The sequence below is a fragment of the Hyalella azteca genome, unplaced genomic scaffold (genome assembly GCF_000764305.2).
Source record: "Hyalella azteca isolate HAZT.00-mixed unplaced genomic scaffold, Hazt_2.0.2 contig15125, whole genome shotgun sequence".
Taxonomy (NCBI): Eukaryota; Metazoa; Arthropoda; class Malacostraca; order Amphipoda; family Hyalellidae; genus Hyalella; species Hyalella azteca.
This window is the reverse complement of record NW_025944986.1, coordinates 1-72,089: the sequence shown is the minus strand read 5'-3', so window position 1 is coordinate 72,089 and position 72,089 is coordinate 1. Positions and strand designations below refer to the sequence as shown.

General features: G+C 40.9%; 2 protein-coding genes and 1 long non-coding RNA gene across 3 annotated transcripts; 1 reads left to right on the top strand and 2 right to left on the bottom strand.

The window, feature by feature from the left end:
- Window positions 1-1,006: 1,006 nt before the first annotated feature.
- On the top strand, window positions 1,007-11,939 carry LOC108673170. The gene is made up of 12 exons (XM_018160960.2): window positions 1,007-1,225; window positions 1,629-1,836; window positions 2,147-2,808; window positions 3,730-4,321; window positions 4,879-5,048; window positions 6,875-7,012; window positions 7,585-7,694; window positions 8,155-8,284; window positions 9,121-9,442; window positions 9,929-10,003; window positions 10,675-10,832; window positions 11,171-11,939. Exons 1-12 carry the CDS (start codon window positions 1,032-1,034, stop codon window positions 11,922-11,924), a joined length of 3,513 nt encoding a protein of 1,170 aa, XP_018016449.2. The 5' UTR covers window positions 1,007-1,031; the 3' UTR covers window positions 11,925-11,939.
- An 8,865-nt stretch (window positions 11,940-20,804) lies between these two features.
- LOC108673154 (serine/threonine-protein kinase Genghis Khan) lies at window positions 20,805-70,756 on the bottom strand (the record flags this gene model as incomplete). Its single annotated transcript, XM_047884303.1, has 31 exons — window positions 20,805-21,457; window positions 22,102-22,274; window positions 22,712-22,892; window positions 24,291-24,447; window positions 24,957-24,986; window positions 29,681-29,771; window positions 30,048-30,233; window positions 30,577-30,697; window positions 32,043-32,191; window positions 32,866-33,034; window positions 33,370-33,477; window positions 33,934-34,082; window positions 34,847-34,982; window positions 35,580-35,717; window positions 36,218-36,344; window positions 37,505-37,664; window positions 48,004-48,219; window positions 49,943-50,087; window positions 51,054-51,262; window positions 61,758-61,864; window positions 62,996-63,152; window positions 64,302-64,423; window positions 64,599-64,723; window positions 65,335-65,493; window positions 66,010-66,151; window positions 66,564-66,733; window positions 67,307-67,448; window positions 68,367-68,473; window positions 68,842-68,987; window positions 69,736-69,998; window positions 70,539-70,756. Coding segments are annotated over 31 exons (4,641 nt in total), but the record flags the coding sequence as incomplete, so codon positions are not given.
- On the bottom strand, window positions 39,221-41,744 carry LOC108673166. The gene is made up of 3 exons (XR_001930958.2): window positions 41,695-41,744; window positions 39,579-39,608; window positions 39,221-39,300 (listed from the first exon to the last, which is right to left on the bottom strand). It is a non-coding gene; the product is annotated as an uncharacterized LOC108673166 (long non-coding RNA).
- Window positions 70,757-72,089: the final 1,333 nt, after the last annotated feature.

The following is a 72,089-nucleotide window of genomic DNA, read 5'->3' as shown; positions in this document are numbered from 1 at the left end:
CTGATCTTTACATGAAGTCGGTACCTTTGTGGCTTCTTGTGGTCATACCGTATTGTTGGTGTTGCTTTTATTTATTTTTTCATCTGAGTGCCAACCAGATGTACCTAAATTAGTTAGTTGATGCCATTACTAAAATACCGTAATTCAGAAATAATTATGGCATACATATCTTAATGCTCGATACTTCTTCTCAGATCGCGACTGGCGCTGTGCGTGCTTCAGGGGTCGCTGGTGGTGCCCAAGCTGCGCCACATCGCCCAGGAGCGACTCAAGGAACTCAACCAGGAACACGCGCACAACTGCGTTAACAACGCGGTCAACCAGCACTGGGGGCAGGTATGGCAACCAGCACTGGGGGCAGGTATGTCAACCAGCACTTGGGGCAGGTATGTCAACCAGCACTGGGGGCAGGTATGTCAACCAGCACTGGGGGCAGGTATGGCAACCAGCACTGGGAGCAGGCACGATGGTACGGAATTTTTTTGTTGGCATTGGATGAATATCTCGGAAAATAAATCAGTTAAAAGTCAATAAGCTGGACTGACAGCAGCTTGAATTTCTTTGAGTTTTAGTGTCTTACAATAATATTGGCTATGAAAAATTTCTAAGATTCGATTAAATTAGAAAGATTGACCTTGCATCATCTTTTAAAAATCCTGGAAAGTATTTGTTAGATTTAAATCTATAATTCGAGTGCTGTAATTATGCTCTTACAAACTGTTTTTTTTGTGCAGCGTCTGAGCGAGCGAGAGTCTGGCCTGATGCTGAAGCTGGTGACGCTGCCGCAGTGCTGCGGCGACGACAGCAAAATGTGGCGCCAGCAGGTAGCGGAGGGACTAGCGCGACGTGCCCTGCGTTGGACGGACAGCTGTAAACGACAACACATTTACGTCCAAGAAATGACCGAGATCGCTGAGGCTGCCAAAGCAAAGCAAGCTGCCGCTGCCGCTGCTACTGGTGCAGATGAAGCAACACAAGGAGAAGCAGGGGCTGAGAAGACGGCTGAAGAAGCTGAAGCAGGGGCTGAGAAGATGGCTCAAGAAGCTGAAGCAGGTACTGAGAAGATGGCTCAAGGAGAACATGAGGGCGATGCTACAGCAGATGAGACCCAGAAGGCACCTTGGGAGCAGCCACTTGCGCAGTTTACAGAAAAACCAATCATGTCCAAAGGCAACAGGAGAGCCTTCCAGAGCAAAGATCTGGATAGCACGCAGCTTTTCTTCAGGTGATTTCTCGATGATTTTATTTCGTAATATTGGTCGTTCCTCACGTCGTGCTTGTCCCGTTTTTAAATAATTTGTTGAAAAACATCACATTTATGATCGTTAACACTTCTTGGTTTTTGCATTTTTTTGTGAAATATGTATTCAGTTCTTACCAGAAAATGCAAAGAATGAATTAACTCTACTTCAGAGTGAAGTAAATTTTGGTAATTTAATTTTCAGAAAAATATTAGAAAATTTCAATGTGGATTTTTGCTAATTTATTGAATAATTCCCCGATTTGTATATAGTATGAAATTGTTCAAAAATCGGGGATAGTGTTTGAAAGGCTAGAAAGTGATTTCAATAATATTAAATCTCTTATTCACTGGAGTAAAAACCCTTCCTCCGTTTCCCTAATTACAGATTTTTGGTACACGCTTCACAAGACCACGAGACGATCTTCCACATACTCATCAGCGCCTTCAACACCGCGGCCGAAGAGATTAAGAAAGATCCCGAGTTTCTGAGGCTGGATTCTGAGCGCTACGACTGCTTTAAGAAGCTCAATACCTACATGCAGATCCTTTATAAGGGCACTCAAAAGTCCGCCAAACTTCGATTCTTACTTCAGGTTAGTTGTCAGATTGTATTTTGTACACCGAAAAAGTTTATATATGTTTGTGGTGAGAATGTTGACTTATTTCAAGGAAATGAGTCCAAGAAGGACCCGATGGCGACGCATTGCTTTTAAATTGTGCTTCTTTTTAGTGCATTTTCTCATTTCTGGAAAAAATGCACTATTGTGCTCGCCATGTCCGTCTGTCCGTACGTCTGTCTGTCCGTGACTTCACGTTTTCGTCGACGAGAAAATGCGCTCTCTGTCACTCACTGCAGTGAGTACTGAGTTATATTTTTTCCATCATACATCTTTATTTGCACAGGTTATCCTCAGTCAACTTGGCCTGGAACTTCTGTTGAAGTGCGCACGCGATACTGAGGACATCATCCAGGATTTCATCCCGTGCATCCAGCAGTACCTGGACGAGGAGGGACACGTGGATGTGATGACACAACAAGAGAAGGGCGAGCAGCTCCTGCAGGAGTACGAGGAGAAGACCAAAGAATGGGAGAAGGAAGAACAACGAATCAGACGCCGCAAGAAGAGAGAAATGCAGCGTCAGATGAAAGAAGAAGAAGGCGATGCGAACCTAATTCCTCTACCTGGACAAGAGGCGCCGGTTATGCCTGATTTCTCTTCCAAAAATGATGCTAGTGATGTAGATGATTCAACCAATGAAAACGACCATGATACCGACAACGAAAAAACCACTGATGAAACTGAGGAACAATTAACAAAAGTGGGCGAAGTCTCTGGTGATGAACAGATAGATGATATTGATGATAATAGCAAATGCGAGGAGAGAGAAAACGAAGCTGGAAGTGAGGAGACCGAAAAGCGTTGCGGCAGCGATGAAGAGGAGGATGGAGTGTTGCTGCCGTGTGGTGGGGAGAGCAAGTGGCTGGGGGTGCTGGTGGACGTGTTGCTGGCCCTGTGTACGCGGGGCGAATCCTGGTGGAGAGTTAGCCTCAAGCCCACTGCCTTGTGAGTACCGAACGCTTCTTAACCTTCAGTTTACGGATAAATTAACCGTCCTCAATACGGTTATAACCTTTAGGCTTTGTACTTCGACTTACCGTCTGACACAAAGAGTTAACACTTGATTACATAAAAGATACTAAAAGTTACACATACATGCAAAAGTTAACACTAGTGTTGTTATCATCCTTTGTGCTTTTCTATCTAAACGCCTGGTAACTATTGCATGAAGCCGTTTAATTTTATACCTAATAATATTTAGTTATTATTATTAGGAAGGATAATTTAATAATTTACTTTATAGAATAATAATAGTTGATACTATTCTATAAGTAAGACCCAGTAGCAGTCCAGGCAGCCGACAAAGGTTTAAATTTCAGCTGTGTTATGAGATTGTATTTTCGTCTAGGACGCAACTTGTGAAGTTTCTGCGTTGTAAATTTTCAAAGTTTCATGTAGATTTTTGTCATAAGATCTCTTTATTAAAGTCATCATCCCTTGATCCACTGGATTTAGACTCAACAAGTGGGCCTCGGTTGACTTAGCCTCGAGTTAACCTGCCATCTTGTCACCCTCGGTCAATCTGCGACGCTTGGTTTATAATTTCCTAAAGCAGTGGCTGCAGAGAAAATCGTTGGGGCCCCTGAGAGCTTAAACAGATCACTCAGCCCTGGCTAAATGTTCTTCCATTCATTTGCTAAGAATTTTCCAGCTACTTAAAGTGCTTCTCCCATTCTTTCGCTAATAATTTTCCAGCTAATTAAAGTGCCAGGCAACCTACTTATTGTTCGGCTAGTGAAATATTCCCATTCTTTTGCTAAGAATTTCCCAACTATTAAAAGTGCTAAGTCACCTAATTCCTGTTCGGCTATTGAAAATATGTTATTTCGAGTGCTGCTTTGTCCTGATCTGTGCGTTGTCTTTCAGTCTGCTTGCGGGGCGCATGACTTCGGAGCTGCTGTCGTGCGTGACGGAAGTGCTCTTCAATGAGGACCTCGTACAGTCCAATAAGAAGACGGGACAAGACGATGATGACGAAGTACAGGACCAAGAGAAGGCTCAAGAAGAAGAGGACAAGGAAAGTGATAACGAAAGTGACGATATTGCAAGCGGGGATAATGAAAAAGTTTCCACATCATCTTCGAAAAAGAAGCAAGATGATGAAGAGAGCGACGAAGATTACGATTCATCAGGTGGTGATGAGTCTGAAGACAGTGGCTTGGATGACGAAGAAGATGACGATGTTGACGATGGAGCTGATAGTGCCACGGTTCTTGCGAACAAACACAAAAATCGGGGCAAAATTAATCTCAAAAAATCACAAGACGATCCCGACGTTAACGATATTTACTCAGACGACAGCGATGATGAGGAAGAAGAAGACGGTGAAGACGATGATGACAGCCAGGACGAGGAAGACGATGACGATGAGGAGGAGGAAGTTGAGTTGGAAACCTCCATGAAGCAGTCAAAGTTAGACGAGATGAAGAGCGCCTTGTTCAGAGTCCTTGGACCGACGGTAAGTTACGTTCAAGTGTCAGGAATAATATGAGGATTCATTGTTTCCTAGCGTGAATTTTCTTTGCTGTCGTAGATTTGCTTTCAGTTTTCAATGTGAGTCTCAAGATAATCCTTGAGAGTGTAAGTGTTTACGTTTCCATTACTTGCGAACACGTGGTTTTGACGTTTATCTTGTTGCATGTTAAGTCAAGTCATGATTTTGTGATGACTATTATTATTTGATCACTAGGCGACCTGAGAACGAATCGCATGAGGTAGAATCTTCGAATTAAGCGGTTAGATTTTTGTGGTCTGTGTTCACCTGTCAATTCTGAAACTTTCCGATTTCTAGCAGCAAAGGTTTAGACGTGCTTCATCCATATTATTAGTTCGGTGATGATTGATATTAACAGTTCGGTGATTGGTATATAACACGTACCAATAACGTACGTTATTGGGCATGTTGTTTTTTTCTTCAATTTCTAAAATAACGCCATGTGCGCATCGCGACCTACGTATGCTTTAATTCTGAAGGGGAAAAGTGCCGATGTTATGACTGGTTTGTTTGTTGTCCAGGGCCCAGACGACGCAGTAGAGGAGGACATGGACAAAGTTCCCCCTGAAGAGCTACGGGCGCTCAACATTCAGCTCGGTGCTGTGCTCGGATCCTACATCAAGAAGAAGACCAACAACAACCCTAACGCCCTCAGCGGCGTCACTGCCGACATCGTGCAGTTTAGGAACAGGTATGGAGCTGTGCAATGTTTTGTTACGTACTGTACATTGTTATGTACTGTATACTGTCATGTACTGTATTCTGTTATGTACTGTATTCTGTTATGTACTGTATAATGCTTGTACTGTATTATGATGTGTACTGTATTATGATGTGTACTGTATAATGCTGTGTACTGTATTATGCTGTGTACTGTATAATGCTGTTTAATGTATAATGCTATGCACTGTATACTTTAGGTACTGTATACCGTACTGTTATGTACTGTATTCTATTATATATTTTGTTATACCATTCACTAGGTGTGGATAGAGAACATTCATGATGTTCTCTTCTACTCACGAAGATGTTCGGCTTCTTATCATCGTATAATTTTGTGGAATGACTTAATTCTGTTCTCTTTCCATAGAAAAGTTAAAGAGACGTATGTTAGCAAGTAATTCTTTTTGAATTCATTATTTTTGTGCCCAAGAAACGTCAGAAAAAAATTATTTATACTATTTGATTGAACAACCGAATTTCCAATGCACCGTTCCTTGTAATTTTTAACATATACATTTTATCTTACTCAATTTAATTTTGCCTCGTCAGTTTTATTATGCCTAATCAGATCAATTTGATTAATGTACCTACTTATTGTTGTTATGCGACGAAGTACGTAGTTATCGTGGCGTCTGGTTCAAACGAAGTTCGGGGGCACGTTACACGTGAGTTTAATAGCAAGCGATAAATAAATAGACCCGAGGAAGGATGGGAACGGAGACTAAGCACTTGATTCATAGTCTCGAAAAAATAGTTCTTTTTTTAGGCGTCGACGAAACACCTGCAAAGAAGCGTTCCAGGTCCTGTCTGCGGCGACCGGAAACGCTCTGTCGCCGACGGTAGATAGACGTAGATGGTACGACGAGGTCCGTTTTGATAACGAGCTCAATCGTCTTCTAGAAGGCAGATCCGACACACGCTTCAGACCTTCCATGAGATAAGGAGGCGCCAGGCCGTGAAGGAATCGGAACGTCAGAACAGCGACCTTGAACAGCTTGCGCTGCTGCATGCGCAGCCAGTGCAGATCACGCAAAATCGGCGTCCCTTGGTCGAATTTTCGCTTATTGAACACGAGTTGCAGTTTCTTGAGTGCCGTGATCGGAAGTCCATAGAATGTGGCATTACCATAGTCCAATCGGTTCTGAACTAGCGAAACCACGAGGGCCTCAAGAGACAATAGCAGACGCTACGTATTCGTCACAGAACGTCAAAACAAACGGTAGTGACTTTGGCAATGTGATTGTTCATAGGAAGTTCTACGAGTCCAGTAGAATGCCGAGGTTGCGAACCGAAAACGCAAGCGAGACGAACTCGTTGCCCACGCAAACGGTTAGCTGGAAGTTGATGCTGGCGCCGAGCAGTTGCAAACCAAATAAAGTCTGATTTTGATGCATTCAGCTGGAGCCGGTTGGAGCGCATCCAGTCTGAGACAGCGTCCATGATGGCAGACATCCGGTCAAAGAGCCCTGGACTTATATCAGGATCCGTACGCACCAGAGCTTCAACCTCAGTTCTCCCTGCTCGGGAATGGGCTCTTATATAGTACTAGGTTTGGTTTGCAGAGCGCTGGACATCGTATCATAAAGTTCTCTGGTTTACAGAGCCCTGGACATTGTATCATAAAGTTCTCTGGTTTATAGAGCCCTGGACCTGTCTCTTATACACATCTAGATGTGTATAAGNGGACATCGTATCATAAAGTTCTCTGGTTTACAGAGCCCTGGACATCGTATCATAAAGTTCTCTGGTTTACAGAGCCCTGGACATCGTATCATAAAGTTCTCTGGTTTACAGAGCCCTGGACATCGTGGAGGGTCTGATAGACGGGCCGCTGCCGTGCGAGCTGCTGCTCCGTGAGCTCATGTTGCCGCTGCTGCAGACGATGGCGCTACACGCGGAAGAGCGCATGACGGACCTCAACAACAGGATCAGGTATGACAGCGTTGCTAACCCACCATCATTTCTTGCTTATTACACTTTTTCTGTACTTACGAGCAAGATTTTTTAATATTTCTCACCTTTTTATCCGTTATTATTGCTCAAACTGACTTTGTGTCTGCCTCTTGCTAACTTAGTCGAACTTTTTTCAAGTAATACTGAACTTGAATTCAATTTCTGGAATTGAAAAGCAAACCTGGGGTTATCTTCTGATGCTCCTTGAGATTTGTTCCAATGTGTCCTGGAAAATTTAAATAACTCACCGACGAACGTTTGACATTTATAATTGTTAATTTACTCTGCATAAAATGTGTTTTCTATTCACCACCATCTGTAGCCCCCATCATTTAATGAATTCTCAAATTTGCTCTTTCTGTCTTTCATATTGTTGTTCTATTTATTAGCAATCAATGCATTTTGGTAAATTGTAATGCCCTATTCAAACACTTGAAGCTATTGTTCCTTCGCCTCAGAAGACATTCATTCTACTTAGTTCGAGACTAAAATGTATTTGTGCCGTCATGTTGCCTGCGTGTTCAGTTTTATGAAGTTCGTCTGCGTTGCAGGAAAGCCATCCAGCACATCCGTGAGAAGAAGAAATATATCAACGTTGGAGACATGAGCTTCGAAACATTCCAGGAGTGTCTGGCGGAGTTTTTTGATGTCGCGAAAGTCGGTAAGAAACTGCAACTTATTTATATTTTGGACCTTTTCTATCCTTGTGGTAATGCAGTGAGCAATAGCGTACATAATTTTCTTTAAACTTTAGATGCTGTAAATTAATCGAAGTGTGCGTAGTACTTGTTATTGTCCACTCGTCCACTAGTAACATTAGGACTCCAAATACGAAAATTTGTGCGCATTGTCGTAAGACTCTCAAAGCAGTGTTGCTGGTGAAGTTAAATGTTCTGTATGCTTGTCAGTTGTCACGTTCAGAATTCTTGAAGTTTGCTGAATTACTTCGTATTAATGAAAATTGGTTTTGAAGTGTGCTGATTGACGCCATAATTAACTTGCCACGGCACTGAGAAATTAGTCATTCTGATAAATCGCACTGCGTTTTATTGACCTATGTTGAACCTACCTTAAATGTTTGTATTATTCCTGATGTTGATTATCTGGTTTCTTTTATGTAGTTCCGGAGGCGAAGCACGGCTTTGTGACACTTATCCGTTGCTCAGCTCATTTCTGCCGCGAAAAAGGTATTGTCGACAACCCCATCATCCCGGCATACATTGGCCACGCCAAGAACTTCATACGCAATCCGTGAGTTTTTGAAAAATATTTGTATTAGTATTTGTCTGTAATTTATAGTCTGTACGAATTCTCAGTTGACAATTTATTTAAGCGAAGCGAGAAATCCCATCTTATTATCACACATAAGTCGTCTTGTGACAAATATCTATTAACAATTTCAAGGGGATAGGAGCTAGCAGCTGAATTCAAATTGGGCCTAAGTTTAAAGATGTACAGCGATTCTAAAATGCGCAAATCGGAAGTCCCGGAAGTGGAAGCTAACACCCTTAAGTCACTGTCAGAAACGGGGACATCACACTGCTCGGCGTGAGCGCGCACAGCCGAATGAGGTGGGCGCGATAGCAACTGTCCGGTTCTACCACTCCTGCCCTTATGCTCAGAGACCCTGGAATAAAGATTGCGTGACGTCATCCCGACGTACGCAGATGCACATCGTGCACAATAATATTGATAAACCAGGGACGATCACATATGAACAGGGAGCATATCTTTATATCTAAAGAAAGAACCGATTGTGAAATTGTTTACAAGCACAATATGAAGATTGACATTTGGGAAGTATCTGATTCTACGAACTGACGATGGAGCTGGTCTCCGAAACGTTTTCTATAAAGATATGAATTTTTGTGGACTTTTCTTTGCTTTTAAATTCTTAGTTAATTTGCGATTTAAGCAAACAAGTGATATATATTCGAAAAAAATTCTTTGTTCTGAACTTGCAATGACTAATGGACTACGAGAACCCTTTACTATAGTCTCAGTAACAAGAAATAATGTTACTAAATAATTAGTAGACCGTTGCGAGATGCTTTTCGCACCTGCTTCAAGTTCCATAACTGTTCCAGAAACGTGGAAGGAACGATGGTGCTGGAGCCGCTATTTCTTGAAATCCCAGAACTGAGGACCGGCCTCTGCCGAGGTCTTGTTGAGGAAATATTCTCGCCAGTCGTTGAAGAAGAAGAGGACGAGGAAGACTTTAAGGTCAAGTGCCGAAGAATATTCGAGAAAAAGAAAGAATATCCCAACAATTATCCTGTTTTGGACGGCAAGATGACAAGCGTTTGGCTGTTCCTGGAGGCCCTTTACTCCCGTATTTTACCCAACGTGGACGAGCTGACGGAGGATGAACGATGGACAGTTGAGGAGGTCGTCAAACACATCGTCAAGGTAATCCCGATATCAGACTGAGGCTCCTGACTCCTCACCTCTTGTCTAATTTGTAGTACTTCAATTCTGTTGTTAAGTTAGTTATGACATATCACATGAGCGAAGCATTGTTGTTAAGTTAGCTATGACACGAGTCTAATTTTTTCCCATTTTTCAATAAAATTACAATAATTTTATAGGCATAAGAATCAATTAATTGTTTGATCTTTCCTCCGTTGCCAAAGTTGTTGGTTTCACTATCGTTTCTTTATCATAACAGATTTACGGGATGATATTTAATTCATAGACAAAAGTTTTAAATCCAGCCTTTGTGGGTACTCTGTTCAACTTTAATATCTTCGTTTGTTGCAGGAGAACCAACTTGGTTTGCCGTTTGTTTCCACTAAAAAAGCGATTTCAGTTGAGTTAGCGAGGTAAAAATGAAGATGGTCGGCTGAATAATTTTTTGTCTTGAAATAACGTGTTTGATTTTTTTCCATCCCGCAGTTCACCGAGACGTGCACCCAGCCTAAACTGAAGGACGTCGCAATCATTAATTTCGTCTTGAAGATCATACTACGGGTGAGTCACGTTCATTCTTCACTGACTGTTGGCCAACAATTTACATCTTCTTCGTTGTTGGTGGATTAACATGGAATTCTATTTTCCGCTTCAAAGACTATTTCCTTCCGAGGAAAAGTAGAGACGACGACCACCGATATCAAAGTGTTATAATTCTTCAAACTTGAATACTCACTAGTGTTTAGACTAAAGATTCTGAAAATCGTTCAAAAAAATTTCATTCGATTATTTGTTGTACCTATCGTTTATAGTGTTGAACTATTCTCCGAAGATCTCTCGTGTGTAAAATTTCTGACATAATTTATGCCCCTAATCCTTTGTTATTGTTTATAATAGTAGATAAAAAATGTAATAATGCTGAAAAATGCCTTCGCTGGCATATATATTTCCTGGAAATATATTTGGCTATACTCGTTTGGCCTGAGGCGGCAATTCAACAACTTGAGACTAATCGTTTAACAATCGCATTTTTCTAATTTGGAAATGTGTAAGAGTAACAATGATTACTGTTACTCTTAGTAAGTACTCTTACTCTTAGTAAGTACTGTTACTGTTGTTACTCCAAGTAAGTAACAATGGTTACTTATTTAGAGAATTCTCTTACTCGTGCTCCGTTTTCTCTAGACGATAGCTGTAAATAAGCTGCTCTTTATCAAGCTGCTCATTTTCAGTATCCATGCGGTAAAGCGTGCGTGGACTGGGAGGCGCTCTGCAAGACGCTGTTCCAATATCGCGTTCGTATGAGCAGAACGCAGCAAGGCGGCAAGGGAGTCAAAATGGAACTGAAAAAACTCCTCGACACCAGCTTACGCTCTCAGTGTCCTTATGCGTAAGTTCTGATTAGCTTTTCTCTATCTTTATAGTTGACTAATTATAGTTTCAGAACCATTATGCTCACCAATTTTAATTTGTCACCGAGCACAATTTTATCCATGTTCATATTATGCAATTATTGTAGTTTAGGATGGTTTTCGATGCTTCAATTTATTCTTGTATTGATTGTTTCTAGTATTTCATATTTATTTAGTTCGTGCATTAACTGTTTCTAAAACAAATCTCGATATTATCTAAATAAAACGTTGAAACTTGGGGTTAATTTCTCTTGTTAGCGCTATGGGTTAAATATTCTGTAACAATATTACAGTTAATGCATGTAAATCTTTGCAGACTATCAATACTGAAGGATCGGAAGGACAGAAAGCGTCAACGTCAAGTGACACGCAAGGAGAAGAAGGAGGCGAAAAAGCAAGAACTGTCGGACGTAACCACCCCAGCCGGTGCCAGAGCGCGCAAGATGGCTGAGGCCTACACCAACGCAAGTAAAAGCCTGCATGACGGCGTCACTGAGTCCATCGATGACTTGTTCAAACCTAACGCTAAAAGGATCGATGAGGACGATCCTGATATGGATGTCGATGAACGATTGCCGCAGAAACGTAAGCGGGAGGAGGAGGCTGAAGCCGATATATTGCGCAAGGCCAAGGAGATCCGGGCCTCTAAAACTGCCCTCAACCGCAAGAAGCGCCAAAGTCGTAAGCTCAGTAAGAAGTGTAAGAAAGCGGCGCTAGCGAAACTCAAAGAAATGGAAAAGGAATTGAAGTTGAAACGCGTAAAAGTTGATGTGACTGAAAATAATGTGACTCCAAAAACTGTGGAGCGAATTCCAAGACCAGTCAAAGAAAGAAAGCCTAAGGAAACTGATGATTCTCTTCAAATAAAAGACGATAAAATTAACAGACGGAAGAAAAGATTAAAAGATCTTCAACAGCAACAAGCTAAGAAAGAAGCCGAAGTAAAAGAAAAGAAGGTACCGGAAAAGCTTATCATTAAGGCTAATCGAAAAAAAGCCGATGCTGCAATGAACAAGGAGCTCCAACCTGGTCTCTTCAAATACTGCAACAAAGATATGTGTGATGATTAAAGGGCTACTCGTGAACCTGTAGTTTAATTTGAAATACTTTTAATTCCTTTTAGAAGTTCTTTGGCAGACAATTTAGTCGCTATTTCATTCAAGGGAATACATGCACTGACCTCAAGGGAACGCTCTGATAGCGTTCAAGGGAACTTGCGTTCCTTGGGTTGCCTGCGCAGCTTCAAATTTGAAACACGAGAAAGTTGAAACACGAGTGTATAAGGTACCAATGGTGGGATGTTGGTGGCCTTGTCGGAATTTAGACTTAATTTTACATAGGGACAAAGTAGAAAGAAAGTTTTAGTTAAACATGAAATGAGCATAATGAGGTAATTCACTTATATCAGTGGTTCCCAAAGTGGGCGATATCGCCCCCCTAGGGGCGATGGAAAGATTTTGGGGGGCGGTAAGGAAGAAGAGGGCGTTTGGGGGGCGATAGGGGGGCGGTAGTCCGAAGTCGAAGTCAGAAGTTCAAACGTTTGATTGACGAATTGTACACAATACGTGCAGCACATCATGACCCCCAGCGATGGTTTTTTCACCCAGATCTGTTTTTTTAATTAACCTCTCCTGGGTTTACGTCTCGGACAAATTACCGGCCGGACTCGCGGCCGGTCTCACGGCCAATTTCCAATTCAATGTTCAAGTAATACCTCTCAAACTAATGAACTTAACTTGATGAAACTTGGTACACGTGTTCAATAGGACCTACCGGTAATGTTAAGCTCGTGAATTTTTTATTAATTTTGCCTTCATTCGTTTTTGCCATAGTGATATGGCAATACGGGCCGAAATTCATAGTACCCGGTAATCAATAAATTTTTTCCAAACTATTGAGCAGATTCCAACGAAATTTTGAATTTACTATCCGAACTACCGAAAGTTAATGTTTAGCTCTTGAAAATTAATTCGATTGCTCCTTTGTTCGCGAGTTTTTTTCCATTTCACCTTCATTCGTGATTTAAACAGCAATACGTGCTAAAATTCGCAGTAATCAAGAAATTCCTTCCAAAACTACTGAATGGATTCGAACGAAACTTCGTATATAAATACCTAACCTCAGCAATGGTGATGTTTAGCTCGCTACAATTTTTTAGTTTTGCCTTCGTTTGCGAGTTATACGGCTATACGTATACCGGATATACGTAAACGGCTCTTGGTTAAACCGGCCGGTAGAAAAGCCGGTCATTCCTCCTTCATCTGTATAACTCGCGAACGAAAACAAAATAGAAAAATTGTCACGAGCTAAACATCACGGTTGGGAGGCTTGGTATTTATATACAAAGTTTCGTTGAAATCTGTTCAGTAGTTCTGAAGAAATTTCTTGATCGCCGCGAATTTAAGCGACAAATTATCCGGCGATACGGGCCGTATATAAGGAAGTGTGAAATCCAGAATGACTGTGAAATGAGAAAAAAACTCGGATACGAAGGTAAAATCGAAAATTTCTAAAAGCCAAAAAAATCACCGTTTGGTAGATAGGAATGTATATTCAAAATTTCGTTCAAATCTGTTCAGTCGTTTGGAGAAAATTCTTTGATCACTGCGAATTTCGGCCTTTATCGCAATACTACTCACGAATGAAGGTGAAATTTAGAAATTTTTACGAGCTAAAAATCAACGTTAGGTTCTGATGAATATACGTTCCAAGTTTCCTTGAGCTGCGTTCATTAGTTTGGGAGATATTACTTGATAATTGAATTTGGAGACTGGTCGTGCAACTGGCCACGAGTCCGGCCGTGAATTTGCCCGAGACGTCCTATAGGTTTCTAGTGCTAAAACAGTTAAAACAGCTTAAAAACATATTGGTTCACTAAATGGGGTTCTATTTGTGAAATACAGATTTGTGTTTAACATTTATCTATTAAAATTGCAGCGTACTAAATTTCAAGAAAGAGGCGTATGTTTTTATATGTGTCTGTGGGGGGCGCTAGAAGTTCACTAGGGAGCCAAAGGGGGCGCCAGCCTGAAAAAGTTTGGGAACCGCTGACTTATATGAAGTATTTTTGGCGTTTGAAGCGTAATTTTACAAGTGTCTAGGGGCAAAATTTTCACCACATCCTGATGTATGTTCTACATTCACCTGAATTTAGCTGTCTATGACTATGGTGATGTATAACAATGGGCTCGATTTTTTCCAGTGACATCTTATAGGGTGTGGTGGATATAGTGAAGTTATTATGAGTATACTGTAACCACCTGTTGTCAGCTACTGATGGCTTTCCATTTATTAAAGCGGCTAATATTTTTAAAGACGCGGTGGTTTCGCCACTCATTAGTTAGCGTTTCGTTCTTACGACACGTAAACTGTCATCTCAGTGTCTAGGACGTCACATAGCATAGTAATAAAACCTCGACTTCTACACTCATGACACAAATATTCGGTTATGAGGTGTATTTGCTAAGTTATAATATAAAAAAAAACACTGGGTCCTACTTTTTGGCTCGTTACAAAATTCTGGTCTCGGGTTACGTACATGACGATTTTTAATACTGAATTGCTCAATACTTTTCAAACAATTACTCCTAAGCGCCTATGTCTATTAGATGCATTCTCAGATGAAATAAATCTTTTTTTTTCAGAGCTTGCTGCGAAATAGTGAAGGACTAGGTAGTGTGTACACGAGCAATGCCTCTCGTCACCGAATTAGGCACAGCTACTTTTCTGTCTATCCCACTGTTGAGAGGTACAAAATGTTTTCATCCTTCCCTCTCAATTATTTTTAGGTGTACCTCACTTAGTAATCTCTATGCAATTGAGAACGAAAGACGGAATAGTAATGCGTGTTTTCTTCCTCATATTTTTTTCGTGCCTAAACGTTTTCTCCATAAATATGCAAACGCTAACTTGACATTATCAAGAACCGGTGCAGGCCACGACGCATCCTATGCCAAGTCAAGGTTCTCCAAGCGGTTCTTGAGTAGAAATCGGCCACCGAGGAACGATCCTATATATCGAGTTCAGTGCTCGAGCTAAAGGAGTCATCGCAGATTGTGCTGAGGGCATTCGTCAGGGAAAAGTCAGCTCGCGATGTACCGTTGTCGAAATGTCTCCTGCGTCTACTTTAGTTTCTGCTCTAATTGATGACCTGAGAGCTGATGATGAAATCCTGGAGATCAATCCAGGCTTTGGGTTCGTTAGCCGCGAGCTTCTCGCTAGAACTAAAAACAGTTTGGTTCTTTTCGAGCCCCGGGAATGGTTTTGCAATCGGCTAGCGACATGCAGAGCTCTTTGCAGAAATCAAACAAGGTCGCGTTATCATTTCGGGCTTCAACTTTGCTAATTTTTATTCGTATTACCTCTATCATCGGCACCAGCAAAACAGAGAAGCAATCACAAATTTCCTGGATCTTTTTCCTGGACAACTCGAACAGGGCCACTCGAACGTTAAAATTGTAGGTGCTATAAACGATCGTAGCTTCTTCTCGAAACTAGCTTTTTGCGCCATGCTTGAAATATCTTTTTTCGAAAAAAACGTTTCCTACTTTTTATTTATACACAACGGATAGGCTCTTCAAGCAGTTCTTCAGTAATTTCCCCTTCAAGTACCACAACAATAATTTCAAACATTCACTACAAAACCATTTCTTATTCAAAGTGGATAGATTGGCAACTGAATGCTGCAGTGGTTTTCATCCGTTGTTGAAGCCAAGGACCCCTGACATTCATTCGATCGACACGTCGCTGTATCACCTCATCAGGATAGCACCCAACTGGGCCTTCTTCGCAGAGGTTAGAAGGGCTAATATTCCTGCTCTTGTCCCCGATTATAATCTAGTCCAGTTTTTGCAATAAAGTGAGAATTTTCTTCTTGTGAAAATGTTGAAAATATTTCCAGCAAAGCATCAAGTAAGCCACATGTTATGTTTCGTGGTGCATTAGTAATAAGTCATTGAGAGAAACTCGTTCACATGAATAACTTGTTTCTGAGAAAATTTGTTAGAATTTTCTAAGTACGCTTTTATGCTTACATCTATATATAGAATTCAACACGTTAGCCAGGTATTCTTGAATGAATTTAACTATTTCCTGGTTAAAGATGTTATGTTATTTCGTGCTTGAACATCAACTAATTTTCCTTGATTCTTTACTGCAATGGTGAGTGAAGGCCAAATTAATACAATTCATGCAACTGACCGATCATCTTATTCCAGTTTCCGAAAGCTGAGCGTGAGGTGTTCATGTACTTTCTCATGCAAATGTCGCAAAGACCTTCACGAAATTTGCTCATAGACACCCTGGAGAAATGGTTGCCCGACATCGGCGTTTCACTCATTGATGTAAGAAGTTAATTGTACAACAGCTTCTATGCCCGCATTTTAGCGATGTGCACGTTTAAGAGAGTTTTTGCACCTCTGTTTCTTTGCTCGAAGCGAAGGAAAAGTACTATAAAGACTTTGATGCCATTTTAGTATTGTTTAAATGATCTCGTTTCTTAATAAATAATTTTATGGTATCAGAAAGTATCGTAATTGCTTGATAAGAAGTTTCGCACTCGCGCCCCAGATTATATCGCTCCTGGGCCGTGTGGATGCATATTGCTTTTTAATTCGGTTAAATTATACTTTCTCAGACTAATTTTCTCAATAATGCTCTCCGTCTTCATCATCTTTCACTACTAGCAATGTTTCTTGACAGCCATGAAAAATTCGTATGAAATCTATTCTTATTCTGCATGTCGTTGGTGGATTGTGTGAAGATCTTGTCTTCACTTAGGGTGTTCAATTTTTTTCCATGAAAATACGTTGTTGAATAATTTCTAGTTGGTTTGGGTGATGGAAGGGCAGATTTTCAATTGATTTTTTAATTAGCATGTGCTCTCGAATTATATGGTCATGTTTAATTGTCTATAGATAATATTATAATTATATATATATATGGATTCGTCTACTCCTGCCGGCGTGTGAGATTGAATTTTGCTGTAGCATTAAAAAACAATTGAAATACTCAATTCCTTATTCAGGAAAGCAATGCTGCATTGGTTTTGAAGGAACAGTTTTAATACCCGCTATTTTTCTTTGTATTGTATGCTGGCTTTACATTTCCCTTCTCTGTCTCTCTCGTGCGGGCGGCCGACGTCCCGTGTAAGCGACCTCTTGTTCGAGTGTCTTAGTTTCTGTTGCTTTTCACCTGTCCCTCCTTGTTACTTCGTCTCTTTGAGATGCTAACGCTGCTTCTTTCGAGCCAGCTTCAGCGGGCTGGACAACTGAGACCTTCCGCTCCTTGTGGGTGATGAATAATTGAGACCTTCCACCTCTATGGTGATGTTCATCTTGACTTTCGGTGCGAGATAGCTAAATAGCTGAAGCGCTAGTAAACATTTGGCCACTAAACTAACTAACTAACTCTTTGCTCGAAGCGAAGGAAAAGTACTATGAAGACGTTGATGCCTTTTTAGTATTGTTTGAATAATCTCGTTTCTTTATAAATAATTTTATGGTGTCAGAAAGTATCGTAATTGCTTGATAAGAAGTTTCACACTCGCGCCCCAGATAATCTCGCTCCTGGGCCGTGTGGATGCATATTGCTTTTAACTTGGTTAAACTATACTTTCTCAGAGCAATTTTCTCATTAATGCTCTCCGTCTTCATCATCTTTCACTGCTAGCAATGTTTCTTGACAGCCATGAAAAATTCGTAGAAAATTATTCTTCTTATTCTGCATGTCGTTGGTGGATTGTGTTATGATCTTGTCTTCACTTAGGGTGTTCAATTTTTTCCCATGAAAATACGTTGTTGAATAATTTCTAGTTGGTTTGGGTGATGGAAGGGCAGATTTTCAATTGATTTCTTAATTAACATGTGCTCTCGAATTATATGATCATGTTTAATTATCTATAGATAATATTATAATTATGTATTCATAGATTCGTCTACTCTTGCCGGCGTGTGAGATTGAATTTTGCTGCAGCATTAAAAAACAATTGAAATAATCAATTCTTAATTCGGGAAAGCAATGCTGCATTGGTTTTGAAGGAACAGTTTTAATACCCGCTGTCTTTTTTTTTGTATTGTAGGCTGGTTTTAACGTATACACGTTCACACAAGAGCTGAGCAAGGAGGAAATTCTCTTCGTTTACCACATGTTCCGGCAACATCCGAGTTTTCCGGACTGCTCGTTTATGGACCGACAAACGGTTTGGCTCCGCCATATATTGACTGGCAACGAACCTGAAGCGACTAAACAACGCCCGGTTATTGAAGTTATTGAAGTTATTGAACTGCCGTCAGAAGAGTGAAGCAAACTTTTTACACTTCAATTCTTTGAGTGTAACACGTATGATATTTAAGAGAATTCCAATTTCAAATATTTAAATTCTTAAATTTCAGTCTATAGGCCCTTGTGGATACCTATAGGCTAGTGTGCTTTATTTTCATCTTCCAAAGAGGTGAATAATAGAAGTATGTGAATATTATTTTAATCCAAAAAAGTAGCACTACTGTACATTAAATTGCTACGACGTTTCCACTTCATTTGAAATATTATCTTTCCATAGTCGAGCGCAAACAAAGTGATCTGCCCTGACACAAAATGTCCTGCACTATTTGGGTTGCATCCTGAGGTTTCGGGTAAGCTATCATAAATGGAGAAACAAGGTATTGCTCGAGGACATAATTTCCAGCCACTGTAATTGTCATAAGGATCTTCCACAATAGAAGCGATGAATGTCAATTTTTCTGCTTCATGCTTTTAATAGATTTAATTGTGACAATGCTTGGTTAATGGGTTCTGAGTTCTGCTCATGAGCAGAACTCAGTTATGTTACGTGGCATGAGAATTTCGTATTAAAGTTTACTAAAAATTTGGCATTTTTTGTGACGTTCATTTAAGAGCACATGGAATATACGAAGAATGTTGCTTCAACATGCATTGCGGCAGCTATATAAATTTCATCCGTAAGTACTGGCCATATGTGTTTAAAAAAGCTGTGTGCAACTATTCAAATTAATGAAACGCAATCTTTACATCGAGTACGACTCAACTTTGTTCTTTGATTAAGGCATTTTTCTGCTGACCAGTTTTTACTATAGCATTGTGACAAATTATGCAACATGTATGCGTACATGCATTTCATTGTTCCGAATTTTTCCAATGATCACTCAATTTAATAACAAGTACTATCATTAAAGCAACAATTAAAAATCTGAATGAATTAATTTGTCAGTCCGAGCGTTGCGCGAAAATTAACACCGTGACACACGACTAGAACGCCCCAGAGGCACGTAAACTGTGCCTGTTGGCAAATTTCGAGAAGCGACTAAATTCATTTCAAAGAAACAGAAATTATTGCAAGCAATTACGCACTTAAAATCGTTGCTCAAATTAAGTAGAAATAAAGCAACGTTTGACGATAGGTAAAATAAGGCGTAACATTTATCGGGGGTGTGTCACGCCTTATTTTGCTTCCAGCACGTCACATGACGCTCTCAATTCCCGATACACCACAGACGCGAACATGAACGTCGGCAATTTACGGCAACAAAGTACGCAACGCAGAACCGCTAAGGACAAAGTCATAAGGCGAAAATATGGTCAAAGTTTCTCCTTACACTCTGGTGAGAAGAGTCCGGCTATTTACAGTTTATCTACAATAGAACGGGATAATGAAGAGACCACACCCCAACTAAGGGAAATTAAACCTTTAATGTACGACGATGATGGACAATACTCGATATTTCAATAATAAAAATGGAATAGCTGTTGAGTAAAGTAAAATTTTAATGCAATCAGAGAAAGCACCGATTCACTACTACAAATTAGGAGCTTTTCACGTCAAAACTATTAAGTCTTGAGAAGCAGTATCAGGTCCAAATCAAATATTCTTTATCAAATGAATAGGCGAGATAAAATCTCGGCAACCGGAACAAATGTGGTCAAGGAGACGCTTGAAATAATAATCAAGGAGACGCTTGGCAAATGCAGGTAGGTAGTTCTGGGAACGCGGCCCCGGCAGGTGGGCGTTCAGGACAACTTAAAATCTGGAACGCCATACAGGTGCGTGAAACTTACAAAGAATGACTAGGAAGGTTTACTAAAATTGCATAGCAAAAGAAAATCAACAATAATAAAGGAGCCTATTTCAACTTTTGATTATACGAAATAACATTGACGAGTTTCGCAACCAATCATTTCACGTCTCGCAATTGAACAGCGGCTTATTTTTGAGGCTCATTACGATCACATGACGTGATTGACGACACAATAAAAATGTGAAATCTTTCTATTTAAAGTTGTGGTTCATAGGAGAGACGGGATTTTAGGCCCACCAAAAGTTCTACTTCCAAGTGACTGCAAAGACTTCCGTTGAACAACCAATCGAATTTACTCCATTGACATACAACAGTTTTTCAAGTTTTCTAATACGCATAACATCTCTAAACGCAGCTAAAAACATCTGATGACAGCTTAACACGTAGGATACCCATCATACTATCAGAATTGCTTACACGAGTCCTAAGACGATATGGAAGCCACGTTTGAGTATCTCTAGAAACTTGGACTTGCAGAGATGTATGCTAAGAACAATACTACAAACACGCTCACTAGAACGAACGTCACTGTATTTATACACTGATGGTTAATTATTGTTTACCCTCAGAGTTCTCAAATACAAAAATCAGTCAAAAGTAAAAATTTAATTCTACAATTATCATCTCTTCTATTATTGGCAACGGGAGTAAGATTTGAGTCTTCACCAAAATCAAATCTGGCAGCTCAGCGTCGAGAAATGGGCGCAGTCTGATCTGCAATGTTATAAGTTAAAAGGAATCAAAGCCTGTGAACATGAACAGGCAGACTTGACATAGAAAATTTGAGGATACCAATCATTGAATCATTCTTCCTCCATACGAGTTTTTTGAGCACTAACGAACGTAACTCGGAACCCGAAATTGATCGCAACGAATTCGTGTAACAATTTACATCATCGAACGAGTTAGGACTCTGGTATTCTGGGCAAGCTCCTGCTGACTCGCGCAGCATGTCGCGTGAGTCTTTCTTGTAGTAAACTAGTTATGCTGCGAGCTGGCGGGAGAGGGATTTGAGGCCTATGAGTCTCTTCTTGTGGGACAGGCGGCAACTCTTGCTGCCTTCGACGCGCCCGAGCTTGAGGAGCAATGCTTTGGTTAGGCGACTCGAGGGCCTCAGAATCCTGCACTAACATCCGAGCTCGTGTTTCCTGCGCATTGTGTTTAGCAGTTGTCCTTGGTGTGAGAGAAACAAAGCTCCTTGAACGTGGCGGTAAGACTGGTGGTTCAATTTGAGCAGAAGAAGAACGAGGCGCATTTTCCAAGCAGCTACCAACAGAGGAGGCGTAGCTCAAGCGGGGGGTTATCGGCAAGCGATCTCTAGAGTGAGACTGCGCTGAGTCACTGTAACATTTAACAAGAGCTCGTTTAGTGCCCTAAGACTCATAGGAAGACGAGTGATGGGTGTCTAGGAGAGGAGGATGGCCTGGTGACGGCGGTGACGATAAGTTACTTGATGTATTACTTGCTATTGAGTGACGAGGTGACGTGTCACCACCACCACCGCTCTCCTGCTGCAACAAAGCATACGATCACTATCATCAAAAATACAAATACTTGTCCATCCAATACCCATCATACATGAAATTTATACACTCTCTTCACAGTTAGGAACCTAACGTCGAGAAATTGGAACTGGCACATAGGAAATGAAAATTTGAATAGAAAATTTTACGCAAGAATGTCATAAAGGTTCTCGGAATATTCCCTTTCCTTCTTCAGCAAGTTTTGGCAAGATACCTCGAACAGTATCGAAGAAACTATCAGTGCAGCTGCACAAAGTGCCAACAAATGAATGGAATTGCGAAATTTCATTCATTCAATTAAATGAAGATAAGTTAGCAAATATGCAAAAATGCGATACAAAAGACTTCCTTCCTATTTATATCTCGCACCGATTTAAAGTTGAATAGATGACTGCTTCAACGGATAAGAGCCTATCGGCGATAAGAAAATAGCACGAGAAAGTTACCGACGCAGAATTTGACAATCGCGACCCGTCTCCTTGACTGGACCAGTGACAAATCTGATTCGGCGATTACAAAATCCTTCTTGTCATCGGCATCTGAATCAATAATCCAATTCTTCAAAATCGACGATTTGTGAATCAATCAAACCCCGTCGTTGCTAGGGTAAAGTAAGACAAAAGGGAGCTCACCTCCTGCAGTTGATGTATAGCTTGGTGACGTAGTTCATCAGGCGATCTTTGCTGTAAGATTTGTTGTTGTTGCAACTGCTGAGGCTGCATGGTAGGGATCTGAGGCGGGGGGCCAGAAGGCGGCAGCCCAGGACCTCTACGAGCGCCTGCCACCAAGTGAGCCGGTGCATTCCCTGGGAATTTTGCTTAGTTAAGGTGAGGATTTCTACTGTAGTAAACTAATTCAATGTATGCTTACGAAAACTGACACAAAACATCGATTAAAAATGTAACTCAGTACTCACTGCAGTGAGTGACAGAGAGCGCATTTCCTTATCGACGAAAACGTGAAGTCACGGACGGACAGACAGACAGACGGACATGACGAGCACAATAGTGCATTTTTTCCGTAAATGAGAAAATGCGCTAAAAATAAAGATCAGCAATAACTGGAAGAAGTTCACTTCTAATTTGAAAAGAGCTAACAATCGGCGTCAAATCCCAGGCTTAGGTTCCTAGTCCATATAGCTATTTTAGTGATCCTTTTTAGAACTAAAGCGTTCTTATATGAGCTATCATGTCAACTTGAGTATATTCAACTTATTATGTCAACATGATTCTGCTTGCTGACCATTGCGAATATTGCTGTACTGAGGTTGTTGCTGCATTTGCTGCTGCTGCTGTTGGAACTGTTGTTGCTGGTGAGGATGGAGAGGCAGCGGCTGGTGGGAGAAGGAGCGCCGGGGTTGATCGTTCCCTGCAGGCGGGCGGACGGGCCCGAGCTTGACGCTGGGCTGCAACATGCTACGCACCTGCAGCCAAAATACGCTATCATCGCACACTTTGTGGAGACAGGGACAATTCTTACAGGGCAATTAGAGACAGGGACAATTCTTGCAGGGCAATTAGAGACAGGGGCAATTCTTGCAGGGCAATTAGAGACAGGGGCAATTCTTACAAGGCAATTAGAGACAGGGGCAATTCTTACACTGCAAATTTGCGCTTGAGTGAGTTTGGCGAAAATCAGATCAGGAATCGCAGACGATGGTTCTGATCGTATCCATTTGAGGCCTTTTTGTAGACATTGATTAGTAAGAGTTCTTACATGAACGCTCAATACTTGAATTTATTTCGCCCCTACTGAAGAAATAATCTCTAAATTAACTTGAAATAAATCAATGAATGTTGATGATATTCAACTATGTGAAATACCAAGGATACAGATTAGCCCATAGACATATTTGGACCCTTCAACAATCCGTTAGCTCTGAAGAATCTTAGCTGCATCGAGACACATCATTTACTAAATGTTGATCTTCAAGACAGGATTAAGCGTTCCGGTACCGTTCCAACATTAAGCACTAATTCTCAAGGAATGCGATTGTTACGTTAATTATTGAACCCTCTGAACCGTTATCAAAGTTCTTCGTGATTAAAAATCTAATACATGGAGTTACCTTCAGAAGGACTCTACGTATGGCTACGCTGGCTCTACGCTGCAACGTATGGCTATGAAGGACTCTACGCTGCTAGTCGTCCTACTCGAAGTAAGCTCAAAGTTTCGTTAACTACTCAAGTTTATAACTATAAAATAACTAAATTTCGTTAACTCTATATTAACTCGGCATCAGCTGCCCAGAACGGACCCTGTGTACTGCCTGAGGCTGCTAGTCGTCCTACTCGAGGTAATCTCAAAGTTTCGGTAACTACTTAAGGTTATTACTAGCATATAATAACTATATTTCGTCAACTCTATATTAACTCGGCATCAGTTGCCTAGAACGGACCCTATGTATGGCCTGCGGTTGCTGGTCGTCCTACTCGAAGTAAGCTCAAAGTTTCGTTAACTACTCAAGTTTTTAACTACCGTATATAATAACCATATTCCGTTAACTCAATATTATTATTATTATTATTAACTCGGCATCAGAAGCCACGAACAGACCCTATGTATGGCCTGAGGTTGCTGGTCGTCCTACTCAAAGTTTCGTTAACTACTCAAGGTTATAACTATATAATAACTAAAGTTTTTCAACTCAATATCAACTCGGCATCATTTGCCTAGAACAGACCCTATGTATGGCCTGCGGTTGCTGGTCGTCCTACTAAAAGTAAGCTCAAAGTTTCGTTAACTATTCAAGGTTATAACTATATAATAACTAAAGTTTTTCAACTCTATATTAACTCGGCATCAGTAGCCAAGAACGGACCCTATGTATGGCCTGAGGTTGCTGGTCGTCCGCCGTCTCGACGGTGGTAGGCAGGTCTACGAGGCGTTGGTCCTCGATGCTCTCCCCGGGGCCCATGTGGCTGATGTGGTTGAAGTTGCTGGGGGCTGAGATCAGCTTGCTGCGTCGGTCGTTTGCCCTGAGATAAACCAATGCTAGTTACTGAGTCTGTCTTATTGTCAGAGACATCACAACAAATTATTTCAGAACAAAAGAATGCCCATTGCGTAAGAAAAAGAAAATACTTCATATACGATGATACAATGCGAAAGTTATATCAAATATGTAAGGTAATTTCTAGCATGCGACTACTGATTTCCTATCAATTTTCCGGCCTGTTAGGGCCTGAGCATGTGAGCTCAAATAAAAAAGTAACGCATGTCAATAACTCTAAAAAATATAACGCATGTCACTAAAATTCTACAGAATTCAGCCTTTTGCCGACTTCCTTCGACCAATGTTCATCGTCATGCTGTTTCTTAACCTAACTGTAACCATTAACTTCATAACTTGAGCACCAAACAGAGTAACATGCTTACTTCGCCTCAGTGCTGCACTCACCACCATTCACACAAACGGAACATGCTTGGAATATATAATAAATATGCGACAGATGCATAAAGAACGAGGGATGTAGCTAATGCTTACTTATCTGGTTTCCATGTGAGGGATGTTATCCTGAATTGCATTGAAGAAATGCAATGAATGTTAAAATTGTCACATACCGTAATATACATTCAAATATGTTTATTGTTAAGCTATTGAAATATGAGGATTTATTCTCGTACGAACGCAGAACCACTAACTATATTTAACAGCAGAAATGATTCCAATATATATATATTTTTATATATTTTTTTAACCAATATCTTAACAGCAGATTGAAATGTACGAATGGAAAATTTAATCTCATATCATTTTAAATCAACTGTGAGACCAAAATATTTTAGAATATTATTTATTTTAGAAAGTTATTTAATTGTAAATTCCTTTGGTAAGGAGTAGTAACTATTAAAGGGTTAAAAGCAAAAGAACCATCTTAAAAATGATTAGCGAATGAATATAAAACTACTGGAGGCAATTTATACGTTACCCAAACAATCACGTAGGAGATTTGGATAAAGGTTTTGCAAGTTTTTACAGCAAATCTTAAAGCTATATGTATCAATGACTCGCAACCAATAAGAAGAACAATGCCGACAAACTGAAACCAACAGAAGAATAGTCTTTTCCTTGCGTAGATTCATTATCAGAAGTTCAGCGTAAAATATAATTCTAAACTCTTCCTTTAAAAAGAAAGAAAGCTAAGCTTACGCACAGAAACTAATATTGATCTAAAGATTACTAAATGAATTCCAAAGAAAACAGCAAGCAAGTTTCGATTTACTTACGCACATGCCAACGGAGTTCCTCTGACATAGCAATTAATAATGCAAGATGTCACGAAGGGAAAGCAACCACCAGTAAACCAAACAAAGGGACAAGTGTGTGGAAACCTATACGATATATTTCAATTTAATTTAACCCTAAAGTGTCCGCGTGGATTACACATGTAATCCACTCCTACGAAAATCCACAGTAACGAAACTGAACGAAAATGTGACCAATTTGGTCAGTTTTTGTACGCAACCACTGCAGGGGTTGACAGCCTGACTTGAGTGACAAGAATAATATTGAGAATAGGAAAAGAGTCGAATACTATGTCCATAAACGGATATCACCATCTTCACTTACGCTCCGAGAAACTTACAACGTATTTGCGCAATGAAATTGATTGCAAACAAGTGCATGCGTAACTTTCACAGAATATGATCACACTTTATTAGTTATTTTAAATAAAATGTCACTACAGAGGCTAAACACCAAACAACTATCACAGAAATGTTAGTATATTTATTGCTGTGCTAGGCTCAGAATAATTGATTCGAGGCGTCATGACGAGCACTGGACAGGAATTGGCTGTCATTTGCATGGTGTCTGGAATTGCAAGGAGTTCTCTTTCTGTTCACTGATCGAGCTAAGCTGATCATTAATCACTATTTGAAGAAGCATTAAGGTGACGAGCTCACACCACACAAACAGTAGTGTAAAAGACTCACTCACTCGCACTGAACAAAGCTGTATACGTAGCGCACAACTGTACTGTTGTTCATAGCTGTTTTCGTAGCGCACAGCCACTAGTTGTATTCTTCGGTAGTTCGCGACGAGCACTCAATATCTTCCGTTGATGAAGCGGCTTTCATGTTGTAATTTGGATTTTTCCCCCATCATTATTGTAAACAGCATCAATGCACACTTCATCTGCTGCGTTACAATGCTACACACGGATTCTGGACACCAATCATGTTAGGAAGCTTCTAATTCCAAATTCTGATGCACTTTTTGCGATAAAGCACACATTATTGTTATTTTCTTGAATTGAAGTTAAATATTTCTTATTTCTGGAAAATTTCCAGAACATTTCATGGTATCAACTTCATTACAACTTCAAACGACAGTCACAACAAATCACACAAAAACCATAAGGTGCCTTCAGAAGTCGTTCTAAGTGCTAGCAATAGTTTGTACTTCTGTGAGTTTTTGAGTCAAGAAAACGTAAGCTATTTTCTGCAGACGGTTATATATTTTCTCCAATAAAAACTAAAACAAAAAGTCACAAAGGGCATGTCAGCATGCCGCTCAATTGCAACTTAGTTATGCGAGAAGCAATTTTCGAGTACAAGCATTCTTATTTCCTGGAGCAACAATATTTTTTTTCCATGGGAGCCGTTGAAACGAACTTTCGTAGCAATCATTTTCCCACTTGAAAAGATCTCTTCCCACCGACTAACACTTATGAATGTTTTCTTGCCTGATGAATTCGAACAACCAAATAACTCGAGAAGCAAAGGATAAAGACCAATCTTTCCATAGCAACGCTCTGCTTTCTTCGCACCAGAGGAAGCGTGCACGAAGGAGTGTCAATAGCTGCGATCTTAATATTACACAAATTTAACACGTCTTTTAATTAATACAAGTTATAATGAATTTCAATTAATTCAATACCGACTCTTTAACAAGAATCTTGCACAGCACCGATTATTTTAACTGGGAAGGCCCTTCGAAAATTTACTTCAAAATTTAATTAGTAATTACATTTAAATCCAATTTCGTGTTGATCGGCTCATGTTCAGCGATGTTCTCATACTAAAAAAGGTCACTGCAAGCCGTAGTGAAGTTCATTTTAGACGAAGCATCAACGTCGATCTGAAAAGGACTGATATAGCGTTAGGTTGGATCCGTTGAGCATGGAAAGTTGATGGCGTATCGTAAAATTCTTCTTTAGTCTCATTGCAGTGAGGAGACGCAGGGCTGGGCTGGCAATTCTCACAGCAGCATTCGCCGTCACAAAAGACGAACGACTGGGAGTCCTGTGAACCAGAACTGGCAATGTTGCACCGACTAAATGATTTTTGGAGGCGCCAAAGTATGGGACTATGCCGCGCGTAGTCGACGCTTGAGGCCGCTCGAGCCGCGGCGGCAGGGGTGGAACTGCGAGCTCGGTATTTGCCAGGAGACCACGCATGCCAGGATGGTTGTGGTCCAGACGACCATGCACTAATAGAAGGAGTGGGACTAGGAGTTACAGCAGCAGAAGCGTGAAGTTTGAGTCGTGGTAAGGTGGGTGTCAAAGTGAGGCGTTTAAGACGAGACAGCGCAGGTGAACAGGGAGCCGAAGATGGCTGAGGGTCTTCAGAGTAGCGACTGGCGTTGCCACTGCTACCAGGCACCATGAGATGCAGCACTCTGTTTTCCAGTTCTCGTATCAAGCTGCATTCATAAGAAGTTACAGAACAAAACATTGAACATACACGACACTGCATGGATATAAGACTAGTCCCCTGATGTGTTACGGTGGAATGGATCTCAATTTAAAGTTTCTTCCGATAGTCTGTTGCAAAAGATGCATATTGTCATAGAAATCATTTATGAGACGAACACGAATGAAATTCGAGGACTAACAAAGAATAAAGCGAGATGGATCGCAATTGTTATGGTGAGGGAATATATGACACTTAACACTAATTAATCGATCTTCAAAATGAAACAACATGAAAGGCAATGCTCTTTAGACTAGAGTATGAGCCGACTTATGAGTAAAGTAATGAGGAATCCATGACAAAAAGGACAGTGAGAAAACAACAAAATCAAGCAAAGGTAAAGAAAATTATTGTTGAAAAAGAAGTTTTCACGGAATGAAGGTGTTCATATTATGGAGATAAAAATGAACTTACACCATAAATCACAAATTCAGACCGACTACAAACATTGTGCAAAGAGGATATTTACGAACTTGCCTCTGAAACAAAATGTCCGAGTTCAGTCAGACAATAATTCCCGACTGAAAAATCATTGGTTGGTCTATAGATGGTTGAGACATTAGCAAATTGAGACGTAGAAATCAACAAAAACAAATGGAAAACAAGAAAATGACTCGCGAGATTTCAAAAGATTCGAGGATTCAGGGCTGAACCAACTTTTGCGATCCTACAATGCTCAGAGTAGGAAAACTACCGGATTTGTCAGGACGTTAAAATTGTTCTCGTAATTTAAGCTTTGATTCCAATCTGTATCCATAATACCCTATGTTTGTACTATTGTCATTTCAAAATTTCAAATTCACTTGTTGCAAAACTCGTCCTCTACTTGATAATGAATGAAGTTGCATTCGAAACGTCGTAAAATTATAATAAAATGTCCCTTGGAAACCTGATATTTGGATTTTCACTTCCTATCAAGAGCCTAATTCGCCGAATCGAGAAAAATAATAAGAAAATTGTCAATAAGAAATACTCTCTGGTCTTCAACGAAACCTGCATTAAAGAACAGCTTCTGCCAAACTACACTAAAGTAGGAAAAACGAACCTCTGAATCTGTTTGGGAATTCCAAGCAAAATATAGCAACGCAATCTTGCTATACGAGCGAGTTCACGAGATATTCTTGCATACAACAGAACGTGTATTAAAACTAAAGGCAGAGGAAGATTGAATACATAAAAGGTATACAAATACGCCACACTCTTGATACCATGGAAAATAGGCGGTCAAGTCACATTGCAACCCTATAACATATTCGCTGCATCACGCCCCTTCATTAGCAACACTTATCAGCGCATAAGTAATTTCGTTGAACTAAATATATACGCTTCGTCCAGTTTTAACATTAATGTACTCCTAGAAAACTAAATTATCTTCACTGGTATGTAGTGTTATTACGAGTTAACATTACAATGGAACTCGCTACAGTTTACCCACGGAACTTTTTTTATTTTCGCATGAATAATGAAAATGGTTCAATTATGAAGCGCTAAACATTAGTGAATGTCACTCACGTTCTGGTAGCTCTGCTGTTCTCTTTGAGGGAAAACTTGCGACGGGACCGAGGTCGCCCCATCTGGTCATAACCCGTCCGTATGAGCTCGTCTGTGGGGGTAAAGTCGTAAATCGCAGTTCGCTTGACCCGACGTCGCATGCATCACATATTGGCTGCATCTCAAACATCGGTTTGGACTTCTTGCGTGTGAGTTGACAGAGAGATATACTCTTTGAGTAAAGAGAGGCAGACAAAGTTTTTTCCCCAGGTATAAGTAGCATTGTTGAATTGCCTTGTTAAATAGACTCAAGCAGTTCAAATAGGAGCAGTTCAAGCAGGAAAAAAAAATCTTCAAATTGTGTAGACAAGCGAAGTCCTGAACTAACCTTGCTGGAGATTACGAAGGTAAGCGACGTGCGGCAGGTCGCTCATCATGACGAGGTTGAGAATGCCGGACCTCATGAGGGGTTTGGAGCGGCGCAGGTTGAGCGTTTGTATCCAGTCTCCGGTGAGGACATCAAATACGTCGATGTGCGTCTCGGAGTACACTAGTAGGTGGCCATCGCACACAGCTGCAAGCAAACACTTTATTGCGAACACAAAGCAAGGAGCAGTTCACTATCCCTAACACCAAGGCAAGGCCACTATTAACAGAGCAACCAATTTCTGATGTTGTTATGAGTAGTAGTAGTATGTTTCTAGCGCTTCAGAAAATCTTGATCTATTTCGCGCCGAAGGTCGAACTTTAATTACACAGCGTCGTAACACAGCGTTGTTATGACAAACGTGTGAAAAAATATCACGCTCATTTTTAGGATTTATTCCAATCTAGAGAAAAATCATATGACAAAGTCACATGCTTCGCTAAATAATTCCAACAATATAATTTGTAACTCGATAACAAAGTGAACAAACCAATAGCGGTAGGAACGCCGGGATACATGATCTCCTTGTCCCGGGTCTTCCTGCCGTTGCCGTCCACGTAGACGGCGAGCAGCGTGAACACCAACAGGTACTCTCCCGCACGACCGGGAACCTGGGAATGGTAACGTGATTACTGCGCGGCTACTGTGGTGGTGCAGTGGTGAGAGACTTAGTCTGTCGCACCCAGCGCCCGGGTTCGAGTCCCGCTGGGGACAAGTTCTTCCGGGAAGCTCAGCCCATGGTCAAGTCAGCCATTCATCCAACTCTGGTTGATAAATGAGTACCTGGCTTGTCCAGGGTGTTGTGTAATGCAATCAAATGGTTCTGGCGGGTCAGCGAGCCAGTGATGGTCGTAGAACTACCAGCAGTTGTGCCCGGAAGAACTGAGTGCCCGGAAAAACTGAGTGCGAAAAAAGTAGAGTGCCCGGAAAAACTGACCTATCACCCCCTCCCTAGTCGCCACTACCAGGATGGGTAATTAAAAAAACAACACTGCGCGACTTGGTCATTACGACACTTATTGTACAGGAACCTGCGCACGACAACGTGGTTACTGCGCGACTTGGTCATTACCGCACTTATTGCACAGGAACCTGCGCATGGTAACGTGATTACTGCGCGACTTGGTCATTACCACACTTATTGCACGGAGACCACCGAGCGCAAACTCATCCCGCCATGCTTTTGAAGAGATTCTTGAGAGAATCAAATAATTAGTTTAAAGAGCGTCGCACGCAAAACGAACGCCAATTGAGACGCACGCTAGTCCAGCAAAATGAACGTATGGAAGTAGAAATCATTTAATTTTACTCATTAAATCAGGCAAGCAAAACAATAACAGGATGATAAATCTAAAAATCAAAATCCGCTAACAACAAGGCAAACGACGGCGTAGCAGACACATATTTTTAGCGATTGTATAACCTTTGCCAGCATAAGCGTAATACTACCGCACATTGGAAGGAATCGTCTAACATCAAAGTATCGTCCTTTCTCAAAACACATAATTAACTTAATCACGTCAAGCAATATTTCAGACTTCGCTTAACTATTCGGTTGCGGATACATTAGCCGTTGTAAATACTATTTTTAATTCTAATAACCGAACATAAAGGAGGATAGTGTTTTCGCCAATAGACGCGGGGTCGAGACACTGGGAGAAAAGCGTTTGTAATTACACTGTTAGAAAAAACGGTGAAAAAACGGTCCCACTGGCGTTCTAGTGGCCGGTCGCCCCGTGAAAATAAACTGTTTCGCCGTTTTTATCAGATGTTCTACGGATTTCAAGTGTTAAATTAGAATAAAAACGGCAACACGGTGTTTCTTTTCACGTGCCGACCGGCCACTGAAAGGCCGGTAATATTGTTAACGGAAATTTTTATAACAGTGTACAGAAGTTTTGAGAAGGAGAATACATTTATGCAGCAGTAGATAAATAAACTAGAGAAGCAAGGCACCTCAAGACATCGCATGGCCTCGCAGTTGCTGGCGGCGCTGGTGGAGACAAGCAGACCCCCAGCCGCAGGAGGGGCGCTGCCCCCCACACTCAGGCCGCCCCCCACTCCGCTCAGCAGCCCAGCTCCGCCAAGCTCGGGGTGGATCAGAGCTGAAACAATGACACTGAGTTGCAATTCACTGCTACAATGGCAACAAATCCTTGTTCTATTTGAGATGAGTTATCAACAGTAAATTACAACTGAGGTGTGGAATACACATATAAAAATTACTTTAATAGCTAAATAAACGCTTTGAATTTGAAACCGAGCAAAGAAACAAGCCGACGAAAATTATTAGAGCTAAGCATATATGAAACAGCACGAAAACAAGAAGTGAATTGCTAACTAATTACATTCAAGCCAATACGGCAACACACTGCATAGCAGATTTTGCAAAAAAAAATTGCGTGAATAAGTCGATTCAAAATCGTTCGAAAAATTCAATTTAAAGTCAGGAAAAAATCTCAGATGAGAATACGATTAAAAATTACAATAATATAATTTATAATGTCGAATTAGCCTAACAGATTTTGCAAAAAGTCAGCCCAGGTGAAGAAAGGCCATCAAACGCGGTGACGACGATTATGGAACTAATCGATACGAGGCTGAACAATTTTTCATGAGGTCGCTAGGCGCAGGAAAACCACGAGGCAGTGATCTTACAGGATTAATAATTATTGAAAAAACGCGAGTCATGGCGGAAATTGAAGTGTTACATAGAAAAACGTGTCGTAAGTACAGAATATTTGAAGTTATTATGTAAGGGGAAAGAAAGCGGACTAACAGAGCGGCTGGTGGTCGCCCGGGACGCTGTAGATGGTGAAGGCAGACTGGAAGCCCACAGCGATCCTGTTGTCTGATAGAACCTCAATGCTCGTGGCCGGCTGGGGCAGTAGGATCGTTCTGAAGACTTTGTGTCGCCCTTTACTTCTGTTAATCTCGTATATGATGACCTGTACCACATAAATCACCAACAATAAAACACCATACACAAAATTTGATGAATGGAATAGCTTTTCTAATTTTTAGCAAATTTGAATTCGTTTTGGATATTGTACCCATTGCAATATTATTATAAAACACCATACACAAAATGTAATGAAGGAAATTGCTTCTATATTTTATAGCAAATTTGAATTTGTTTATGAAATTGTACCCATTGCAATACAAAAGACTATCCATAAAATGTAATAAAGAGAATAGCTTCTATAATTTATAGCAAATTTGAATTTATTTGAAATTGTACTCATTGCAATATTTGCTCAGGTTATTTTACAGTATAGCAGACCTGTCGCTTAACAGCAACGCAGAGGCAGTAGGTGGTGGCGGGACCAAGCTTGGACGGTAAGCGGAACTTGCCAGAAGCGAAGGCCATGGCACCTTTGGTTTCTTGCACCTGGAAAATTATCACAACGTGAAAAGTGTGCTCTAAAGAACCCCTTTGCACATGATATAGGTTTATAGTATTGCTTTTCTATAGTCTTTTGTAAACAAGTTTCAATGAGATTTTAGTCACTCGAAACTAACAGTTAACAAGTTCATTCAACGGGTTCTTGAAATTTCTAGTTTTTCATTTTCGAAGTCTCTGCTATCTACCATTTGCTGCTAGAATCTATAAATTTTAAAGCAATCGGAGAAAGCAGATCAAGACTCGCCTTGATCCACTCGACGTCGTCGCCGGCGAGCGCCCTGACAGGGATGTAAAAGCAGATCAAAGTGATCAAGCAGATCACTTGATCACTTTAAAGGTGATCAAGGTGATCAAGCAGATCACTTGATCACTTTAAAGGTGATCAAGCAGATCACTTGCCCAAAAGCAGATCAAGTTATGTAAAAGCAGATCAAGACTCGCCTTGATCCACTCGACGTCGTCGCCGGCGAGCGCCCTGACAGGGATGAGCTTCACTTGACGCTGCCTGCCTGCGATCACAACGACGAGTTGTTCTTCGTTGAGCAGCTCCAAGCTGATCACCTTCTTGCCGTCACCAATACGGATGATTTCTGCAGTTAAAAGAAATGAAATGAGGAAATGAAATATTACAATATTAATTTAGAACCTAAATTCGCTGAGCCGCAGCACAGCGAAAGTATGAACTACAAAATTATTTAAATCGCTATGTTTTCACCAATGCGCATGATTTCTGCAATAAAAATAAAGGAAAAGAGGACATGAAATATTACAATATTTGTTTGGAACTAAAATAATGAATTAAAGAAGTAGTTGAATCGCGATGCTTTTCCATTAATGAAAGTAATGTTTCCTACGCATATTGATCACAAACAACAACAACACCCAAGATATAATACAAGAGCTGATTAGGCTCAAATTACGCACGCAATGGAATAGTGCAACAGAAAAACAATTTAAAATTTGCAATGCATCACCAAGTGATGTTTCTTCCTAAGAGAACAAAATTTATTCTAAAAATATTACTATGGATACTCATGACCAAGAAAACTTCACCCTCAGTAGGATGCAACGAAAGAACAACGCACGGGAAAAGAAAAACGAAAACTAATTTGTTACTACAGACGCAAAAACTAACTAACACGGGAAAAAACTAAGTGGCTCATATCTGCAAACAAACTTTTAATGCCCTCTTCTGGTAACAATTGAGTTGAGATATTCTGTACGACATGAAAATAATAGCACTAAAACGATAAAATAATTTAACCTAAGCGTAGAAATGATAAAAATGAAAGAAATTAAGATTAACGATGATAGTAATAAGAACGAATTGAAGGCGTTAAGAAAGTGGCTTCACCTGCAGCATGAAGGTCGAGGCAGAAAAGTCCTTCCTCTGCACCCAATAATATTCTGTCAGGGTCGATGACCGCGGCTGAAAGAGAGTTCTTGAGAGCTGTCACGCTGCCGTCCACCACCTCGTGCCCGCTGAACACCTGGACATAAAAACGTCGCGGTAACTCACGAAAAAATATAACTCAATACTCACTGCAGTGAGTGTTAGTGAGCGCATTTTCTTGTCAATGAAAACATGAAGTCACGGACGGACAGTCAGACGGACGGACAGACAGACGGACGGACGGACAGACGGACATGTCGAGCACAATAGTGCATTTTTTTCATAAATGAGAAAATGCGCTAAAAACCATAAGTGGCAAAACCTTATCACTGCATTGTATAGGTAGGGAAAAAATATGCAGGCTCGGCTACACCGCAAAAGCTAGCATACGATGAGCGAGTATAAAATACGGGACGAATCAGCAAGCTGCTTTGATTCGTGACGAAAAGATGCTCAGACATCACCGCCCAACAGATTCACAAAAAGTCAACTGAAAAAACACCATCATAGTCAGTAATAAGACGTAGGTAGAATATAATTTTTGTACAATGAAGCTATAACATACACATATTGTTGATGGCGTAATGCTTAAATTGCGTCACTACATTAATACGAGTTCCAACTCGCATGATAAAAAAAACATTCTGTCGAGATTAGCGCTATAAACGAGCTACTAATTCAAGACGTGACTCACTTGTCTGTTAGGTAGCCTGTTCTTCTTAAGTATCCTATGGAGCTCCTGCAGCGCCACCACCCACTTGGTCTTCTCGTTCTCAGTGTCCGCCAGCATCAGCAAATGATGACGCACGCCAACCATGGACGACGTTGTGATCTGCAAGTTAAACAACACAATTACTTTGGGTTTGAGTACCTTTAGGTTTACCTACGAATACTATAATAATATTATAGGTAGTACAAGTTCAAGAGCGATATTGCAGCGGCGCTTCAAACACGCCAACCATAGACGACGTTGTGATCTGCAAGTTAAACAACACAATTACTTTGGGTTTGAGTACCTTTAGGTTTACCTACGAATACTATAATAATATTATAGATAGTACGAGTTCAAGAGCGATATTGCAGCGGCGCTTCAAATAGCCCATCAACACGTGTCCTGTTCCAAGTTCAACAGGAGAGCATCCGGTGCTGGGGCCATACTTTCAAAACTCGCTAAGTGAACGTAAGTACTTACGCTCTATTTTCTTGTCTATGATTGGTGGTTATTGCTTGAAAGGCCGTCAATGATTGGCTGACGAACTTACGATCTCTTAACTTTTTTTGAAAGTATGGGCCCTGAACGATAAGCTATTCATATCAGGCCGCGGTACTCACCCTAAATATGCACGGGATATCCTTCTTATTAGCGTGAATAACATCGGAGTCTTTAACTTTGGTTACGTCGAACTGATCGTCCCTCATGTCGAGCACTGACGACACCCACACGCTCGCCACGGCATTCCTGCTCACAATGAACGCATGGAATTATACAGAAAATTTATTACTACAGAAAATCCGTATTATTACTACAGAAAATCCGGATTATTACTACAGAAAATCCGGATTATTACTACAGAAAATCCGGATTATTACTACAGAAAGTCCGGATTATTACTTCAGCCCCTGGCGTTCGCCGCAATGATTCTATTTGATTTATAAAACAGGTTGTAGTGAGATATTGTGCATAATCATATATGATACCGAACTGATTTTTATTCAATTTGTCAGTAGTTACTTTTACATCGGAACCCTGGCAACAATCTCCATGTAAAAATAAAGAGTGATCCGATAGGTACGTGTCGAAAAGCCGCAAAAATTTTACTTCACTGCTAAACAAGAAATTAAAAGTAGGTTCGTAAAATCACACAGAAATAGTTTCATTTTCTAAAGCTTCGATTCAAGTATACAAATAAACGAGTTTTTCCAGTAATTAAGCTGTGAACTGTCACTGTGAACCACGCGAAGAAAGTGGCTGAAATCCACAAGGAATTTAAGCCATCACAGCCACTGTTCAGATGCTAGTTACTGTTTTGAATGAGCTATGCGAAGCTCATCATGAATAATTCAGATAACATTGTTGAAAACGTGGAAGATTCATAGACCCTCCAGCTTCAGTACTTTATCTCGGACGAAAATTTATTATATACAAAGATTAGACTGCCGCATTACATTTTAATGCTAACATTTTAGAGACGGGGAAATTTGATTTTGTTGGCTTCAAAGCGGACAAAGACATCGTTGATACAATGTCACAGGCAAAATTCTAATCGACTTAGGCACATTAAATTAGAGGAGGTTGGATGCACAGACACAACTCTCAATCATAATAACGGACACATCATAACTGAATCCTGATCCTAGTTCATCTTTCTATATCTTGAAAATAAGAAACTATTATAATTTCCGTCAGAATTCAAGTAATAAATTAGAACCAATCGCTAGATCTCTTACCGGTCAGGCGAGATGTCATAGAGAAAGAGTTTAAAATCGCAGACGTATAACGGACACAACATAACTGAATCCTAATCCTAGTTCATCATTCCATATCTTGAAAATAAGAAACTATTATAATTTCAATCAGAACTAAAATAACAAATTAGAACCAATCGCTAGATCTCTTACCGGTCAGGCGAGATGTCATAGAGAAAAAGTTTAAAATCGCAGACCACCACAAACTGCCGCTGCCAGCCTTTCTTGACCCCGCCAGGTTTAGGCACCTTGACGAAGCCTTCGTAGGCGGTGCCGATGCCGCGAGTTGGATCGATGCCCAGCGGCCGCTTGGCTGTAATCAATTAAAAAGATCAGTTACACAATCTTACATACCTAGTACAATTTACAAAATTACATATCATATAAGTTTGTAAATGGAATGAAAAATTACGCTCACACTGGCAGATAGAATCAAAGAAGGTAACATTTTAGACCCTCATGAAATCTCGCTACTGTAATTGCGAACTTCAAGATGCACTGCATCAGCCTTATGAGTTGGTACAAAAGTCTTGTGACATCTAAAAATATCCCTCTGATCAAGTGGCAGGGACAGGCAGGTGGCATATCTAGTACTCACTCTGATCAGGAGGCACGGTGCAGACGGGTGGCAGCCCTAGTACTCACTCTGATCAGGTGGCACGGGACAGGCAGGTGGCAGATCTAGTACTCACTCTGATCAGGTGGCACGGGACAGGCAGGTGGCAGATCTAGTACTCACTCTGATCAGGAGGCACGGTGCAGGCAGGTGGCATATCTAGTACTCACTCTGATCAGGAGGCAGGGACAGGTAGGTGGCAGCTCTAGTACTCACTCTGATCAGGTGGCAGGGGACAGGCAGGTGGCAGCTCTAGTACTCACTCTGATCAGTGGGAGAAGGAGCGCCGGGGTTGATCGTTCCCTGCAGGCGGGCGGACGGGCCCGAGCTTGACGCTGGGCTGCAACATGCTACGCACCTGCAGCCAAGATACGATCTCATCACACACTTCGTAGAGACAGGACAATTCATAGGGGAATTAGAGACAGGGGCAATTCTTACAGGGCAATTAAAGACGGGGACAATTCTTACAGGACAATTAGAGACAGGGGCAATTCTTACAGGGCAATTAGAGACAGGGGCAATTCTTACACTGCAAAGTTGTGCTCGAGTGAGTTTGGCGAAAATCAGATCAGGAATCGCAGACGATGGTTCTGATCGTATCCATTCGAGGCCTTTTTATAGTCATTGATTAGTAGGAGTTCTTACATGAACGCTCAGTACTTAAATTTATTTCGCCCTACTGAAGAAATAATCTCTAAATTAACTTGAAAGAAATCAATAGATGTTGATAATATTCACGCATGTGAAATACCAAGGATACAAATTAGCCAATAGACTTATTTGGAACCTTTCAACCATCCGTTAGCGCAGAAGAATCTTAGCAGGACCGAGACACATCATTTACAAAATGTTGATCTTCAAGACAGGATTAAGCGTTCCGGTACCGTTCCAACATTAAGCACTAATTCTCGAGGAAGGCGATTGTTACGTTGATTATTGAACCCTCTGAACCGTTATCAAAGATATTCGTGATTAAAATGGAGTTGCTTCAGAAGGCAATGGGTAAAGTGCGAATCTGAGTGACTGAGAACGGACTCTATGTATGGCCCGAGGCTGCTACTCGTCCTACTCAAAGTTTCGTTAACTACTCAATGTTATAACTATATAATAACTAGATTTTGTTAACTCTATATTATTATTATTAACTCGGCATCAGTAGCCAAGAACGGACCCTATGTATGGCCTGCGGCTGCTGGTCGTCCGCGGTCTCGACGGTGGTATAGGCAGGTCGACGAGGCGTTGGTCCTCGATGCTCTCCCCGGGGCCCATGTGGCTGATGTGGTTGAAGTTGCTGGGGGCGGAGATCAGCTTGCTGCGACGGTCGTTTGCCCTGAGATAAACCAATGCTAGTTACTGAGTCTGTCTTATTGTCAGAGACATCACAACAAATTATTTCAGAACAAAAGAATGCCCATTGCGTAAGAAAAATAAAATACTTCATATACGACGATACAATGCGAAAGTTATATAAAAATAAGTAAAGTAATATCTAGCATGCGACTACTCATTTCCTATCAATTTTCCGGCCTGTTAGGCCCTAGGCATGTGAACTCAAACACAAACTCTACGACAGACGCGTAACGAACGAGGAATGTAGCTAATGCTTACTTATCTGGTTTCCATGTGAGGGATGTTATCCTGAATTGCATTGAAGAAATGCGCTGAATGTTAAAATTGCCATATAATATACATTCAAATAAATTTATTGTGCAGCTATTGAAACATGTGGATTTATTCTCTTACGTAAAAGATTATCCATCGTAACAGCAGCTTGCAACCTGTCTCTTATACACATCTAGATGTGTATAAGAGACAGATCTTGTACCGCGCCGATTATCTTTACTGGGAAGACTCATCGAAAATTTGCTTTAAAATTTAATTAGTTATTGCATTTAAAGCCAATTTCGTGTTGATCGGCTCATGTTCAGCGATGTTCTCATACTAAAAAAGGTCACTGCAAGCCGCAGTGAAGTTCATTTTGGACGAAGCATCAACGTCGATCTGAAAAGGACTGATATAGCGTTAGGTTGGATCCGTTGAGCATGGATCGTTGATGGGGCATCGTAAAAGTCTTCTGAAGTTTCATTGCAGTGATTAGACACAGGGTTGGGCTGGCAATTCTCACAGCAGCATTCACCGTCACAAAAGACGAAAGACTGGGAGTCCTGTGAACCAGAACTGGCAATGTTGCACCGACTAAATGATTTTTGGAGGCGCCAAAGTATGGGACTATGCCGCGCGTAGTCGACGCTTGAGGCCGCTCGAGCCGCGGCGGCAGGGGTGGAACTGCGAGCTCGGTATTTGCCAGGAGACCACGCATGCCAGGATGGTTGTGGTCCAGACGACCATGCACTAATAGTAGAGGTGGGACTTGGAGTTACAGCAGCAGAAGCGTGAAGTTTGAGTCGTGGTAAGGTGGGTGTCAAAGTGAGGCGTTTGAGGCGCGACAGCGCAGGAGAACAGGGAGCCGAAGAAGGCTGAGGGTCTTCTGAGTAGCGACTGGAGCTGCCACTGCTACCAGGCACCATGAGATGCAGCACTCTGTTTTCCAGTTCTCGTATCAAGCTGCATTCATAAGAAGGTACAGAACAAAGCATCTAACATACGACACTGCATAAATATCTGCCTGTTGCAAAAGAGGCATAATATTTTGGACATCATTTATGAGACGAACACCAATGAAATTCGAGGACTAACAAAGAATAAAGCGGGATGGATCGCAATTGTTATGGTGATGGAATATATGACAATTAACACAAATTAATCGATCTTCAAAATGAAACAACATGAAAGGCAATGCTCTGTAGACTAGAGTATAGTATATGCAAGCTTATGAGTAAAATGTTGAGGAATCCATGACAAGAAGGATAGTGAGAAAACAATACAATCAAGCAAAGGTAAAGAAAATTATTGTTGAATAAGAAGTTTTCAGGAAATGAAGGTATTCATATTACGGAGATAAAAATGAACTTACACCCTTAAATCACAAATTCAGACTTACTACAAACATTGTGCAAAGAGGATATTCACGAACTCGTCTCTGAAACAAAATGTCAGAGTTCAATCAGACAATAATTCCCGACTGGACATTTCCAATCGGCCTTATAGGTGATTGAGACATTAGCAAATTGAGACATACAAATCAACAAAAACAAATTGAGAGCAAGAAAATAACTTGCGAGATTTCAAAAGATTCGACGATTCAGAACTGAACTAACTTTTGCAATCCAACAAGGCTCAGAGTAAGCAAAACGGACCTTGCAACCTGTTCGGTAATTCCAAGTAAAAGACAGCAACGCAAATTTGCTATACGAGCGAGTTCCCGAGTTATTCTTGCATACAACATAACGTCTATTAAAACTACTGGCAGAGGAGGATTGAATACATCAAAGGTATACAAATGTGCCACTTTCAGATAACATGGAAAATACGCGGTCAAGTCACATTGCAACCCTATAACATGTGCGCTGCATCACGCCCCTTCATTAGCAATATTTCTCAGCGCAGAAGTAATTATGCTGATCTAAATATATACGCTTCTTCCAGTTTTAACATTAATGGACTCCTAGAAAACTAAATTATCTTCACTGGTATGTAGTGTTATTAGTGAGTTAAAATTACAATGGAACTCGCTACATTTTACTCACGGAACTTTTTTTATTTTCTAATGAATAATGGAAACGGTTCAATTATGAAGCGCTAAACATTAGTGAATGTCACTCACGTTCTGGTAGCTCTGCTGTTCTCTTTGAGGGAAAACTTGCGACGGGACCGTCACTAGTAGGTGACCATCGCACACAGCTGCAAGCAAACACTTTATTGCGAACAAAAAGCAAGGAGCAGTTCACTATCCCTAACACCAAGGCAAGGCCAGTATTAACAGAGCAGCCATTTTCTGATGTTGTTATGAGTAGTAGTAGTAGTAGTAGTAATAGTAGTTATAGTAGTAGTAGTAGTAGTAGTAGTAGTAGTAGTAGTAGTAGTAGTAGTAGTAGTAGTAGTAGTAGTAGTAGTAGTAGTAGTAGTAGTAGTAGGTTTCTAGCGCTTCAGAAAATCTTGATCGATTTCGCGCCGAAGGTCGAACTTTCATTACACAGCGTCGTAACACAGCGTTGTTATGACAAACGTGTGAAAGAATATCACGTTTATTTTTAGGATTTATTCCAATACAGAAATAAATCATATGCTAAATTCACATGATTAGAAGGATAATTCCAACAATATAATTTGTAACTCTATAACAAAGTGAACAAACCAATAGCGGTAGGAACCCCGGGATACATGATCTCCTTGTCTCGGGTCTTCCTCCCGTTGCCGTCCACGTAGACGGCGAGCAGCGTGAACACCAACAGGTACTCTCCCGCACGACCGCGGGACCTGCGACCGGCAACGTGATTACTGCACGAAGTGGTAATCACAAAACATATTGCACGGAGACCACCGAGCGAAAACTTATCTCGCTATGCTTTTGAAGAGATTCCAGGGAGAATTAAGTAATGAGCGTCGCAGGTGAAAGAAACGCCAACTGAAACGCACGCTAGTCCGACAAAAGTCCAGCAGAATGAACGGATGGAAGCACGATTCAATTTTACTCATTATATCAAGGAAGCAAAACAATACAGGATGATTAATCGAAAAACCCAAATCCGCTAACAAAGTCAAACGACGGTGTAGCAGACAAATATTTTTAGCTATTGTACAACCTTTGCCAGCATAAACGTAATGCTACCACACATTGTAAGGAATCGTCAAACATCAAAATATCGTCCTTTCCCAAAACACATAATTAACTTAATGTCGTCAAGCAATATATTTAACTATTTGGTTGCGGATACATTAGCCGTTGTCAATACTATTAATAATTCTTATAACCGAACCTGAAGGTTGATAGTGTTACTGCCAATAGACACGAGGTCGAGGCACTGGGAGAAAAGCGTTTGTAATACACTGTTAGAAAAAACGGTGAAGAAACGGTCCCACTGGCGTTCTAGTGGCCGGTCGCCCTGTGAAAATAAACTGTTTCGCCGTTTTTATCCGATGTTTTACGTATTTCTAATGTTAAATTAGAATAAAAACGGCAACACGGAGTTTCTTTTCACGTGCCGACCGGCCACTGAAACGCTTGTAATACCGTTAACGGTAATTTTTATAACAGTGTACAGAAGTTTTGAGAAGGGAAATACATTTATTCGGCAGTAGAGAAACAAGCGAGAAAAGCAAGGCACCTCCAGACATCGCATAGCCTCGCAGTTGCTGGCGGCGCTGGTGGAGACAAGCAGACCACCAACCGCAGGAGGGGCGCTGCCCCCCACACTCAGCCCGCCCCCCACTCCGCTCAACAGCCCAGCTCCGTCAAGCTCGGGGTGGATCAGAGCTGAAACAATGACACTGAGTTGCAATTTTACCACTACAATGGCAACAAGTCCTTGTTGTTATTTTTGAGAGTAGTTAACAGAAACAATGACACTGTGTTACAATTTACTGTTCCCATGAAAACAAGTTCTAAGTTATTATATATGAGATGAGTTATCAACAGTAAATTACAACTGAGGGTGTGAAATTCACATTACTTTAATAGCTATATAAACGCTTTGAATTTGAAGCCAAGAAAATAAACAAGCTGATGAAAATTATTGGGGCTAAGCATACATATATTAAAAAGCAGGAAAACAAAAAGTGAATTGCTAACTAATTGCATTGCATCCAAGCCATTACAGCAACACTGCATGGCAGATTTGGCAAATATTTTTTGTTTAAAGAAGTCGATTCAAAATCTTTCGACTAATAAATAAATAGCTTACTTTTTCTCAGCTTACCGTGTTAATAGATTACTTCTTAATAGCTTACTTCTTCTCAGCTTACCGGGTTAATAGCTTACTTCTTCTCAGCTTACCGGGTTAATAGCTTACTTCTTCTCAGCTTACCGGGTTAATAGCTTACTTCTCAGCTTACCGGGTTAATAGCTTACTTCTCAGCTTACCGGGTTATTAGCTTACTTCTTCTCAGCTTACCGGGTTAATAGCTTACTTCTCAGCTTACCGGGTTATTAGCTTACTTCTTCTCAGCTTACCGGGTTAATAGCTTACTTCTTCTAAGCTTACCGAGTTAATAATTAATGAAAAAAATTATCGCGTTACATAGAGAAACGTGTCCCAAGTACAAAAAAATTGAAGTTATTATGTAAGGGGAAAGAAAGAGGACTAACAGAGCGGCTGGTGGTCGCCCGGAACGCTGTAGATGGAAGGCAGACTGGAAGCCCACAGCGATCCTGTTGTCTGATAGAACCTCAATGCTCGTGGCCGGCTGCGGCAGTAGGATCGTTCTGAAGACTTTGTGTCGCCCTTTACTTCTGTTGATCTCGTATATGATGACCTGCACCACATGAATCACCAACAATAAAACACCATACACAAAATGTAATGGAGATAATAGCTTCCATAATTTATAGCGAATTTGAATTTGTTTATGAAATTGTACCCATTGCAATACAAAAGACCATCCATAAAATGTAATAAAGAGAATAGCTTCTTCAATTTACAGCGAATTTGAATTTATTATTGAAATTGTTCTCATTGCAATATTTGTACAGGTTATTTTACAGTATAGCAGACCTGTCGCTTAACAGCAACGCAGAGGCAGTAGGTGGTGGCGGGACCAAGCTTCGACGGTAAGCGGAACTTGCCCGAAGCGAAGGCCATGGCACCTTTGGTTTCTTGCACCTGGAAAATTATCCCAACATGAAAAGTGCGCTCTAAAGAACCCCTTTGCAAATGATATAGGTTCACAGTATTGTTTTCCTTCAGTCTTTCGTAAGCAAGTTTCAATGAGATTTTAGTCACTCAAAACTAAGATTTTAGTCACCATTTCCTTCAACAGATTCTAGCAATTGCCAGTTTTTCATTCCCGATGTCTCTCCTGTCAACCATTTGCTGCTAGAATCTAATGCGGGTCAAACTCTCGAATAAATATATTTTTATTCCCGTCCTGTTTAGACTTCAATACGTTTACAAAATTTCGTGAATTAATTGTAAACATAACAAATATTCCATCTTGACGTAGTAGGAACAATGTTCCCTCTAGTTGAATGACAGTGAACAACAAGGATCATAGAAATAGAGCAAGAAAGATATAAACCTGTCTGGAAATTTTGACCCGGTGTGCCAATGAGATTAAATAAGTTCCTCAGTGTGCCTCGACTGTTGAGTAGAGTAAAATTTTAAAGCAATCAGAGAAAGCAGATCAAGACTCGCCTTGATCCACTCGACGTCATCGCCAGCAAGCGCCCTGACAGGGATTAGCTTCACTTGACGCTGCCTGCCTGCGATCACAACGACGAGTTGTTCTTCGTTCAGGAGCTCCAAGCTGATCACCTTCTTGCCGTCACCAATACGGATGATTTCTGCATTATTAATAAATGAAATATTATTAAATGAAATATTTGAATATTTGTTTGGAACATACAATCGCAGAGCCGTGGCTCAGTGAAAGTGTGAAATACAAAATTTAGTTAAATTGCTATTTTTTCCGTCAATGAAAGTAATGTTTCCTTAGCATATTAATCACAAACATAACAACACTCAATAAATAATACACGAGCTGATTAAGCTCAAATTACGCACGCAATGAATAGGGCCACAGAAAACAATTTTAAATCTGCAATGCATCACCAATTGACGTTTCTTCGCAATAATACAAAATTTAATCTACAAATAATACTATTGATATTCATGACCAAGAGAACTTCACCCTCGGTAGATGCAACGAAAGAACAACACAAGTACAAGAACATAATTACAATTACATAATAAGTACAAGTTAGAGGCTCATATCTGCAAACATAAACTTTTAATGCTCTCTTCTGGTAACAATTGAGTTGAGATATTCTGTACGACGTGAAAATAATAGCACTAAAACGATAAAAGAATTTAACCTAAGCGTAGAAATGATAAAATTGAAAGAAATTAAGATTAACGATGATAGTAATATGAACGAAATGAAAGCGTTAAGAAAGTGACTTCACCTGCAGCATGAAGGTCGAGGCAGAAAAGTCCTTCCTCTGCACCCAATAATATTCTGTCAGGGTCGATGACCGCTATACTACCTATACTAATATATTTATACTATACTATAATACTAAACTACTACTATACCTATACTATATACTATACTATAATAATACTATAATAATATTATAAGTAATACGAGTTTAAGAGCGATATAGTGCAACGGCGCTCCTAACACGCTAACCATGGACAACGTTGTAATCTGCAAGTTAAACATCACAAATATTTTGTCTTTGAGCAACTTTAAGTTCACCGACGAATGCTTTAATAATTTTATAGGTAGTACGAGTTTAAGAGCGATATCGGAACGGCGCATCAAACAGCCTATTAACACGTATCCTGTTCCAAGTTAAACAAGAGAGCATCGCTTGATGAATGATAGTCTATTCATATGCATATCAGGTCGCGGTACTCACCCTAAATATGCACGGGATATCCTTCTTATTAGCGTGAATGACATCGGAGTCTTTAACTTTGGTTACGTCGAACTGATCATCCCTCATGTCGAGCACTGACGACACCCACACGCTCGCCACGGCATTCCTGCTCACAATGAACGAATGGAATTATATGGAAAACTCAGAGATTATTACTACAGAAAGTCTGGATTATTACTACAGAAAGTCCGGATTATTACTACAACCCCCGGAGTTCGCCGCAATGATTTAATCTGTCAGCTACTTTTACACTGGAACCCTGACAACGATCTTCATGTAAAATGAAGGAGTTATCTGATAATAGTTGAAAAGCTGTAAAAATTTTACTTCAATATTAAGCAAGCAATTAAAGGTAGATTCGTAAAATAACGTACAAATCGTTTTCTTTTCTAAAGCTTCGATTCAAACATACCAGTGAACGAATTTTGTCAGTAATTAAGCCGTGAATTGTCACTGAGAAACTGTCACTGGCATCCACAAGGAACTTATGCCATCGCAGACACTGGTCAGGAGCTAGTTACTGTTTCGGATGAGCTATGCGAAGCTCATCACAAATAATTTAGAAATATTGTTGAAAACGTGGAAGATTAAAATGCCTTCATGCATCAGCAGTTTATCTAGGACTACAATTTACAATACACAAAGATTCGACTGCCGCATTACACTATAATACTGACATTTAAGAGACAGAAAATTTAATTTTATTGACTTCAAGGCGGACAGAGACATCATTTATACAATGCCACAGGCAATATTTCCATCGATTTGAGCACATTCCAATCAGAGGTTGTTGGATGCACAGACATAACACTCAATCATAATAACGGACACATCATAACTGAATCCTAATCCTAGTTCATCATTCCATATTTTGAAAATAATAAACTAATATACTTTTCTGACGGAAACTATAATAGTTTCTTAAGAAATGAATTAGAACTAAGAGCTGGATGGCTTACCGGTCAGGCGAGATGTCATAGAGAAAAAGTTTAAAATCGCAGACCACCACAAACTGCCGCTGCCAGCCTTTCTTGACACCGCCCGGTTTAGGCACCTTGACGAAGCCTTCGTAGGCGGTGCCGATGCCGCGGGTTGGATCGATGCCCAGCGGCCGCTTCGCTGTAATCAATTAAAAAGATCAGTTACAAAATCTTACATAGTACAATTTACAAAATTACATAGCAGAAGTTTGAAAAATATAATGAAAAATTACGCTCACACGTGGCAGATAAAATCAAGGAAGGTAACATTCTAGAAAGTAAATCAAAGAAAATAATGTAAGATGAAATCTCGCTACTGCGATGACGAAATCTAAGATGCACTGCATCAGCTTGATGAGGTGATAAAAAAAGTCTTGTGACATCTACAAATCTCCCTACTACCAGGTGGCAGGGACAGGCAGATGGCAGCTCTAGTACTCACTCTGATCAGGAGGCACGGTGGCAGCTCTAGTACTCACTCTGCTCAGGTGGCACGGTGGCAGCTCTAGTACTCACTCTGATCAGGTGGCACGGTGGCAGCTCTAGTACTCACTCTGATCAGGTGGCACGGGACAGGCGGGTGGCACCTTCTCCTTGCAGTTGGTGTGGCAGACGAAGCCACAGACCTCACAGACGACGCCCTGTCTTGTGAGGCCCACCATGAGGGAGGTGCAGTGGAAGCACTTGACGGGGTCGCCGAAGCTGCGCACCACAAACTGATGTACCTTCATGCCCGCACCTCCTTGCTGCTGCTGCTGCTGCTGTTTCGCTGAAATATTGATGAATTTATGTCATATGAAGATCTACATGTCTTCCTTGCTGTTGTTGCTGTTGTTTTGCTGAAATATTAATAAATTTGTGCCATATGAACAACTACATGTCTTCCTTGCTGCTGTTGCTGCTTTTGTTTCGCTGAAATATTGATGAATTTACGTTATATGAAGATCTACATGTCTTCCTTGCTGTTGCTGCTGTTGTTTCGCTGAAATATTAATAAATTTATGCCATATGAACAACTACATGTCTTCCTTGCTGCTGCTGCTGCTATTGTTTCGCTGAAATATTAATAAATTTATGTCATATGAACAACTACATGTCTTCCTTGCTGCTGCTGCTGCTGTTGTTTCGCTGCAATATTAATAAATTTATGCCATATGAACAACTACATGTCATCCTTGCTGCTGTTGCTGCTATTGTTTCGCTGAAATATTAATAAATTTATGTCATATGAAGATCTACATGTCATCCTTGCTGCTGCTGCTGTTGTTTCGCTGGAATATTAATTAATTTGTGTCAGTATTATTACCACAGAAAGTCCGGATTATTAGATGAAGTTCTGAAATAAATAAAACGAATTAACTCGAACATCTACATGTCATGAATAGATTCTACTCCCATATAAAATAATATCAGAATTTATTAGCAACATCAATGCTAATCTTACCTCGAGCCACATCAGTCTCAAGTCTGAATTTAAATAATAGGTTTCATTGCTGAAATATCAGTAAATTTGTGTTATGTGAACATCTACATGTCGTGAATAGATTTTAAATAATATATGAACAACTAAATGTCATGAATAGATTTTACTCCTATATAAAATAATACTAAAATTTATGAGCCACATCAAAGTTAATCTTACATCGAGTAACATCAGTCTCAAGGCTGATTTTCAACAATAGGTTTAACTGAGCAATGGCAACAAGTTGGTAAAATAAGATCAGAACACACTAGTTACAAAAAGCAATTATATTTTATAGGAATTCAAGAAGCGTAGGCAATTGAATTAAAAATTGTTCACCACAAATACAAAATAATGTGCAGTCAAAATACTTCATTCTATCGATAAAGCTGAAAGCCTGTGGACAATAGATAAGCGCAAGGCAGTGTTAATAAATAAGCACTATCAGCTATCGCTAGGCAGAGCGAGAAAATGAAAAGCTGTCCTGGGCCCATACTTTCAAAAAAAGTTAAGAGATCGTAAGTTCATCAGCCAATCATTGACGGCCTTTCAAGCAAAATCCACCAATCATATACAAGAAAATAGAGCGTAAGTACTTACGTTCACTTAGCGAACTTTGAAAGTATGGCCCCTAAATACGAGGCAGTTGCTTCATGTTACAATATAAACACCAACGAGACAGAGATAGGAAAGATTTCAGTCGCTTGCAGATATTGATGTTTCTCGATTGTGGAGTTATTTCAAATGTCATTACCGGCTACGTTACGGTAGTGTTCATCCATATTTTGAAGTCTCTCAGTTGAGGAGTTATTTAAAGTGTTATTACCGGTAATACTATGCTATTGCTCACCCATATTTCAAGTGTCATCACCGGTAATACTACGGTATTGCCCACCCATATTTCGAGTGTCATCACCGGTAATACTACGGTATTGCCCACCCATATTTCAAGTGTCATCACCGGTAATACTACGGTATTGCCCACCCATATTTCGAGTGTCATTGACGGTGTTATTATGCTATTGCTCACCCATATTGAGCGCCTGCTGCTGCTGGGCGCTGAGCATGTGGTAGGGCACGTTGCTGCCCTGAGCGTTCAGTAGCTGGTAGGGCGGAGGGTTGTTCGGCAGCGGAGGGAGAGGCCTCAGCTCCAGGTTACCCGGGGATGATTGTTCCTGCACACCATAAGATGATCTTTATTGACATTCAGTAAGTTTCATATAGGTGTTCAACGGCTATTTAAATAATCAAATATAATATAATAAAAGAATACATTTTATAATAATGCACAAGACAAAATGATCCTTATTGACAGTCAGCAAGTTTTATAGATGAGCCTTATTGAAATACAGTAAGTTTCATATAGATTTTTCAGCGGCGAGAAAAGTTCTCGATTATATTTATATAATCAAATATAATATAATCAAAATATACATTTTAGAATATATAAATAAACAATATACATGTATTATATAATACATATATAATATTATATAATATCAATAAAAATATAATCAAGATTATATTTTTCCTTAAAGATTGAGGGGCATCGGTGAAGCCAACTTGAAAATTTTCACAAATATACTAATGCATTTTATACTAATTATGTAGTAACTAAAAATTAGCAATAAGTAGCATAGTAATTACATCAAGTCTTATCCCAAGACTAATATATTTTATTTTAAAAAAGTTATATGATGTTTATAAAGTTTTCTTTTTTCAATAACTCAAATAAGAAACTTATCAAACGATAATCAAGCAAAAATCAACGCCATTCAGATTCAGATCAACGCCATTTCAGATCACCAACGTTATACTAGCGAAATATCGAAGAGACAAAACAGAATAGGAACCGTTGTTTCTGTCACTATTTCTCCGATCTATTTAACGAAGATAAGACGACTTCCTGGTGGAGGAAGACGCAGCATCTCTGTACCTGACTGATGTACGAGGTGCGGGAGTGTACCTGACTGATGTACGAGGTGCGGGAGTTGAGTGTACCTGGCTGATGTACGAGGTGCGGGAGTTGAGAGTACCTGACTGATGTACGAGGTGCAGGAGTTGAGAGTACCTGACTGATGTACGAGGTGCGGGAGTTGAGTGTACCTGACTGATGAACGAGGTGCGGGAGTTGAGTGTACCTGACTGATGTACGAGGTGCGGGAGTTGAGTGAAGGCACAGAAGAAGACTGGGCTTGAGTGTCGTCGCCCTCTTCGCTGCCGACGCTGCTGCTGCCTGTCGCAGTGGCCGCTGCTGCGGCGGCCATGGAGGCGGGCGTGTTCTTCAGCGACGTCTCCTTCAGGAACTGTTCTAGGAACGACATCTGCGACGTGGGCCGCTCGCCGTGTACTGCCGAAACGAGCAACAAATTATGACACAAGGGTTCAACGAAAATTAAAAATCATAAAATTTTGAAAAAAAAATCAGAGGCATCCTTTTATTTTCGTATTTCGATCCGATTCGTATAATGCTTCAAATATAACACATTTAAATCAAGGAGGATTCACGCAAAACATCATCACGCTTTCGAGACTAAAAAAAAGTAATAAGCTATAAATTTGAGATATCGGATATAGCGAATCAAAGTTAAACTGCAGTAAAATTTGCAGTCAGATTAAAAAAATTATTAGCAAGTTTGCCAAGGTTGGACTCGGCGAACTTCTAGCAGACAAGGTAGAGACAGAGCAGTGACAAGCCTCAACGTTCACACAAAGATCCAGTCAGTTGGCCGTACTATCAAAAATAGTTCCGAGTACGCAACTCCGTCAGCCAATTACTCACTGCTTCTTAAGCTAAACACATCGATCGAGTTTTGATAGAACGGCCACACAGTGAATCTTTCATTGGTAGAAAGGGACCCAAAATGATGAGCATTGATAATGCCGAGTTGTTCTACTAGAATATTCGGTGTATTAAATACGCTGCACATTCAAACTGTGAGAAGTTCAAGTTTCACGACATGCACTAGGTTACGAGTTCAAACATGCATGCAGATAAATCGATGGAACATGGATTAATAGAAAAAAAAGATATTTTTAGAGTTGCTACATAAAAAATCGCAGAGTTATGGAACAAAAGTAAAATAGCCGAATCTAACTAAAATTTGCTAAGGAATGTTCCAAGATCGAACAAGTTACAAACGGACAAATCGTGTACAAAACGCGACGAGATTTCATTCTAACATTCACAGTTAGTGGCAAGGAGCTTCTCGGCAAAATTAAGCTAAAATAAAAATCTAGGCGCGTCCACATTGTGCAAGATTTCAACGTAACTCAAGGAACACATTTCCTGACAACAAATGCCATGGACCCATTCTACTCTCCTTACCAACACAACTATCATCACTGAACTGAAAAAGAAATAAACGGATAATAAAACAACCGAAGCGGAAATCGTAAGAAAGAACCCGGACGAGAGCTAAGCAGCAAGGAGAACCGTGAAAATGTGGTTTAAATAAAGCATACCATCGCTTCTCCAAACGGTTCACCACTCAATTAGGTCGATCGTTACATAGCATGGGTTGTTGGCTTGACACACTGTTAGAAAAAACGGCGAAAAAACGGTCCCACTGGCGTTCTAGTGGCCGGTCGCCCCGTGAAAATAAACGGTTTCGCCGTTTTAATCAGTTGTTTTACGGATTTCTAGTGTTAAACTAGAATAAAAACGGCGACACGGTGTTTCTTTTCACGTGCCGACCGGCCACTGAAACGCCGGTAATACCGTTAACGGTATTTTTTCTAACAGTGCAGAAACAGCAATTAATCGGCATAGAGCTACGCGGATTTACTTGTTCTTAGAGTTAAGCAAATAAAAATGACGTGCGGTAAGCTTTCCATCGTTAGTAAACTCAGATCCCTAGTGGAGCAATAATTGTACTCAATGTTCTCGTTGAATTGCCTGTTGGCTTCGACCACTGAATGTTGAATGCCTTTCATGTTCATTCAATTTACACTAACGAGCAGGTTCATTTGCCGTAACCTGACGCGTAAAAAAGATTTGCAATGAAAGATTGATAATATGTAAGATCTGTGATTGATGGAAGCATGTAACGTCTTACATGTGGTGCGATAATTGCTTTATAATCTTTAATCGCGCAGTCAGAAAATGTTCGCTGATGATGAAAACCACTCGAGTCCAAGCACAAGCATTAAACGGTTCCTTGGTTCAATAACTCAGCGAATTGTCTTGCATCGGTCATAGGCAAGAGCAAGTTGCTCTTTACTTGGTGCGCACTGAACGAGACTCGATACAATCAATCGAGTTGGTGCTAAAGTACCACTTATTTCCCTCAGTAACGAATTTTATCTTTTAAGCTACGAAATGTTAGTCAAACAGAATGGCAGATATGATTGACGCCACAATTTCTATTTTTTCTAGTAGGTCCAAAAGCAATTATATCGATTTCAGGTATCAGTGGTGCGGTGGGTTTTTAATAAATATAAAGTAATATTTTTAAAAGTATCCACGATACTAATGCTAACTTGGCACCTACACATTAATATCGTACGGTACTCACACACGAGCTTGTAAGTAACTGTAATAATTTTGCGTAGCTATTACTCGCCCGAGTAACTATGTAATTGATTATGTTAAAACCTACAGTAGTTAGGCACGTCATGGGTAAACTAAGGTTTATGTTCCTGTTGATTATTCCAATAACTTAAACATTACTAGGACTCATAGACCTGAAGACATTCACAAAAAATAATAAAACTAATAAATGGCTATTTAGAAAATATCGCGAAATTAATGGTGTTGTATTTATGTCAAATAAGTTTCGATTTGCTGGAGAAGCAATGAGACTATCAAAATCTACCCCAATATGACAGAGAATGAGCTTCAACATATTTAATTACATATCTATCAAACTTTATGTGTCAGGGGTTAACTCACAACTCAATCAGATGTATCAACATCACGACTCACCGGGTCGGCAACATGTCACCAGGAATAAATATAATCAGCAGAGAGCCTAAAAAATTCTACCCAACAGACAATGAGCACAGCAAAAGCAGCGATGTCTCTAAAACTGCTTCATTCCACTTGACCCAGCAGCTCTACCCCCACAACTGATTCCTACTGCCGACACCTTGTGCTCTGAAGAGTGCGCTATAAGCGCCGCCGTGTATCCATGTGGATGGGGGGTCAGGGTTGAACTGGAACAACGTTTTATAGTTCTAGGTGTCGATGAGGAAAAAGTTTTGATTTATTGTAAGTGATAAGCTCTCGATATAATATATTTAATTTTTTGCAGGGGTATTGTATGCTTAGCAACCGAGGAGGTGCTCAGAAACCGCTGTAAGGAACGAATTTCCACACCGTACATAAGGAGTGAGACGATAACTGCGCTGTTCAAGATATATATAAGCAGTCCTAAGCAGCAATAATGTGAAGCACGTGAACTGTGAAGCGTTACACACACTGAAACGGTATATCAGAATTACCGGTACGACACAAGCACCACCACACTAGGCAGTCGTGTCCCAAACAGCACGCCACTAGGGCAGTTGAAAAGCTCTGCGCATAGGGAGATCCAGGATCATTATGCACACTAAAATATTAGGCAACATCGGAGTTGAAGCCCGGCAACTCATCAAGAAACTCATCAGCGAGAACCACACAGGAAGTTAAGACAAAGAAAGGCTCAAGTACTTTACCGGGAAACTCGAGAGCTGCGGCAGGGACCGTGGCTGCAGTCGATCGAAACGCCCGTAGGTGAGAACGGTCCAGGCAAGAAGGAAGGCCCGTTGAAAGAGGAGTGATAGAACGAGAGGTGGAAGAGGAAGCAGCGAAGAAAAAGTTGTAAGAGGAAGTAGCGGAAAAAAAGAGTGGCGGACGAGAGTTGGGCTGAGATTTTAAACGTTAGTAGGATAATATAACGTCACGGAAAGCCGTTAGTTATTACCTTGTAGATTACGTTATAGCAGTGAGCACTAAGAGGTCAGTGAGGGTACAGACATGACAGAGTACGATGTAAGAATGAGCACTTTGAGAAGAATGGCATTTTATTGAAGTGCAGAATAAATTATTTGCGAGACTCACTGAGTTATTAGATAAGTAAATGTGACAACGAGACGGCATATTCCAAAAGATGAAGATGAGAGATTCCACAGATTGAGTCCACCAGAATAGCAATGAATAAATAACATGAAAGGAAGAACAATCCCGAAAGACTAGATCTAAAATGCTCGACAAATTCTCCTTAAATGCTCTCCAATACGGTAGAGATACTACGGACGTAGTAAAAATACCAATCCTAATTTCATAAGTTTTCACCAGCTGAGATAACAGAAACTTAAAGATTAAAATACATCAACGAAGAAAACCATCAGTCGAAAGAAGAATAAACATAGCTTCAACGTCAGCAAACTATGCCAACAACCTGTTTGTTGCTGAAGCAAATTCATCATTTTGCGAAGAAAGACTTGCTAGCCACCTAACCGAACGAGTCCTCGAGCCACAGCGCGCCATCTAACAATTAAATTCCTTCACAGAATAGGAGCCATCTCAAGACAATTAAGAAGGTCTTACAAGCCCATCTTTTAAACGATCGAACCTTAGAAGAAGTCTAAATTTTAGTGAGTGTTCATACTAGCTGCGATATAAGTCCTATAAGATGTGAGGAGAAGTGAGTAATCATCAGGCCTAAGCGTAAAAATAAGTTATCTGTTGGCTGTTGCATACATTTATTTCTAACAAAAATTGTGAACGTGATAGATCAAGAAAGTGTTAAAAAGTGACCTTCATGAGCAGAATGAAGAAGCCCCATAGGCAACTCGACAGACCAATAAGCAATAGAACTTTATCAGCTCCCCTGAGGGAGAAGCGCGCCACCAGGCCAGAGTGACACTGCGACACGGCAGCGCTGAGGGCGGCCGCACCAGCGCCGGAGTTGCCGCGGCGCGGTTTGCTGCGCGCGCTCGAGCGATACCCCCGCGGCACTGCGGTGCACAGGACGACCAAGCGCGGTACCGGAACCGGAGTCCGGTGCGTGTGGAAACACCAAGATACGAAGCAGACGAAGCGCGGTACCGGAATTAGCGTCCGGCAACACCAAAAGATACGAAGCAAGTGGATAGAACGAGTCGGGTCCGGCAACACCAAAAGATACGAAGCAAGTGGATAGAATGAGTCGGCAGAAGTGATTAGATAATATCATAAATAGTGGGAGGTGCTCGGAAAAAAGAAGTAAAACTTCATGGCAGTGAGAAGGTAAAGGGTACAATGGTAAAGGGTGTCGTAGTCTCAGAATGGCAGACGAAAGGTAACGGTAAGAGGCAGGCTCGAAAACCGAGCGCAGATGCATGGCGGCATTACGGTGATTAAACAAGGACCAATGTTTACGGGCGAAATGAAATTCATTATTGCCAAAAATTAGTTTTTCATGTTAAAGTCGTGCAAAATATAAGAAAAAAGCATGGCATAATGAGTAACACGCCGTGCATTATACGGAAATTAGACGAGTATTTAAATACGTTAAAAAATAATCAAAACCGAGAATGCGTATTCGGTCACGGGGAAATGAAGGAAAGTATCTTGCAACCAATAAAATGAGACAACAATAAATAAGGATCCCAGAGTTTTAATAAAGTAGGACAGGTAATAAAGTATAAAAACAGCGTTCCCGGTAACGCTGGTCTCACGCACGGGCGGATGAATGAAACGCCAATTTGAATACCGATTTCAGAGAAAATAATGTGTTTAATAGGAGCCGTGCTCGACATAAGCCAAGCAGCAACGATCAATAAGCAAGTAAATGATCGGCGATAAAGCACAAGATCAATAGAAGTACAAGATCAATACAAGTACAAGATCAATAGAAGTACAAGATCAATAGAAGTACAAGATCAATAGAAGCACAAGATCAATAGAAGTACAAGATCAATAGAAGCACAAGATCAATAGAAGCACAAGAATAGTGGGCATGAGCAGCATGCGGAAGGAGTGGACTAAGCAGGGCATTAGCGGCAGCATGACGGCCGTTATTGCAGCAGACAGCGGCGGTGGCGCGGCGCTGCGACGCAACGCACCAGCGACGCACACAGGAGTACCAGAGCAACAGTAGAGAGCGAGTCCAGTGTTGACATTTCAAATATTGATGAGCCCAATTACAACAATAATTTCAATTCATAAATAAGACATGATCAGCCGAGTAGTATTAACGAATGATAAGTAAAATGTGAGAGATGTGAGATTGAAGGAAAGCAAATGACAGTAAATCAACGATAATTTGGAGAAAAATTAATCACAATACATGTAAGACAAAAGTGCCAGTAGTAAAAGAATTAACCGAAAGCAGCGATAAGACGATCGTTAAGCAACGATCAACTCTCGGTCATCCGTCGTATAATAGGCATAAATAGCAACGAAATGAGATTGGCACAAAACAAGAGACGGATTAGTACCGAGCAACGACAAAGTATAATAATGCTCAATATAAGTCCGTTTAAAACAATTTAAAAATGGATCTTGCAAGGCACACGTGTGTCACAGCATATTGTAGCAAAGTGTGTTACAGCACAAGAAATAAGCGATGCGTTTGATGGATCGGGGCGGTCGTTCGTTGCCCCAATCAAACAACAGGGTCGGAGAGGCGAGAGGCGAGACACGAAACAAAAACGAGCAGAATAACACGAGGATTCACTCAAGTAAAAAAGGGGTATAGAAAAACAATTAAAAGAGAGGAATAAGAAAAAAGGTTGGAAGTGCGATGGCGTGCGAAGTGAAGTGTAGAAAAGAAAAGAGAACAGTTTGGGTCAACTTAAGACTGAAGTCTGGCAATAAGATGCCTGCCTACGAAGTCTATATAACTCGTCTTGATTACCAGCCTAACGTCAAGCATACTCTGACTGCAGATAAGGCTGTTTTCCGTATTGACAGTCAAAATGCAACCTATAGCAAACACTGTTGTAAAAATTGACATTATACGAACTACAAAAACAACTAAACCGGTTGTTTAGTCCGAACCAAACCTTCTCAATACTCGAGTGGCAAAACTATTATCATTCGATTTCACATAATTACATATCGATAGGCAATTGAGAACATCATTTTCAATGCACAGTTAAAATGAGGTACATAATTATACCATGAAAAACCAAGAAAAGGGATTTCAGTTAGAAGGGTGTTTCGTGCTGCAAAGCAATCTTCAGGGTGCGTCAGAGAAACCTCATATTTCAAGCGCTTGATTCAAAACGAAACTATTGCAGATGTTGGCACAATTCAAACTGTGTATTAATCTATATAATTCAAACAACCTCCTCACTCTTCTCACGCAGTGCAAACTAAGGGTACGTACACAGTGAAAGCAGGTTTGCCCGCGCGGGCAACCTGCTCCAACCTGCCACAAGAATGAACATAGGATAATAATGTAAGTGTTCACAGTGAAAACCTGTACGAATAGGCTTCTGTATGCTATGGTTTCAACCTGCCACAAGAATGAACATAGGATAATAATGTAAGTGTTCACAGTGAAAACCTGTACGAATAGGCTTCTGTATTCTATGGTTTCAGGCGCCAGCCTGAGCAGGTATAACCAGCACGCTGGCAACCTGCTTTCACTGTGTGCGTACCCTAACACCATAAAATGAAATTGCATGGAGCGATATATGAAGAACGCGCAGGCAAATTGATTGGACCAAGTTTGGCCATTTCTGATTATTTTTTACCATCAACAGTATTACGTTAAGCGTTGAACACGCAAAGTTAAGCGCACAATCATGACTGTCAGTAGAGGGAACGCAAGACACGCCCTCTGGGACGCATTCTCTTCCAGATGCCTCCCTTCACTTCTTAATGTTTGGCGAACTCACGAACAATAAGTTTATCTGACGCTCCCATTACTTTTAAAATAAGCCATAAATTCGCTCGCATGATGTGCTACTTGCATTGAAGATAATCAAATTAAGGAAAACATCTCCACGGAAATCACTATAAAAATTTGGTAGGACGAGGAGAAATTAAATGCATCTGAATTTTCTAGCTTTGAAACCGCCAAAGCATTAAAGGGAAACACAAAAACCAATCAGAAACGACAATGGGACAATAAACACACTCTGGCTGTTGATGAGATGGTGTATGCGGATGGTCAGATAAATTTCAAAGAGTTCAGTACTGTCGCAGACGAAAACAGTCGCAACAAATGGCAGCTGATTATTATTATTATTTATATTATTCATATTATTATAATCAATAAATTTTATTATTATTATTATTATTCATATTCTACGGAGCAGTTATCGTGGCGTCTGGTTCTAACATATCTGGCATTTTACACAAACTTAATATCCAGCAAAGAAGAAATAGACCCGAGGAAAGATGAGCACGGATAAAACTGACTAAGCACTTGATTTATAGGCTCTACGAAATAGTTTCGTATTCAAGTGCCGCCGAAACACCTGCAAAGGAGCCAGTATTACGGGAGCCGATACTCCATCGAAAATTCGGCCCTTGTCAGAATTACACCGAAAAGGACCAGATATGCACCATGTGCGTGTGCCGAGTTTCGAATTTCTGACTTACTTTTTCGAGACATGGATACGAGAGGTAGGTTAAAGGATTTTGCAAAAAAAAAGTGAAAAGTGGATAAAAAATGTTAGCCTTTAACGCATTCTAACTGACCACGTTCTTGTTTTTCCTCTTAACTACACACAGCCAGACTATTAACAAAAACAAAACATGTAAATCATCTAGGGTCACCGATAACCGTGGAATTATCCCACTTTTTTTGCATCAAATCTCTTTTTGCAAATATCCCCTGAATTAAACGTGTGCGAAACCGTTAAATCGTGCGAAAGCTGAAACATAGAGAATGGCGCCTGAAGCTACATTTTCGTGTAATTTCAAGTGAATTAATTACGTGAATTAATAAATTCAAGTGAATTACGTACAAGTACAAACTTGAACGACAACTGTCTGATGTCAAAAACTGTCACAACAACTGTCAAAAAATTAAATTTTCGTGGTCCCACGAATGTAATAAAGCATGAACCTTACGATGAACCAACCTACACGATGAAGGCACCCGATCGTCTGACCTAAGCTTCCCATTGGTCCCTCTTCCACGGACACCACTTCACCGGACGACAGTTTGATGCAGCTTAATTAGTTATTGAGTAGGTAATGCAAACGACAGGGAAACGAAATAATAATGCAAACGACCGAAAGGGTAATGCAAACGACCGAAATTTGGAATTAGCATTCACAGCATTTCGCTCATAAATAAAAGCGACAATTTAAATTTTTTTATTTGATGTCATGAAATGACAAATTACTAACATCGGGACAGATACAATATAAGAGAGTGAGAGAGAGCGCGAGCCAACAGCGATAAATAGTTAGCAATCCTATACCGAGAACACAAATAAGAAACCACAAATAATGCATCTGAAAGCCGACAGATTATCGTACATAATATAACGCAGCTATAGCTAGGCTACCGCAGCAAATTGAATCCTGATACAGCGAAACCAACCATTTCCGATCGTGGGTTCGAGGAATACCACCTATTCGGCGCGAGAGAATTTTACACGACGTTCGAGACCTCTACGTCTTAGTTCCAGGCTTGTACGTGATACTTTAGAATGCATAAGTAAGCTTTATATTCTTCAACAGCCGCAACTATCGTTAACAGAAATGCAGCATGTAAATATTTGCCGACAAATGGCACCCATAGGCAAGTCAACGATCAAATGAAATAGAGATAAATAGATGACATCACAGCAGGCTACGAAATAGCTTTATTTTTTTCAGGTACATTCGAATGAGGGATGCGGCTTAACCCTCTACCGCCATATGTCACTCTCTGGGAACATAACTTTCAACTTAAATTATCCGTAAACTATTGAGTGTAGCAATCTGAGTTCGTTTGTACGCAACAGAGAACATTTTAAAGTTGTACGTGGCGGCAACCATCAGTGCAAGTCATTTTGCGCTCACTAGAACGTATCCATTTTGGGAAGTAGGCTTGTGACAATATTGCTCCGGTTACTCATGTCAGGCGGTAGAGGGTTAAGGCAGAGCAAAGAACTTTGGGCTTGTAAACGCCACCCTGTGTCACGGTAAGTCGCCTTCATAAAAGCGAGCTGACTACGGTACGACAGAAACATCCGCAGCACAAGGAGATACAGGCATGCAAGATTAAATGAAAGTCACTTGAAAGAAAAATACGATGAAGAGGTTACTTTGTTTGAGGGAAAATGACCCAGATGGTCGTTAGATATAAATACTGAACAAAATCGCTGTCGTTTGATTAGGAAAAAGGGTTAACAAGTTTGGTACGAACAAAATTTCTGGTGACTACACAAGTTACTACACACAATACGAAACACTACAAGGGGTTGTCACTACGCTCGCAGCTGCAGCGTGTACTCAGGCATTGTATTCTACGCGCATTCAAAAATGCTGGCTTGAATATAGAACAAAGTTTTATTTATATATGTAATCAGTTTTAGTTTGGATACGATTATCTTATTAATATAAATAAATACTTTTGATCGATGGAATTGGCCAGGAAGCAACTCATGTTGGTGCTCGTGGACAATAAATGGTACCGTCAACTGGGGCGACTTCGGCCACCACTACAACAGAAACAAATGGCAGCAAAACAAAATAATAAACGTTGGTCGATGTGACTGGGGTGACTTTGGCCACCGGGAGGGGGGGGGGTGACTTTGACCAACGTTTATTATTTTGTTTTGCTGCCATTTGTTTCTGTTGTAGTGGTGGCCGAAGTCGCCCCAGTTGACGGTAAAGATGAGTTTGATCCGAAGATGGGTGGGGTAAGTACAAAAGTTAAGAAATAAATAACTTCTGAGATGAGGGTAAGATATCAAGCAGTACTCACATCCCTCGTGCGCCTCGAGCCGCTGCTGCAGCTCCCTCATTTGGTTCTCTTTACGCGCGTTCTCCCTGGCGATGTGATCCATGCGCGCTTTGGCTTCCCGCAGCTCTCTGCAAGAAGAAGACATTAGCAAGGGGCGCGACACTAGTGGTGATCTTATTTACGCACATAAATACGTTAGTACTCGTATTTACCTACTTTTAGGTTGTGAAAGAGAGACGGAACATCAATTTTTTTTAAATATATCGTTGGATTTTTGACAGGAATTTGGAATTAGTTACAAGCGTTGCGCGAGCACATGGACCTATTCAAGTCGAGATGCAGTTATTTTACACTAGAAAATATATAGATTTTGACTTAATTAGTGCAAAATGCTGAACAGATATCTAGGCTTGAAAATTCGTTCAACTAGCAATACAGCTTCATTTTAAATTACTCAGAACTAATATCTAGGCCAGGTAATCTAAATTTATTGTAGTCTTTTTCATTTGCGATCACAGTTAGAAACAATGGTTTAAATCTTGTACAAAATATGTGGTATAAAATTAAGCATACATTTTCACATTAAACATAATCAGAGTTAGCAAATTTCATTACAGCAACATTTTAATTATTTAGAGCGATATTATATTTCTAAGATTTTACAGCGTCAAAAATTGATATATCATTAATTAAACTGAATAAAGACCAACGGTTGACACTCCTACTACAGAAATTTAGACTCAATGGAATGCTACGATAGCAGCTGGTGGTCACTAAGACCACTAAGTAATCATTTCAGAAAAAGAACCTACACACTTGCATATCGTACAATTGTATAGGTTGGAGCTTTGCGCACTACTGTAACCAAATTAAGCAATCGGCTTGGAACGTCAGATGAGTTAGAAGACTCAACAGGCACAAGGCTCATTTCTGGATTGCGAAAACTGCACAATATTTTTTAGCCTTTCTCGAATTCATTCATCAGAAAGCCTCATTATCATTCGACCGCAGGGAAAAACTTGTACAGAAAAAAGTTGGTTCACACGATCGAAATTAGAGAGAACAACTCGCTTCTGATGAGCTATGAGCTCAGCACAAGAAACAACTCACTGAAAAATATAACTCAGTACTCACTGCAGTGAGTGACAGAGAGCGCATTTTCTCGTCGACGAAAACATGAAGTCACGGACAGACGGACGGACATGGCGAGCACAATAGTGCATTTTTTCCATAAATGATAAAATGCGCTAAGAACTCACTTCTGATGAGCGATGAGCTCGGCCCTGACTTTAGTGAGCTCGTCGCTGATGTGTTGCTTGGCTTGGATCTCCGAGTTGAGGCTCGACTGCAGGTTCAGCAGCTCCATCTTGTCTAGCTTCTGCGAGCGCCGGTTACGCCAGTTCTTATCAACTGGACCTGTAAGAAATATAAAAGAAATAATTACAAATTTTTATCAAGACTGCACACATTCGAGGTTAAATGAACACTCACACCACATACAACTCTTATCAACTGAACCTGTAAGAAATAATTACAAATTTTTGTCAAGACTGCCTACAAAGGTTCAATATCAACTGGACCTAAAAGAAATAATTACAAATTTTTATCAAGACTGCCTACAAAGGTTAAATATCAACCCACATACGACTAGGCACATAAATATATCATTATTTTCAAATGAAAAATTTTAGAACAGATTTGCTAATGCCTGAACCTTGCAGAGAACTACAATTTTTAAGATATCTTAAGTGAGTATAAAAAATGGCGACATAAGAACGATGACACAATATAATCAATTCAATCTCGTGTCCATCTAAATTAGAGGAAAAGAAAAGGCACAATTTCATCGACAACAATAAAGTTTAATTTTCTGAGCTAAATTCCCAAACAAAAGCTGGAACAAAGAACACACAAATACCATCCAGACTAACCTCGCAGTACAGATGGTCAGCACATAGCAACTCCACCCTCACACTAGCTTGGCACCTCACAATAGCTTGGCACCTCATAATAACAAGACGCTTGGCAATGGCACAAGCTTGGCACCCCACAATAATAAGATGCTTCACAATTGCGATGCACCTCACGCTCAAGACAACACGACACATCGCGTGTGGCACGTAACAAGATACACGACACGTCACATACACCACATGACACACCACACGTCACACACTCCACACGTCCCACGTCACACAGGTCACGTCGCTAACACAAGACACACGTCCCACACGTCAGGTCACACACACCACAAGACGCATACCACACGTCACAAAAGCTACGTCCCACGTCCCACACGACCCACTCTACACGTCCCACGTCCCACACGTCACGTCACACACACCACAAGACACACGTCACACTCTACACGTCACACACGTCACAAAACACACGTCACACTCTACACGTTACACACACTCCGCACGTCCCACGTCCCACACGTCGCTAACACAAGACACACGTCCCACACGTCACGTCACACACACCACAAGACACACGTCACACTCTACACGTCACACACGTCACAAAAGACACATCCCACGTCCCACAGGTCACGTCAGGTACCGAGGGTGGTAGCGGCGGTGGGGGCGGTGGTGACGCCGCTGACTTTGAGGCCCTCGAGCTCCTCCGTCATGCGCGTCGCCAGCGCCTGCAGGTAGCCGCGTGCGTCCTTCTCGTCGCTCACCCTGCACATCACACATAATTGTACATCATTAGTACTCTTCTAAGAAGAGAAAAAATCTTTTAACACAAGCGCGGATAAAAATAAGACACGAGTCTTATTTTTAATAAGACTCGATTCGACTTAATAAGACTCGAAAATAAGACAACGATATTGAAGACGACTTGACGGCTACTGACCACTGGATGATCTCAGTGATCTGAGCCTCCCACGCAGAGATGGACTCCTTCTTCGCTCTGAGATCCTCGTACTCTTCCTCCAGGCTACGCCGCTCTGACTGCATTCGCGTCACGCTCTCGCTTAGCTGAGGAACATTTGTTGTGTTATGTACAGTCACAAGTTGGGGTACATTCAGTTCGCTAAACAGTCGCAAGTTGAAGTACAGCTGAGGTACATTTGTTACATTGCGTGCAGTCACAAGTTGGGGTACAATCATTACGTTACATAGTTGCCAGTTGAAGTTTAGTACAACTGAGGTATATTCATTAACGTTATGTACAGTCGCAAATTGGAACACAAATGTTGATCGTTAGTCCGTTTCAGACATTTGATTATATCACATGCAGTTGCGACTTAGAGTGTAGATTTTTGTCTTCTATGTCAACAGTGACATAAAAATTTCAAATGGCCTTCCGTAGTCACAACTTTGAAGACTCAATATCTTATATTTAGAATGAAACTTTTACTGCGGAGAGTTTAGCAAATTGATGGATAACCCACTTAAATCAACACAAAATCAAGTGTAAGTTACAATTACAAATACTCTTCCTGAATAAGACCAACGTCAGCGCTAATAGAAATATAAAGTCAATAAACGTATTATCTGGGAACTCTCCAAAAGAATAACTATGTGATAAATTACTCCAGAGAGTAAAATTCCAGTTCTTATAGAAAGCATTCTATGAGAGGCCGGACCTTCTCAACATCGGCGGCAAGTTTCTTGTTCTCCTCCGTAAGTAAAGTTTTCTCGCGCTCATGTCCCCTCTTGAGCTCTGTGACGGACTCCTCCTGCTCCTCAGACCGCTTCTCCAGCTCACTTCTGAGCTGCTCACAGCGCTTCGTCAGCAGCGTCACCTGAAACATAACACGCGATGTTATTATCAGGTTTTGAACTTGTTCCGATGTTGGTGGTATATGCTCCGAGATAGAAGTGACTTACAGACACATTTATGACAAATTATTAATAAGTAACAGACTGGCAAACCTGACAGCGTTGCAATGAAATAGATTAACAGAAATCCGATAAAAAGCGACTACTGCCGAAAAAAGTTCTCACAATAGAACGTCTTGGCTAGCGAATTAAAGCTTGTATTCCTTTTACCAACACAAAATGTACCGATTTTGACGCATCAGTCGAGAGCAATTTAATCATGAGATTTAGAACTGCACTATGCTAAAAATTTAGACAAAACACGCGCAGGTATTGACATAACAAAGTACCTAAATTAGTAAACAAATTGAACTAATTACCTCGTTACTGAGCCTGTTGCGCTCGCTCTCGGCGTCAGTGAGCTGAGCTCTGAGCTGCGTCAGTTCAGCGCTCGAATTAAACTGATTAAACTAATTACCTAAACGAATTGAACTAATTACCTCGTTACTGAGCCTGTTGCGCTCGCTCTCGGCGTCAGTGAGTTGAGCTCTGAGCTGCGTGAGCTCAGCGCTGTGTCGCGCCGTCTGCTGTTCCTGCTGCTCGCTGTACTCCAGGGAACATCGCTCCAGCTCAGCCTTTATCCTGCGAGCAAACATACCTTCATTAAAAAAACAAATGGAGAAACAGTACCAGAGTTAATACGTCAATATATTTGATGTTAAAATAAGATCTGAGATTGAATCGCGTACGGCTGGTCTTGGTGCAAGTTTTCCTTATTAGTTACATAAATAATAATGAGATTATCAAGAGACTTTTGAACAATCAAACTTAGCACAAAAACACTGACGAACGCCACGGCACTTTATAACAGACGGTCACGCTACAAATTACCGATCTTGGCGGGTTTAGAATCGTTATCACTAAGTAACAGAACTTTTATAATGTTTTTTTTTTCGCCCGAGATTTAGAAAATAAGAACATGGAGTTGTGTGGGCGCACATTGATTGTTTTCGCTCCAGACATAGAGAACAACAATATGGAGTTGTGTGTGCACCTATTAAGCTCCTGTTGGTCAGAATAAGGAGCAGCGCCGTCAGAGGATCGCTTGCCAGGGAACTGCTGGAGCTTCTCGAGCTCGGCCTCAAGTGAGCGCGTGTACTCCTCGCTGCGCTCCCGCAGCTTGCGCTCCTTGCTGCTCTCTGCCTCAGCCTCGTCCAGCCGCACCTGCACCAGCCAACCATACTCATTAAGATTATATAAATTTATCCCCTAAAGATGTCAATATTAAAATATTAGAAATTACTCAAGATAATTATATAAACTCAAGATTATATAAACTGCACAAGAACAGCTACTATCAGCTACGCACAACTACTGTCAACTACGTCGTAAAACAAAACGTATTCAATTTATCATTTCAACATTTTTAGAATGAATTGTTCCAAAAGTAGCGCCAATCGGTTCAACAATTACTACGTTTGATGATAGAACGAATATGGTAAAAAAGCAACACACAACAGTCACATGCCCCAAGAAGTGCCCCGTTGCAACACACAACAGTCACATGCCCCAAGATGTGCCCCGTTGCAACACACAATAGTCACATGCCCCAAGAAGTGCCCCGTTGCAACACACAACAGTCACATGCCCCAAGATGTGCCCCGTTGCAACACACAATAGTCACATGCCCCAAGATGTGCCCCGTTGCAACACACAATAGTCACATGCCCCAAGATGTGCCCCGTTGCAACACACAACAGTCACATGCCCCATGATGTGCCCTGTTCCAAGACTCGCCTCGAGATCGCGTCTGAGTTTCTCAGCCTTCCTCAGGTCCTGCCTCAGAGAGTCTGTCTTGTTCATGGCCGCCTCGAGCTCCTCTTCCTTGTCTCTGACTTGGCGTGACAGCTTCGACTTCTGGTTGCGCAGCTCGCTCAGCCTGCACCAACACAGCCATGAGCCAAAAACATAAGGTATTTTTCCTGACATGTTTATGCACCAACACAGCCGTGAGCTATTGTTCCTGACATGTCCATGCACCAACACAGCCATGAGCCAAAAACATCAGGTATTTTTCCTGACAGGCCCATGCACAAAAATACTCAGCCATGAGCTAGTATTCATGGCAAGTCCATGCACGAAAGCACTCAACTACAAGCAACAGCACCAGAAAATTTTAGTCTTGCCTTGAAAATCTCACTAGAAACCCAGTTGCAAGTGCAACATTGAAACTCTACTCGCTCTCAGCTTGCTAGAAGTGACAACAAAGTTATAAGCAAAATCACATCGGCCGCTCGCTAATTGGCAACAACCTAACAAGAATTGTGGCATTCAGCCGAAACCAGGGAGCGTGATAACACGCCTGTCAATCAAAAGCCTAAAGTTTATGAGCCTCAACTCAAGAATGGACTTCAATCCTTCAGACATTGAGTCATTTCTGATGAAACCTTTACTGGCTCGAAGTGACAAAAGCCTAAAGCTTATGAGCCTCAACTAAAGAATGGACTTTAATCCTTCAGACATCGAGTCATTTCTAATGGAAAGTTTTACTAGCTCGAAGTGAAAAAAGCCTAAAGCTTATGAGCCGCAACTAAAGAATGGATTTTAATCCTTCAGACATTGAGTCATTTCTGATGAAACCTTTACTAGCACGAAGTGACAAAAGCCTAAGCTTATGAGCCTCAACTCAAGAATGGACTTTAATCCTTCAGATATCGAGTCATTTCTTAAGAAAAGTTTTACTAGCTCGAAGTGACAAAAGCCTAAAGCTTATGAGCCGCAAATAAAGAATGGACTTTAATCCTTCAGACATCGTATAATTTCTGATGGGAAGTTTTACTAGCTGGAAGTGACGCACTTGTCAGAGACTTGAGTGTACTCAGACATGGCCAGCTTGCGTTGGCTCAACGCGTCCTGGAGCTCCTTGTTCTGCAGCTGCAGCTTCTCTTCGTAGTCGCTCACGTCCTACACAACAAGTCGAACGTTTATGAAACATATCGGTGAGAGAAAATTAGAGTAGTGTTACTGATTTAAATTAAAATATTAAGAGCTAGGATGGTGAACAAGTGAAACAAATCAATTAGTCAGGATATGTACTTTTCCAGGCAGCGAGCTTGGATTGCAATGCAAAGCACGTTGACTGCCTTGTATGACATCCAAATTTAGTGTTACGACGAATATTAGTGCTGTAGATGACAGATGCAGAATTAGTGTAGATGTAGAATGTAATATTTGTACGTGACCCACAAAAAATGGCAAACAGCAAGGTACATTAAGGCGGGTTTTCCAACCAAATCCCAGGGTTTGTTCAACCCAGCAGCGATGAGCAGCACCTTTTGTAGGTGTTCCTTCTGCGCCGTGGCAGCGGCGAGCAGCTTCTCCAGCTCCCTGAGCCGCACCTCCAGCTCAGCTCGCCCTCCAGCGTCTCCTGCACCTTCAGCCACAACTCGCTGCAGCGACTTCACTTCGCCACTCAAGTCTGCACAGACGCAAATAATATAACTCAGTACTCACTGCAGTGAGTGACAGAGAGCGCATTTTCTCGTCGACGAAAACTTGAGGTCACGGACGGACGGACAGATGGGCGGACAGACAGACGGACATGGCGAGCACAATAGTGCATTTTTTCCATAAATGAGAAAATGCGCTAAAAACACACAATATTTCAATCTGAATAAAAATGAAGACGACATGCATGATAATCCCTAATTCAACTGCCAGATCATTTACATGAAACCACCCTATCTTCATGTAAATTACTACACTTTAACTGTTACCACACAGTTTAACCATAGAATAAGGGGTTTTCGGGGTCTTAAAGCCAAACCCATGGTTTTAAACCATAGAATAAGGGGTTTTGGGGGGTTTTAAAGCCAAACCCATGGTTTTAAAACCCCTGCTAAACAGTTTCCAGTTTGGTCCGTGGCGATGAGAAATAGCGAGCTCTGGCACGCCTCCAGCCACGCTGCGCTGCTATTGGCTGGCGCGGGAGGCGCGCCTCGCTTGCCGCCTTCTCATTGGTTAACGGCCTAGCACCGAGCTTCTGTATTAACCCTAACGCATTAGGAGACGGCTTCCCGTTATAGATTTTTCCATGTCAGACTGCTTTAGTATAACTGAAAGAAAAAATTATTCTAAAGAAATGCTTTAGAATAATTGAAAAAAAATATATCGCATAGATGTAGGTATATCTTAAGACGACTGGAAATATCATGGGTCACACGTACCTTTGTTCTGTTTGCTGAGGGCCAAAAGCTGTTCCTTGAGCCTGGCGTTCTCCACGAGGTCAGCGCCCATCATCTGGCCCACGTTGGGACCCGACACCGGCAAGCTGCTGGCGATGTTGGTGAGTTTGTGCATGAGTTCTTTGTTCTCGGCCTCGAGCTGCTGCAGGCGCAGCGTAGCTGAAGCCAGCGCCCCGGCGTCGGTGCTGTCAGAGCCTCGTGTGGCGGTAGTTCCTCCAAGGAGGCTGCCTTTGTCGCATATTTGACTGGAGGAACAAGCAATATGTCAACTTTGATGTGACAGATGCCATTAATCAAATAAATCTTTTCTGCACAAACGTCTCATTGGGAAAAAACTATGCGAGCCTCGCCTGAAGCCTCTTGACGTGAAGCTAGTGAGAATAAACATCACATATCACATGAAAGAGTTGGTTAGCCAAATTATCACACACCGATGAAAGTAACTCAATTTCTGACCATTAAAATCACTGCAGTTTTTAACGTAAATAAATCAGCAACGCGTACAAATTACCTTCATGCAAATCATTTAATTCAGTACAATACAGCTAAAGGTAGGAAGATAACAGTACGTATATTGAAACAATTTTTTCAGAGATCATCGAGATTTTAGAATAATCTATAAAATCAAATCGAGTAATATAAAGTAAAACTTTGAAACCCTCGAAAATTTTGTACGTATCAAGAAACACCAAGAACAATATGAGAACAATATGAGAGCAACATGAGAATAATAACAATATGAATATGAGCAACGGAGGATATGAGCAACGAAGCATGGCACAAACCTTCCCTGCGTGAAGGAGAAGCCTATGAAGGGCAGATGAAGGCCAGAGAAGGCAGGGTTGCCGGGTGAAGGACTGCAGGTTTCCTGCGCATTTCTGGACGCCTCGCTGTCGTCGACGTCGAAATTGCTGGTGTCGGTGGGGCTGGACACCTCAGGGATGTACGGCGCTGTCGAGTGCAGGATAGTAGCCCAGTCTATGCTGCTGAACCAAGCATGTCCCTGAGCAAACAAATTGTTGCTTAGACCATCATAATGTAAACTTACAAGTGATTGTATTGTACAGGGTTATGAGATACATATTCTGACTAAGAACAAATTACGATCGTGGCCCAGTCTATGCTGCTGAACCACGCATGTCCCTGAGCAAACAAATTGTTTGTTAAACCATCATAATGTAAACTTACAAGTGATTAAACTGTACGAAGTTCCGAGATACATATTCTCACTAAGAACAAATTACGATCGTGGCCCAGTCTATGCTGCTGAACCAGGCATGTCCCTGAGCAAATAAATTGTTGGTTAGACCATCATAATTTAAACTTACAAGTGATTAAATTGTACGAAGTTCCGACATACATATACTATAATTAACAAAGCCATGGGGGGCCTATTTCTTAAGTGTCGACACTTCTATTCTACTCTGACTAAGAACAAATTACGATCGTCACCCAGTCTATGCTGCTGAACCACGCATGTCCCCGAGCAAACAAATAGTTGGTTAGACCATCCTAGAGTAAACGTTTCAGAAGTGATTAAATTGTAGGGAGTTTCCTGATACTTTTACCCTGACTTAGAACAAATACAAAAGAAACAAAATTAACGATAATTTTAATAAGTCAAACGTGTTGGTCGCCGTCAAGATCTGTTATGAGATGTCAGGATAGCGAAGTTAACGATAATAACAAAAAATGTAACTCAGTACAGCAATGAGTGACAGAGAGCGCATTTTCTCGTCGACGAAAACGTGAAGTCACGGACGGACGGACGGACAGACGGACATGGCGAGCACAATAGTGCATTTTTTCCATAAATGAGAAAATGCGCTAAAAATGAAACTTAGAAGGAAGTTCAGTAACACCATGAATCATGACGGGACGGGGGGCAACAACAAAATCAGTATATACTGCATTAGCCCTCTCTTGTTCAGAAACCGGTCATATTTGAAGAAAACAACAATGACTATTACAATTTAACTAACTATGCAAACAAAATTTTAACTCCAATATATAGGGTTGTCTGAAAAAAGGAAATTCAATAATCTCTGCAATGAAAAACTTTAAAAACTATAGATCCGTTGAATTCGTACCAACTAACCACTGACTGATCGGATGAGATTAAATGGCTACTTAGAAACAAATATTAATTGTTAGCAGCAACTGCCAGGAAGCTGACAGCATCAACAGCTTCCTGATAGCGCTGGCAACGGTTCCGACATACTAGCCGTGGCGTTACTCTGACTGGACCAAAAAATTTTCTACACAAGTGGTATGGAACGTGAGAGCAAGTGAGAGTGACACAAGTGGTATAGAATGTGAGAGCAAGTGAGAGCGAC

Coding starts and splice junctions, on each gene's coding strand:
- LOC108673170 (XM_018160960.2), top strand. CDS start 1,032: ATGGCTCAAGAAGCTGAAGCAGGTACTGAGAAGATGGCTCAAGGAGAA. Junction 10,004..10,674: donor TCTTGAAGATCATACTACGG/GTGAGTCACGTT, acceptor GCTCATTTTCAG/TATCCATGCGGTAAAGCGTG. Junction 10,833..11,170: donor CGCTCTCAGTGTCCTTATGC/GTAAGTTCTGAT, acceptor AAATCTTTGCAG/ACTATCAATACTGAAGGATC.